The sequence below is a fragment of the Chenopodium album genome, chromosome 10 (assembly GCF_948465745.1).
Source record: "Chenopodium album chromosome 10, dcCheAlbu1.1, whole genome shotgun sequence".
NCBI lineage: Eukaryota > Viridiplantae > Streptophyta > Magnoliopsida > Caryophyllales > Amaranthaceae > Chenopodium > Chenopodium album.
The window spans coordinates 53,919,113-53,976,559 of record NC_137843.1 but is presented as its reverse complement, the minus strand read 5'-3'; the positions used below and the strand labels follow the sequence as shown (position 1 = coordinate 53,976,559).

Sequence of the window (57,447 nt, the reverse complement as noted above, 5' to 3'; positions counted from 1 at the left end):
GATTTTGTTATAATTAATTGGTGTTGTTAGATTTGAATTTTATCAAATGTTTGTTTGGTTGATTTTGTTATAATTGTTAATTATTAGAAATATTGTTTGGTTGATTTTGTTATAATTAATTGGTTAATTAATTGGTGTTGTTAGATTTGATTTTATGAAATGTTGATTTAGTATTTGGTTGAAATGTTTATTTGGTTGAGCTTGTTTGTTTTATATCAATGCCATTTAAACTCATTAGATTAAAAAGCACAAGTATTAATGCCATTTTATTCTAAATTTAGAATGTAGTCGAGGGTTCTGGTCCACGGCATGCTAGATCACGCGGCATTAATGCGTCGATTAGGAGAGATAGGGGGCCGGGGATTAGTATACGGGAAGGTAGTTCTTTACCAGAGCGCGACAGAGAAGTGGAGAGTTCTGGGACTTATTTGGATGAGCAGGAGGGAGCCGGTCTTAATCCTTTGTTGAGGACTACTAGCTCGGTTTCGGGTTCGGGTTCGAGATACGATGATGATGGACCTAAGGACGATGATGCTAATGCTGATGCTGATGCTAAGGAGCAGTCGACTGGCGTGACGAGAGGTCTTGATGGGAGAATTACGAGTTCACGACCACCTCGATCTGTAGCACCTTGGCTTGTTCAGGGGCCGATGGAGGGTGGACCCGAGGTTGGGACTGTTATTCCTAGTTTCGGGGCCCATGTTGCTCGATATATTTGGGATGGGGAAGATCGACAGTTTTTGCGGTGTCATACTAGAGCAAGTGTGTGTAGATCGTTGATTGAATGGATAGAGGGATTAACGGCAGACATTGCTATGCGGATACTCCAGACTGGGTTGTCGCACCTGCCGAGCATTATGCACGACCACCTTGATTTTTCACTGATTTCTACTTTTGTGGAGAGATGGCAGCCAGACACAAACACATTCCACCTACCTTTTGGTGAGATGACCATCATGTTGCACGACGTACACCACATACTTGGTATTCGGGTTGATGGGGATATGGTTGTCGATGACCTCTCTAATGACCAGTATAGGACATTTGCAGCTGAGTTGTCACAGTTGACTACGGAGGAGCTACAGGTCAAGACTCAGACTGCCATCTACAGGAACGGTGGCGTCCATACTAACCAGATTATTGCTAGGTGTCGTAGTGTAGAGCAACTAGAGGTGACTCAGGTCATTGGTTACATGTGGGTCCTATTGGGTAACACGCTCTTTACTGACAAGAGCGGTTCTCGTACCCACCCTTCTTTTCTCACTGAGTTGTTTGTGGAGCATAACCTGGAGAGGTTGACTAGATACTCCTGGGGTTCAGCCACACTAGCGTACTTGTATCGGTAGCTCGGGCATGCCACCCGAAATGGATGTGATTCTATCGCGGGTTGTCTAACTCTTCTACAAGCTTGGATATACGAGTACTTTCCATTTTTTCGGCCTCACCAGGGTGTGTTGACGCGAGACGTTCCATATGCACGTGCAGGGTTATGGGATGTTGGTATGGCGAGGAAGCATCAACAGCGTCTCGTGTCCTTTCGTACTCGACTTGACCAGCTGGGTGACCATGAGGTATAAATAGATACGTAATACTATTTGTTTTACAGTTCTTTTATTTACAGTTGATTTACACTTGTATTAATTTGTAGGTATGCTGGTTGTCGTACGGAGCTTTTCCTGCATTGCAGGTGCCCAGGACTGCGTTTACCGGATGTATTCGCTATCGAGGCATCATAGAGCCATATATTCCCGGTCGAGTTGTTCGACAGTTGGGGTTTATACAGGATATTCCCGGTGACATGATTAGGCCCGATGATGCTTAGAGACCAGTTAGTGTTAAGTCTTATAGGGTCAGGTTTTCAGCTCAGATGACTACTCGCATGTGGGATAGATTTGTTCCCGGTGTTGCGTTCAGTCTTCTGCTTGGTGGATATACTAGAGTTCCACCTGGAGGACATACTTGTGCACCTGATTACCTATCATGGTTTAGGAGAGTTAGTCATCCTATCGTCACTCCTAATGTTGAGGATGATCACGGTCTTCCTGAGAGGACCAACGTTGATTATGTAAGTTTTTTGTTAGTTGTTTTTAATTTTTTTTCCTATAATTACTATTAATAAAATTATAATTGTTTGTGCAGTGGGTAGGATGATTCATGGTTACAGCATAGCGATCACTTAGTGAGTACCCTACGCTATCGAGAGACACCAGAGCAATGTTGGAGTAAGTGATTGATGATTGGAATGCAATAAATGGACTTGGAGATTAGTTATCATATGTATTTTAGCTTGGACTTTGTTGTTTTATCTATGTTTTGGATGTTGAATATGTTTTGGATGTTGTTAGTGGACATTTAAGTTTTACACATTTGTTGGAAATTATCAAGTTGACATTTATGTATGAGTTTTTTATTTTCTAATTATTTAGTACTTGCTTAATATATTTTGAAAAGAGTTGCTTAAAATAAATTAAAAAAATAACCATGTTTATTAATAAAGTTATAAGAAATTTTAATCAAAATCCACGAAAATACTCAACAGTACTTAAGAGTTGATTAATGTCTGCCACAGTTGAAGCCTTCTCTTGTACCTTGTCTCCCACCCATCTACACTTACCTGACGAGCGTTAAACCACATTGGTTAAATTGGAGGTAGTGGGTGGTCACGATCCATATGCAACCGAATGAAATGCGATCCACCAATAGTTCCAATCACAAACTCACCAGAAGGCCTATCTAAGCGTCCACGATTGTTCAACGGTAAAATAGTAGTAGATGGATAGTAGCATGACGGTCTATTTCCTACTACATAACAAATCACCACCACATTCCATATTGTGGCAATAGCAAAAAAATCATGTTGTGCTACCATCCAGTGCTCCTCTCCACACGCATCACCGTCCCATCTGATCCGGTCTACCTCCCTTTGCAGTCCTGAACCAACCCCTTGGCCCCATATGTCGTAGTAAATCATGCTGTACAGCCAAGGGTGAGAACCAACCTCATTTTCCATTCGATGTCGAACCAATCGCCACTCCTCCTGATTTCCGTACAATAAATCTGCTACGCAACGAAATCCGCAGTTCCTATCTCCAATAACGTCCTTAAAACCTACGACATAAGGCCAAATGATGTTGGGAATTGCGTAGTTGTATCTGCATTGTCGCATGTCAAACCCGGTACCTACAAAATAAAAAAATAATATGACATATAGTTAAATTAAAATATATGATGTATAAAAATATTATTTAAATCGATAATCACCTGTATCAAATGGGGGTGGCCTACTTCTAGATCGATTCTCTCGCCCACTACGTTGAACATGCTCAAAAAACGAAGGATCCCGCCTGTTACGATTCTCGGGTGGTCGTCCCCTTACACAGGAGTTGACTCTAGGCTCCTGAAGGTCATCGTAATTAGGATCCATCTCACCCTCAATAACTCGTGACACGTGCCTAAGCATCACAGGATCGCTGGCAATAACCTGTATCATTTTCATCATCGTAATTAGGAATGTCGATACCATCTCCAATGACAAGGGTCCTCCAATATGGATGAATGTCCTTCGAATACAACCCCTTCCCTGGAGCAATCGAGTCATATATTTGGCACGCACAAGGTAAGCCGTGGGTAGTACGTAGAGCACACCCACACCGTCGATGGATATCCGTACTCAACCCTCGCATCCTATTCGTCTCACCGAGAAGAATAGATAGACAATAGTGGGATACCTTTCCATTCAACTGATGTAAAGGCTTATGCTTGTACTTCTGACCATGACGTGTTCTACATGCCTCCAATCCATTACGAATGGCTATGATCTTGTTCTCAATTGAGCAGTGCACCTGAGCCCAAACCGTGTCTAAAGAACCTGTTGAACTGTCAATCCAACACTTCAATGCTGAATCCTGGCTCTCAACCCTGCAGTTGTTAACATTGCCGAACTGTAGTACCTGGTTTGTCCAAAACAATACAAACTTCTCCTTGTGTACGAGCCAAGTGTCCACAACATATTCAATCACTTTCGGCCATCGACTCCACTTGGTTTTCAACACTGCAAGTTCTCTGTTATATGCCTCTTCAGATGTAGCATTAATCACAAGCCTCCACCTCCCATTTTTGAACTTGGCACTAATCTCCTTTTTTTTCAAACATGGAAGTAACCTTCGCCTCAACATCTTTGTTAATATGCCACACACACAACACGTGTCTTGTCTTTGGAAACACGCTCTTCAACGCTGCACAAAGGCCAAGCTCCCTATCTGTCAGTAGTACCGACGACTCTCTATGATGACCGATCAACAACCTCAAGCACTGAAGCACCCACCGATAACTTTCTTAGGACTCTGACCTCATGAATGCGTATGCAACAAGAAAGTTCTGATTAGTCGGTGTAACCCCAACAATCTCAAAGAATGGCATGCCGTATCAGTTCGTCTTGTAAGTGGAATCCATACCTATCACGTACGGGTATGTGCGTATCAAATTTGTCATGATCGGGTGTGCCATGAAAGCATGTTGCAACACATTGTTGGAATCAGTAAAAACCCAAGTGAGGTATTTGCTCTGTCTGGCCAAATGAAGCACCTGGTGAACAATTCTCTTCCCTCGAATTGCTCCATTCTTATTTTACTTCTGCAGTTGTAGACATGCCTGGTGTTTGGACGGTCTCCTAGAAACTTTTCTACAAAAGTTCTCATGATATGTCGAGGCGACACCTTTACCTGAGTCAAGTCACGCACTACCTGCTTAGCAGCAATACTAAGACCGCTAATTTGTCGATGTCCCTCGGGATAAACAACCAAAGAATGATTTTAAGTGTCGTTCAAGCAACTAAGTTTCCAACCATTTACTACTCTGACATACTCAACCTTGAGTTTGAAAGGACCACTGTTTGCCTTGCTTTTGGTGTCTTTGCGTATCGCATTCATCATGTCTCTTATCATGCCCTTTTTCCACGATCACGACTCACATATCGATACGGTCGACCACTTCGATCGGTCTTGTAAGAAGCCTTCACTAACATAAATCCGAGCAGTCGACAAACATTTTGTGCCCATAGAACAACATCCTAAAAACTCGAAAACACTTCGTCTGTCAAAAAATGTCCGCTATAGTCCACACCATCACCATCCTCGGACTCAGAATCCTATATAAATATTAATAAAAGTTAAGAACCAACAAACACGACTAATAATAATAACAATTCTAACAACACACTAATTATAAAATACTTAATATATTCAATAATATAAATAATGATTTAAACCCAATAATCATTCTAATAACAATATTATAATATAAATTTAATAACAATAATAATTTCGACCATGTAAAATCCAATAACAATCAACGTATACGTGAAATAAAAAAAAAAAAATCGAAACCCAGAAAACACCTAGTTTTTTAGAATACCCTAGGTTGAAACGCCTAGTTTTTTCGAATAACCTAGGATGTTTCGAAAAAATTAGGTGTTTCAGCCTAAGGTATTCGAAAATTCTAGGCGTTTCCTGGGTTTTGAATTTTTTTTTAAAAAATATCGCGACGTACTGATTCCGTACGGTTTGACGAGCCTTCGGCGACCGTCAAAGGTTGTTTTTCTGGTATTTCGTCGTTGTCCATAAGATCTAACGAATTTGATTTTGCAAAATTTTAAAAATTTTGTTTGATTTTGAAAATCACGGTGTTTGGGGTGGTTGACCGATGAGCGTTGGTGGCCGTTGACCACTAGAGAGAACGGTAAAAAGTTTTGTGTACAGTAAAAGTGTGAAATTAAGGTAAAATTAATTATTTTTACAATCGTTATTATAAGGATAAATACGTAATTTTACTATATTTTTCGGGCGTTAATTAGATATTCGAGGGCGACGTTTAGCTTTCCATTAAAAAAAATATAATATGTAGTCATAAAAGGAAAAAAAATACTTTAAGTTGTTTGATTTGGAATAAAATAAGAAATTGATTTTAGATCAAATTATTTTTTATATTTAAGTATATTTTTAAATTAATACTTTGTAACAAAGAGTGAAAAAGTGTATATGGCACGGGATCTAACCTAGTTATTAACAAATGTTATCTCAAAAAAAATTTAAGTAGAGATATGTCTTTTCGTGACCGTTCAAATAATTGCTTGTTAAGCTTGATAGGAAAGCTCAACATATTATATGCATGTTTCGCATTGATGAAAGTGAGCTAATGTAATTGCCATATTATTAATTTACTACGGATTACTTTGGAACACATAAACTTATCTATTGACATATGTGTTCTTTAATATGGTGCTGTATTTTTCAAGTTATTTGCTAGTTATTTTCAATTGACTTGTTATTTCAGGAGTAGTTAAGTCTTTGATGATGCATTATATTCTTGTATTAGTTATGACCAAACCCCTGAGCCTTTTACAAGATATTTTAAAGTTTACTACTCCCTCCGTGTTTTAATAAGTGTAACACTTTATTAAAACGTGGAGGAAGTAGGTAAGTTAACGCATGCGATGCGCGAGTCATAACTTACTATGTCCGAGAAGCTAGATTGGTTTGATCTTGAGAGAATGTAAGTAAACAAATGTATTTAGGGGTATAAATGTATGTAAACAAATGTATTTAGGGGTATAAATGTCTACACACTATTCTTAATTTTTTTTTTAAAAAAGAGACAAACAACATCAATAGGGGCAAATAAGTAAACAAATACTTTTAGAGAAAATATATATGTTCGTATACTGCTCATAAGAGTTTTCTCAAACTTTTTAAAAGGTAGGGATAATTTTATAATAGTCTATTTGTAGTATATAATTTGCACACAATCTTTGACCCTTATTTCAACTTCTTGATCACCAATTCACCTACTCAATTATTATTAGATCTATAATTAACAAATATTTACATTAAACTATTTGAAGTATTTTTTTTTTTTTTTTTTTTTGGAGGAAATTAAACATGTTTATATAAATGATTTTATTTTATGGAAAACTTTGATAATTACAACTATAATTCACGTTTTAGTCCCCCTTTTTTTTTTACCACCAACAGTTTTTAAAACATCATATTTTACTACCTATTTGCCCTAATCCTCTTATATGATGTCGCTTTGTTCCCCTCACTTACTTTTCCATATCATTTTTCCTTCTTCTCATGATTTTCCCTTTCTTCTATACTCTATCTCAAAATTAGGGTTTAGGGTTTAAAATTTACGGTTAGGGTTAGCCGGTTAGGGTCTAGGGTTAAGGTTAGGGTTTAAGAGTTTTAGGAGTTACGATATAGGTATAGTGTTTAAGGTTAAGGATATAGGTTTTAGAATTTAGGTTTAGGTTTAGGGTTTAGGGTTTCGGGTTAGGGGTAGGGATATGGTTTAGGGTTTAGGCTTAGTGTTTAGAGTTAAGGTTTAGGGTTTAAAATTAGGGTTTAGGGTTATGGTTTAGGGTTTAAGAGTTAGGATTAAGGAGTAGGGTTTAGGGTTTAAGGTTATGGTTTAGGGTATAGGGTTAGGGTTTATGGTTTAGGGTTTGAGGTTAGGGTTAGGGTTAGGGTTTAGGGTTAAGGGTTTAGGATTTAGGGATTAGGGTTAGGGTTAGTTTCGGGTTTAGGGTTAGTTTTGAATTTAGGGTTTAGGGTTAGGATTAGTTTGGGGTTTAGGGTTAGGGTTAGGTCAGGGTCAGGGTTAAGGTTTAGGGTAAGGGTTAGGGTTATGGTTTAGGGTAGGGTTAGGGTTTAGTGTTTAGGGCATTTTATTTCAATCTGTAATTACCTACTTGCCATTGGAATAAATTTCAGAAAAAATGAAAATTTTGTGATGTAATATTAAGATTTAATTAGTCTTAAAAAAACGTAAATTCGTATAAATAAAATTTAATTATATTTCGAAAAGAAACCCATCAAACAAACCCAACCCAGAATAGGAAAATTCCCAAACAAAATCTTGAAGTTTGAATGTTTCGAATAAAAATGCTATTGGTTGCCGGTAACAACAGTTAACTCCACCCAACAATCTTTGCGAAAACACCGTAGAATTTTATACACCCAAGCATTAAAAAAAATTAATAGATAAATAAAAGATGACAAATTTTGTGCGTTAAAGATTTGAATTGCTTGGAATCCCAACCAATTCGAATTCCTTGTAGCATTGAGGAAATTTCTAACCATAACCCTCACCCCTAAGATTGGGTTTAATTCGTGAATTTGGGTCTACTCCTAATTTAATGAATTTGATCTGAAGAATTGAATTGTTAGAAATCGCAATTCCAATTTCGAATTCCAAGAAGAATGACAGAGGATTTCAAAGAATTTCTAACCACTACTACAAAAAACCCCTAATAAGTCGGACTTTTAGAGTCACATGTACATAAGGTGCAACTTATAAACCTATCGAGTCGCCTCATACTTATTAGGCGACTCTTTAAGTTGGGGTTAAAATCAACAAAGCACTTAACGAGTCGCCTAATATATATGAGGTGACTTGATAAGTTAACAAGTCGCCCCATATATGCATGCGACTCTATAGTACGACTTATTTGGTGGTTTAAATTAGATTTTCAAAGTCACCTGTACATAAGGTGCGACTCGAAAACCAATCGAGTCGCCTTATACATATTAGGCGACTCAATAGGTGAGTTTTGTTATCTATGACTCTCACCTAATGAGTCGCACCTTATATACAAGTGACTTTGAAAATCTAATTTAAGCCACCGAATAAGTCGGGTTATAGAGTCGCATGCATATATGGTGCGACTTGTAAACCTATCAAGTCACCTCATGTATATTAGGTGACTCATTAGGTGCTTTGTTGATTTAACAAGTCGCCTAATAAGTATGAGGCGACTCAACATGTTTACAAGTCGCACCTTATACATAGGCAACTCTAAAAGTTCGACTTGTTAGGTGCTTTATTATATGACCACTACCTAATAAGTCGCCTAATACGTAAGACGCGACTCGATAGGTTAATTCTAATAATGTATTTAAAATAGTTACAATATCTTATATATATGAAAAGTAACTTTGGCATAATGGCAAGAACTTCAACCTTCCAGGCAAAGAACCAGAGATCAAGCATGCTGAGTGTCATAAACATTAACATTATATGAGCTAATAAAAATAATTGGAAAAAATGTTGATTTTTTACGTGTCACCTCTTTCAACACAAGCGACACAATAGATAAATCTATGGAGTCGCCTGTTTCAACACAAGCGACACAATAGATTGACAAATAGAGTCGCCTACTAACTAATAGGCGACTTATATAAAAGCTATCGAGTCGCCTCAGAGGCAACTCCTAAAGTTGGAAGCTATTGTGTCGGTGGCTATGGAGTCGCCTTTAAAGCGACTTGTTAGGTCATTTACAGGCGACTCGATAGGGGATTTTTGTAGTAGTGAACCTTAACCCTAGATTTGGGTTTAATTCGTGAATTTGGGTCTACTCCTAATTTGGGTAAAGAGGATGATAAAGAAGAATAGGAGTGCGTTGGAAAAGAGAAGGGAGACGATAGACCAAGTTGTGGGTCATTTATCAATGTGGCTGATATAGGAAATGAAGCTTTAATACCTACTTTGTAATCAGCCTACTTAAACCCCATATATGACTTCGTCCATGTTCAAGTCAATTTACAGTATATACGGTACTCCCATCACTTAATCAGCCCATATATGACTTTGTGCGGGCCTACCTAGATTTACCTTCCTCAATCCTCATCTTTATTTGTAGAAACCAATTTTACTCCTCCATTTTTATTTATTGGGAAAAAAATATTGGCCATATATGATTAAATATAAACTAAATTAAAAAATAAGTATTAACAATTTTATATATATTAGGCATTTGTAGTGTGAAAGAGATATTTATTTTCCTATGATGGATAAAGTGCAATATTTAAGAAATGTTCTTAAAAATGTCAATTGTTGTTCAATATTTAAGTAACAGATAAATTATATAAACTTATATTTAAAATAGTCAAAGAAAATACCCTAATTACTATCAATTGTTCAATATGAAAGACTTCTAAAAAAACACATTATGATTTTATTAAACTGTTATTGCTTGCTAGAAAATATAATTTCTATTTTCTTTTAATGTAATAAATCGTTGTTGTTAGTTTTGTATATATAATTTGTTATATACAACCAGGTACACCGTACACCTAACTAACCCAATGTTAGTTTTTGCTTTTCATTTGATGATTAAATGAAACACAACCAATATAAGAAACCTATTCGACTCAATTTAATATAAGAAACATACCCAATTCAATATAAGAAACCTATTAGACTCAATTCAATATAAGAAACCAATTAAACTCAATTCTCCTCTTTATTCTATTAAAAAACAGTAAATAATAGTCGGTGCAAATTAAAAAAAACCATTAGTAATAAATTATTATGAAAAAAACAGTTGATAAAGTCATGGAGTTTTTTTTTTTTTTTTTTTTTTTTTTTTTTTTTTTTTTTTTTTTGAGTAATAATAAAAAAAAAAAAAAATGGTTGATACGTACTTGTATAATTGTATTATCCTACAAAAATAAGATCGGATGATCTATATTTTTTAAGGGTGGTAGTTTTTCAAATAAAATAAAATTGAGTTTTTTTTTTTAATTGTTTTTACGAAAAAGTAAAATTGAGATGGGATAATTTGAAAAAAATAAAATTTGTCACCCAAAACTCTTCTTCACTTTAAAATATATTATATATGTACGTAAAGGTGAATAATGAGAACTAAAAAACCAATCTCAGCCGTTGATCATACTCTATCTGACAGCTCACGTTTCACCCGGATTCATTAATGACATTTTTGTAATTTCATGGCTTTTTAAAATTTTTTTTTCAGTTTTTTAAATTTTAAAGCAATTTCATTTACTTTATGACTGAAATATTTTTACTAGCTTTTAATTTATTAGCTTTTAATATGACTGAAATATATATGTACATTTACTTTTACTAGCTTTTAATTTACTTTTAAGAAATGAAACAAGAAATCACATTGTAAAGTTGAAATATTATGAAAATGCCATTAATGACACGGAAAGCATGTGGACCGTCTGATAAACATGATCTAAAGGCCTAGATTAGTTCCTAGTTCTTATTTTAGCCTTGGTTCTCATTATAACTTAGTTCTACATACATATATACATATATATATATATATATATATATATATATATATATATATATATATATATATATATATATATATATATATATATATATATATATATATATATATATATATATATATTCATTCATTTTTCATTCACTTCTCACACAAACTCTCATGTTTAAGGTTCTCTTATTTTCGCCACACGAACTCTTGTGTTTTTCATTCCAGGATCTCTCTACGCTCTTGATACCATGTTAAATTTTGTGGAAATATTTTTCTGTATTTGTTGTATTTTCCCATTGATAATATTCGACCACATTACAATATATAAAGACAATAGAATATCTACCTAATGTTCCTTAATATCTCAACTTCCTAAAATCTATCACAATAACTCACATATATCTTTTTTCAATAATATCTCATATGATATTATTCTCATAATATCATATCACAATATATCCAATATCAAAGAAGTTGGTTGCATATGAATTTGAACCGAGCCCCAACATTTTATTCTATTATCAAAACAATAAGTTAGAATCTAAGAAATTGATTGATGGTGAATTTGAACCAAGCTCCAACATTTTAATCTACAATCAAAATGACAAGTCTGTATCTAAGAAGTTGATTGCAGATGAATTTGAACCGAGCTCCAGCATTTTATTTTATTACCCAAATTATAAGCCAAAATCAAAAGAAGTTGATTGCAAATGAATTTTAACCAAGCTCCGACCCTTTATTCTACCACCAAATGATAAGCCAATATCTAAGAAGTTGATTGCAGATAAATTTGAACCAAGCTCCAATCTTTTACTCCCTCCGTTTTTAAATACTTGTTCCATTTGTCCATGTGTAGAGTTATAGGAGAAATTGGAGAAAGTAATAAAATATAGAGGTGTGGGGTTGGTGGAAGAATAAAAAAATGTAAAATGCAAAAGTAGTGGAGAGAATTGGAGGAAAGAGAATATGAAATTAATAAAATATGATTCATGGTGGGTTCACTAGGTGAGAGAAATTAATTAAATATTGTAAAAGTTTTTCAAATAAGGAAATGGAGCAAGTATTTAAAAACGGTCAGAAAAGAAAAGTGAAGTAAGTATTTAAAAACGGAGGGCGTACTTTCTAATCAAAATGATATGCCAATATCTAAAAAGTTGATTGCAAAGCTCCACCATTTTTCTATTATCAAAATGATAAGCCCGTATCTAAGAAGTTGATAAGATGAATGAACCATGTCCTAACATCCTTGCTTTATAATCACAATGATAAACTAGTATCTAAGAGGTTGATTATAAGCCGGTATCTAAGAAGTTGATAAGATGAATGAACCATGCCCCAACAACCTTGCTTTATAATCACAATGATAAACTAGTATCTAAGAGGTTGATTATAGATGATATTTGAACCAAGCTCCAACCCTTAAATTCGTTCTACTACCATGGTTAAGAATCCTGCTTACTTACACCTTCTGTCTTGTTAAGATTGTCTCCCCTTTTCTCTTTAATGAGCTTATGTGATGGGGTATTTGTATTTTCATGCATTTTATTCAACATTGTTTGTATGTACAAGATTTTTTTTCTTTGGGTGAATTATTAACCTATGTATCATGTACGAGTATTATGTAATATGTTAAGGCTATGTAGGGTTTAGCCTTTGTCTGGTATGAAATAAAAGCTCATTTGAATGTTTTTTATTTTATTTTTATTTTTATTATTATTATAATTTTAATGAAAACCACTAAAAGAAATCAAAATTCATCAACGTTAAACCGGTAGCCGTCTTGCAATTAAATTTATGGGTGCGCACACACAAAATCTATACTTATATATTAAAAAGCATTCCTAAAATAGAATATGTTTCACGTGTCACCTTTTTCAAATTCGACATGTCAGCAATATGCGCCATATGTCATTATAAACATGACATGTCACTTTCACATGTATTAGATTTGCATCTGAAAAATGCTTATAACAAGACTTGAATCAAGACCAACAAGTCTTAAGTTAAGAGTCTTATCATCTTAGCCATTTACTAATTGTGTTTTTTTATCCAACAAAATTATAGTTAACTTAGATAAGTTAATTTGTGTCTTTTTATTCTATTTGTTTCCATTATGTAATGATTGAGTTTGACAACTAAAAAATGTTTATAACAAGACTTGAACTCAAAACCAACAAGTCTTACTATCAAAATAGTCGAATTTGATTAGCAAATTAAACAAGTACAAACTAGCAACCCGGGGCATCGCGCGGGCCACACACTAGTTTGTTTCTTAAAAAAGAGGACATCCTTATATGTAATTACTAGTTAAAGTCCCATGCAATGCACAGATTTACTAAATTATATAGTATAGCACAACATTAATTTAACAATTATATACTAAAAAAAGAATTATATTATCCTAATATACTACTTATTTATGCTCATTTTAATAACAAAATTACTTGATGTAAAATGTATATAAATAAAATATTGTCAAAATTAGGCTCAATAGCACCAACTATAGGTTGAGTGGAAAGAACAACACAACCTTAATTGGGTGCATTCTACATCACAAAATATTAAGTTTGGTGCAGAAAATGTCATAAAAAACATCGAAGACCGGAGATTATTTAGTCAAAAAAGTGCATTTTTATTATTTGTGTAATGATACAAATGAGATTAAATCCCAACTATTTAATTAGTTTTTTAGTAGTGTTTTAAGTATGGTTTTCTTGTTACATATGAATCCCAATTAGATATGAAAGAACAAAGAAAATTGAATTAAGTATAAGTCAAACACATTTAAACTAACAAAAAAATGAATCAAATGGAAGTCAAACACATTTAAACAAAGCTAATTAAGTCAAATGATACTTGGTTTCAAAAAAAAAAAAAAAAAAAAAAAAAAAAAAAAACAAATGATACTCAAATAGTCAAATGCATTCAACAAAGCTAATTGATTCAAATGAAATTCACACACTTTCAAACAAAGGTATGTAATTGAATAATATGAAATTCAAATGCTTTTAATAGAGCTAACAGAATTAAATGAAAGTCAAACACTTTCAAACAGAATTAACTAAATCAAATGAAAGACAAATGTATTAAACAAATCTAATAAAGTCAAATGAAAGTCAAATGCATTAAACAAAACTTATTGAATCAAATGAAAGTCAAATACTCAAATGCATTCAATAAAGCTTGTTGAATCAGATAAAAGTCAAACGCATTCTAACAAAACTAATTGAATCAAATAAAAGTCAAATGCATTCAACAAAGCTAACTAAATCAAATGAAAGTCAACTTCATTCAACAAAGCTAATTGACTCAAATGAAAGGTAAGCACATTCAAACAAAATCTAACAGAATCAAATAAAAGTCAAAGACATTGAAACAAAGAAAATTGAATTTAATGAAAGTCAAATACATACAACAAAGCTAATTGAATTATATGAAATTCAAATACATTTAGCAAAACTTATTGAATCATTATTGTTGGCTCAAAATGAGCAGATACAATCAATGCTAATAGAAATAATTATATTCAATTCCTTTATGGAGTGTCTTTGAATGCTTATTTGTATAATTATAGATTTATAGCCTTCGGAAGTTCGAAGTTTTCAACAAAAAATATAAAATTAAAAAACTTTTGGCTTAGGTACAACATACAAATGACGGTCCTAAAATAGATTAAGCTGATAGAACAACAAGACGTGGGCCTTGTTGGGCATTGTTAAGCTGAGTTGACTAAGGCCTTTACAATTAAACCATGAGCGGTCCAACTACGGTAAAGTCTGTTAAGGCCCAAAATTAAAAGCCATTTTGACACCCCAAACAACGTGATCATAAAACTAATTGATTTTAATAGTTTTACTTGATCCTGAAGTAGGAGGAACAATATTGTATTAACTTGTCGAAAACTTATACATTGCATGAAGTAATTAAGTCAAATAAAAAACTCTGGCATTTTATTTCATATTCATATTAAGAAGTAAATTTTACATATAATCTTCATTCCGAAGAGTATTTTAAACAATAAGCAAATAAATTGATAAAGAAGGGCATTATTAGAAATGAATAAAAACATAATTAAACAGAATTGGTTGAAGGTAATGGAACAATCTTGATATATTCAGCAAGTGCCCACAATGGGAAATAGTTCCTGTACAATGGATAATTTAATATGCATGTCTTCAAGGATGTTCCCGTAATTTCCTATTTTTAGGATACAACACAAATGAAAAACAAAATTAATTTAACATTCAAAATTAAAATCATATGATATTAATTCTACTCTCATTTTATATTGTTTGCAACTTTGAAATTTTATATGTCTCATAAATAATATACACTAATATTAAAAATAATATGAAACAAAGAAAGTATTACTTTTAATATATCCAAATTAAATAAGTCATTTTTCATGGACAAGCATGTTTTGGAGAGGAATTATTGTTGATTAAAGATTTAAAGTTGGACACGATTCACAGGAACATAGTGAAAAATAGTTTATTATCATCATAAAGTGAAATTAGAAAAAAATATATGTGGTGGAATTGTCATCATGTGATTAAAATAGAAAAAAAACACCTAAATTAAACTTGTTGGTAAATAAATTAGTGGAATAAATTAAGTGATTTTTTTTTTTTCAAAAAAAAAAAAAAAAAAAAAAAAAAAAAAAAAAAAAAAAAAAAAAAAAAACTCGATATTGGGCTTGTTTGGTAAATGGCTTTTCATTGGTTTTTTGATTGACTTTTGGCTTTTGGCTTTTTCATTTGGTCAAACATCCAAAATTTGTGTTTGGTAAATGGCTTTTTCAACCAGCTGAAAAGTAGGCATTTAAGCCAAAATGAAAAAGCTACTTGGAGTAGCTTTTGGCTTTTGGCTACCTAAATTACTAATAACATCCAACAACCAATTTTACCAAACATGTTTTTAGACTAATAAAAAGCCAATACAAACAGCCAACAAAAAAGCCAATACAAACAACCAGTCAAACCAACCAATTAAATCAACCGACAGCCAACAGCCAGCAGCCAATTACCAAACAAGACCATTGACTTTACCACTTACTCTTTTTAAATTTTTATATTAATACAATAAAGACATCTAAAAATTGGGCCCAACATAAACACGCGTCACTAAGCTGTTGGGTAAAAGTAAAGGAAAAAGAAAAAAATCTTAAATATTAACCCAGTGACCACCCCCACCCCTGCCCCATCCCATCCTCTCCGCTTTGGCCCCCCCTCTCCCCACCCCAAAACTAGCCCCATCACCCCATACCCACCAACAGCAATGCAGCCCACACACCTCCCTCGCCCAACTTCCAATATCGCCATCTCACCCAAAACGGAAACAACAACAACCAATTGGCGACACATGTTCAAAATTAGGATGGGAAAGGGTGGTTTTCAAGGTGGGGGATGGGCTAGTTTTGGGGTGGAGGAAAAGTGAAGAGGGTGTTTTCGAGGGTGTCGCGACAGTCAGTTAGAAGGGTACCGGTGGTGGTGTGGAGGAGGCAGGAGGTGCCGACAGTGCTAATAGTTGGGTTAGTTTAAGCTTTTTTCAACCCAATATCTTAGTGACACGTTTACAAGGTAGGCCCCCCCTAACATATTCATGGATGGAATCTGTCTTATGATGATAAAAATCATTTTATAGATTTATTATTATTTTTTTTGGTGTTAAAATAAAATATTAAAGAGAGTAGGTGGTGTTTGGGTCCAATTTACTCCGATTGGACCAGTCCATAAATGATTCAATTATCAAGCCCAAGGTCAAGGTTCACTCTCCAATCCATGCTAAGTTTGGTCAAAGGCCCGGTCAACGTGGCAAGCCCACTTGACTCAAGGCCCATTTGTCCTCTTATGTCAAGGTATAAAAGCAATCAATCTTCTTTCTCTACATTCATTCACTTCAAGCCTCAAGCAATTAATACTCTTGCATAGTTTTCTCTCTCTAAATACCGCACTGACTTAGGCATCGAGGGGCCTTCCTCGACACCACCCTCGAGGCCAGTTTACGTGTGTTTGCTGTGCAGGAAACCCTCGACCCAGTCTCCACTTGAACCAAGTTCAGTCTTCAACCCACCAGAAAGGACCCGTCTGAAGGTCCCATTGTTTTCACCCGAAATAGGTGGTAAAAGCCAATATCGATTTTTTTTTTCTCCTGTGGTAGAACTTAAAATTTCCTAAATTAATTGGTAAGAGGATATATAATTTGGGAGATGAATTGAGTTAGCTGCTGAGGAAAATCACCATTTCCCAACTGTGAATTGATTATAAGTTTTGCTGCACGGTGTAGAGGACCCAAGTCCCTTTTTTCCTGATTAGGATTTAATAAAATTTAAAGATTAGTAAAAGTCCAAGAAATTCTTATGTACAATCGGGTATAAAGTACATCCAAAGGTATACTTTTGCTTATCTTAATGATGTTTGCATGTTCAACAATCAAATGAGCAAAAAAGAAAAATATACTCGGATACACCTTGCACCTAGGTGTACATATATAGAATTTTAGAGAGCCGGACTTAGAAAATTTCAATGATTTATTAATGGTTCTTCTTTTAAAGATAAATAGATGGATAAATCCATTAATATTTGCAATATGAAGGCCCCATTAGTAAATTAATGCGTCTTTAGCTACCCCTTTTTAATCTCATAATAATATTTTCATCACTTTGACTACATGTGCTTACTAATCGACCTTTGAAATCCTTAATCATTTTTGTAAATCACACAAAAAAAAAAAATATTTAAAAGTATTTATTAAGATTAATCAATCCAATATCTTTAAAATACTAATTAACATTTGTATTCATATATTGTAAAATAGTACAAAAGATCAAAATAGTAAGAAAGTGAGGATAAATGGAGAGCTTACGCCTCAACTTCCTAGTTTTCTAAATGCCCTATTAATCCCATACATTATTTTGACTAATGTTTGTGTTTTATACATAAGATTAATGTGGATATTTGTTAGAATCGATCCAATCTGTAGTTTCAAATTTTAAAATTTAAAAATTTATAGGGGATAAATAAGATGTCAGTGATCAAAGTTTTTCATTGATGTACATTTTGTTGGAAGTAGAACACTACTTCCAATAAATAAAGGAATTATAACTCTATAACTATACATTATACGAATAGTTTTCAAGTATTACATAAAATATTTCATACTAATCTAAACACCAAAAAAAAAAAAAAAAACAAACTAAGTTAGTATGTACCTGCCCACCATGGAGTAGACCCATCAAAGCCCACGCAGTTTGGACCAAGTTAGACTTTGGAAGTGGCACAAGTTCCTTTTGTTATATCCATGAGAGCAATGCACAATAACACAAGTAAAAATAAATATATATATACTTTAACAACAATGCAAAATACTAAAGGACTAAAATTTAGAAAAATACCGCATTTAAAGAAAAAGAAAGTTAGGATAAATAATCTCACTAAAACATGTAATGTTGTCTCTTGTTAATATTTCATGATAATTGATAAAGTTTTTGTCTCTCATAACATGTTTGACCTTTAGATTGAGTTTCTCATATTGAGTTAGATTTACATATAATAATTGTTGATTTTGATAGATAATAGGTTAATATTATCTTGTTAACATTTTGTAAAAATATATCTTGTGTAATTAGGGTTCTCATAATTAGTGTTGTACATACCTATATATATTGATTAATGAGAATACTTCAACATGGTATCGAAGCCAGTGTGACACAAAGGTCACGGATTCGAATCTTTCCTCCCTCTCCGTTCTAAGTGGAATTAATTCGCGCCGGGTATGAAGGGGCATGTACGTGCCGCGTCCACATTTTAAACCCAAAGGGCCTTTCATGTGAGGGGGAGTGATAGAATATGTATTATATTCTTGAACCTCAACCATCAGCTTAAGTTTTTGGTTGAGTTGGTCCTTTAACATGGTATTAGAGCCAGCGTGCACAAAGGTCACGGGTTCGAATCTCATCCACCCCCCACTTTCAAGTGGAATATTAAGCGCTGGGTATGAGGAAGGCCCATGCTGCATCCACATTTCTTGCCCAAACGGGCTCTCGTGTGAAGGGGCGTGATAGTGTATAAAACATATGTGTGGGCCTCAACCATCCCCTTAAGTTTTTGGTTGAGTTGGTCCTTTAAGAGATTTATTTTTTTATTCACTTTTAGTCAATAAAAATAAAATCAAACTTTATTTTCTAAATAATTGTGCCCAAGCTAAATATAGACTTTATTTAGGGATAAAAAAAATAAATTAAGCTGAAATGTGCGTGAAATTCATTGTGCATAGTTGATATTGCAGTGTTAGAAGAAGTCATGAACTTAATTACCTCCTTGTGACATGAAAGATAACTCTCACCCCAGCCACCATCCTCCATTTGTGTTGCAAGAAGAAATTCAACACCCTTTCTAATGGCTGCACAATTATCATACGTCTTTCCTGTTATGGCTAGTCCTTTGAGAGCAAAAAATGTCCCATACGTGAAGCAAATCCCCCAACTTCCATACCTACACTCAGTATAATGTCAATGTTATACATAAGTATTAATTTCGTCATCTAGTATATTTTATTCAGACTAGATTTAATAAGGTGAGATTTTATAAGTGTTGATGTATAAAGGTTTTGATGATGAGGAACTTAAACTGAAGCAAACTCATCTAATAAAGGTTTTCAAGTGTTTGTTTAGCTTAGGTGAAATTGATCTTGGAGATGGAAGAAGTAGCTGATGCTAGGAAGCCTTGAAGAAGTTCTTTATTCAGAAAGTTATTCAATAAGAAGAAGAGTTCCCTTACAGGAGCTAAGTTCCCTAACAGGAACATTCCCTAACAGGAATCTGAAGATGAGGGACTAAGTTCTTTGGAGGAACTTAGTAAACCGTGGAGCCCAAGTAATCCTACCAGATCAAGAGTACGGCGCAGCAATAGTTTAGTTAAGATTTTATCTTCTAGATTTATTGTTAAATATGTTAAGTAGGATGTGCATGGAATTTATTAGAAGCGTGACAAGATAGCTTGGCAAATTAATTATTTCCGGAAATTATAAAAGATAGAATTCGAAAAAGATTTTTAACTTAAAAGCTAATGTCCTAAAATCTGTTTGTTAAAAAGATATTATGCTTTTTAACTAATTATTTCTATCTTATTTTCTGAAAAGATTTTCTTCACAAAGATTTACTTAAAATCGTATTTTAAGATAAGTTAAGTTTAACTTATTTATCTTTTTGAAAACCTACTTTCTATACAAGTCTTGCTTGTATAAATAGTAGAGGTCGAATTGAGTTTAGGTTTTGCAAGTTTTATGCGTGAAGAATTACAGAGCTTAAATTGTGTAAGTTTGCCAAGCTTATAAACTTGTCATATTACTTTCGGGTTTCATGCATAGCTTGCCTATCATATACTAGGTGTTTATTATTTGTATTTGGTTTGAATTAACTGGGTAGTAAGAGGTTTGTTAATTTTGTTTATTGTGTGAGCTTCTGGTGAGAAGGGGAGATTTGTACTTGGGGAGTACGAGTGAGTCTAAGTGTGGGACTTAGACAGAGTAGAACAGGGTGCTGTTTTGTAGTGAGTTCTGTTAGGAACTTGAGAGTAGAGTCTTTATTATAGTAGGTTGTAACTTGGTGTTTGCCCTATTATAGTGAAGTGTTTGTGTTTGAAATCCCTAAGGAAGGGTCGAGGTTTTACTTCTAGTTGGGCACTAGAAGGTTTCCTCGTAAAATACTGTGTGCTTTACAAGTTCCTGCTTTATTCTGTTTTGTTATGTTTTATTCCGCAAAAGATAGTCACTAGGAACTCATCTGCAATTCACCCCCCCTCTTGTAGAGTTCGTCTCAACTAACAATTGGTATCAGAGCAAGGTTCTCAAGTGTTTGCAGATAACTTTGCTGAGTAAGTTCCTGGAGAGATGAATTACAAGGAGAAACTAGAAGAAGGGTACTCAACCCAACGTCCACCCATGTTCAATGGTAAGTTCTATGCATACTGGAAGAACAGGATGGAGATTTTCATCAAGGCTGAAAATTACCAGGTTTGGCGTGTTATTGAAACTGGTGATTTTGAAATAACTCAAACCAATGACAAACATGAGGTAGTGTCTAAATCCATTTCTGATTATGATAAGGAAGATTATCAAAAACTTGAATTGAATGCTTTAGCTATAAAGTATTTACACTATGGACTTGGACCTCATGAACATAATCGTATCATGGGGTGTAAGTCTGCAAAACAGATATGGGATTTGCGACAGATAACTCATGAAGGTACCAATGAGGTAAAACGTTCCAAAATTGATTTATTAATGTCTAGATATGAAAGGTTTGAAATGCAATCTAAGGAAACCATAGAGGAGATGTTTACTAGATTTAATGATATAATTAATGAACTGAACTCCCTTGGCAGACATATTCCTATTGATGAACAGGCTAGGAAAATTCTAAGAAGTCTTCCTCAAGATGAACGATGGAGATCCAAGGTGACTGCCATGCAGGAAGCTAAGGATTTCACAAAGTTCAACATGGAACAATTAGCTGGATCATTGATGACTCATGAACTTCATTTGAGCTCCAACACTGAAAATTCAAGAAATAAGAGTTTGGCACTCAAGGCTCAAGACTCTGAAGAATCAGAAGTTGATGAGGAAGAGATGGCTATGCTAGTCAGGAAGTTTAAGAAAATGATGAACAATAGGAAGTTTGATAGGAACAAAAAGTTTACAAGTTCCAGAAACACAACGTGCTTTAAATGTGGATCAAAAGATCACTTTATCAAAGACTGTCCTATTCAGGATGGAGAGAAAGGAAAGACTAAAGGCAAGGAGAAATCCAAAGAGTCAAGAGTCTACAAGCCTTACTTCACCAAGGACAATGTCAAGAAAGCCATGTTGGCTGCCTGGGGAGATACAGATTCAGAGGAAGAGGAGGATCAACCTTTAGAAGAAACAGCTCATCTGTGTTTAATGGCAAAAACTGATGAAGCTGCCAGATTGAAGGAGCTAGAATCTGAGGTATGGTACTCTTACAATAATTTAAAACATCTGTCTAAAGAGAATCTAATAAATGCTGTTCTGGAAATTCAGGAAGATTTAAAGGAATTATATAGATCCAAACAGCAAAGTGATAAAGCTTTAGAAACTTACAAAGAGAACAGTGAGTGGGTTGATAACATGAAGTTTGATATTCAATATAGGTTTTTTAGTCTGTTTGATGATAATAAAAGTTTAAAAGAGACTGTAGAAAACCTGAAACATGATAATATACTTCTAAATGTGGAATTATCTTTACTAAAGCTCAGTGTAGATACTCCTAACTCTGAAGTTCCTTCACTTACGGAATATTCAAATTTTGAAAAATTAAAATATGATTTGGAAGTTCTAAAAACGGATAAAGCACGTCTTGAGGGGGAACTTGAAAGAGTTAGGAAAGGTAAACAACCAATAGAGTACAGAGTTCCTGACTGGATCACTAAAGCTCAGACCAAGAGAACTGAAGGCTTAGGTTATAAGAAGAAGTTCCAGAAAGAAAAGAAGTATGTTTATTTGCCCAGTAGCATTGTTTGTTATTTCTGTGGCAATACTGGACATAAGCAGGTTAAATGTCCTAAGAAAGAAAAATGCACTTAGAAGAATGTCAAACATGTAGAACAAGTCTGGGTTAAGAAAAATGAATCAACTCCTGTTGAACAGGAACCCAAGGAAACCTGGGTTCCTAACTCTAACGTTTAATTCTTCTTGCAGGTTCCAGTGAGGGGGAACAACACTTGGTACCTCGACAGTGGTTGTTCTAAGCACATGACTGGAGATAAAACTAGATTTCTCTCACTGGATGCCTACTATGGAGGAACCGTGACCTTTGGAGATAACATGAAAGGAGATATAGTTGCTATTGGTAAAATAGGAAGGTCACGTTCCCATGCTATTGAAAATGTATTCTTAGTCGAGGGTCTCAAACACAACTTGTTAAGTATTTCACAATTTTGTGACAAAGGTAACTCTGTTAGCTTTACTTCTAATAAATGCAGAATCATCCACAATGACACTGGGAACATTATTTTAGAAGGAAATCGAAAAGGGAACACATATGTTGTGGATCTCAATGAGGTTCCTAATAGCAGTTTAACATGTCTTAGTGTTATTGAGGATGATCCTCTTCTATGGCACAAAAGATTTGGCCATGCAAGCTTTTCTTTACTTGATAAATTAAGATCTAAGAACTTAGTAGAAGGACTTCCTTGCATTAAGTTTTTATATGACAAAGTGTGTGAAGCTTGTGTTAAAGGAAAACAGACTCAAATTTCCTTCAAGTCCAAAAAGATGGTAAGTACCAAAAGGCCTTTGGAACTCATTCATATGGATCTCTGTGGTCCAATGAGAATCCAAAGCAGAAGTGGTAAGAAATATGTAATGGTTATTGTTGATGATTTTTCTAGGTTTACTTGGGTTTTCTTTCTGGTAAGCAAGGATGACACGTTTGATGAGTTTGTTGCTTTTGTGAAGAAAGAACAGAGAAGAACAGGAAATAACTTGATACATCTAAGATCAGATCATGGAACAGAATTTGAAAATTCCAAATTTGATGAATTCTGTAATGAGTATGGTATGGATCACAACTTCTCTGCCCCAAGAACTCCACAAAAAAATGGAGTGGTGGAACGCAAGAATAGGAGTCTTGAAGACATGGCAAGAACAATGCTGATATCTAGCAGACTGCCTAGGAACTTCTGGGTCGAAGCAGTAAACACAGCATGTTATATACTCAATAGAGTATCTGTTAGAGCCATCACTAACAAAACTCCTTATGAACTTATAAAAGGGAGAAAACCTAATATTTCTTATTTTAGGTCTTTTGGTTGTAAATGTTTTGTCCATAATAATGGCAAGAGGAACTTGGGAAAGTTTGATGAACGAAGTGATGAGGCTGTATTCCTAGGATATGCTTCAAATAGTAAAGCCTACAGAGTCTATAATAAAAGGACTATGTGTGTTGAGGAGTCTGTACATATTATATTTGATGAAACTGAACAATTGATTGATGTACAGGATTGTGATGATGATTTTGAGATTGGACTTGTGCGCAAGCAAAATCCAGATGAGGAACTAGCATCACTGCAAAAGCAGCAAGTGGAAACTGCTGGAGTAACGAACCCTGAAGCAAATGCTGAACCAGAATTGGAGAATGCACCAGGAATTCCACATCAAGAACCAAACGAAAATCATAATGAAGAACATCAAGTGGAAACTCCTGAGGAAGTTCAACCTGAGATCCAGAATGAAGTTCCTACAGAAGAACCAGTCAATAATAATGAAGAAAGATTGTATCCAATCAAAGATTTCACTCCAAGGCCCTGGAAACATCAGAAATCTCATCCAGTAAATGCAATCATGAGTGATATAACCAAAGGAACTCAAACCAGATCTCAGCTTAGAAACTTCTGTGCATTCAATGCATTCCTCTCTTCTATGGAACCTAAAAATTATGTTGAGGCTTTAACTGACGTTGACTGGATTAATGCTATGCAGGCTGAACTAAATGAATTTGAAAGAAATAAAGTTTGGCATCTGGAACCTAGACCAAAAGACAAGAAGTCAATTGGACTAAAATGGGTGTTCAGAAACAAACTAGATGAACATGGTATTATTGTCAGGAACAAAGCAAGACTAGTTGTACAGGGTTTCAATCAGCAAGAAGGAATAGACTATGAAGAAACATTTGCTCCAGTAGCCAGGTTAGAAGCTATTCGTTTACTTATTGCTTTTGCTGCTTACATGGGATTTAGGCTGTACCAGATGGATGTAAAATGTGCATTCTTAAATGGATATCTAAATGAAGAAGTCTATGTGGAACAGCCTCCTGGATTTGAAAATCCAGAGTTCCCAAACCATGTCTATAAGCTTGACAAGGCTCTATATGGGCTTAAGCAAGCTCCTAGAGCATGGTATGAAAGGTTATCAAAGTTCCTTTTGGCTAATGAATTTAAACGTGGTAAAATTGATAAAACTTTGTTTTTAAAGTCAAATGGAACTGATATCCTAGTTGTACAAATCTATGTTGATGATATTTTATTTGGTGCAACTAAAGAGTTTTTATGCAAGTACTTTGCTGACCTTATGAGTGGAGAATTTGAAATGAGCATGACTGGAGAATTAAATTTCTTTCTTGGTTTGCAAATTAAGCAAACTGAAGAGGGAATTATGATTCATCAGCAAAAATATATTAAGGAACTGATCAAGAAATACAAGTTGGAAAATGCCAAAACCAACAATACTCCAATGGGAATTGCTACTAGATTGGATGAAGATCCATCTGGAACTTGTATAGATCAATCTATGTATCGAGGTATGATAGGCTCACTACTTTACTTAACTGCAAGTAGACCTGACATATCTTTTAGTGTAGGTTTGTGTGCCAGGTTCCAAGCAAATCCAAAGGAGTCTCACCTTACAGCAGTAAAAAGAATCCTTAGATACTTGAAAGGAACTGATGATTTGAGTCTCTTCTATCCTAGAAGTGATTCTTTTGATTTAAATAGTTTTACTGACGCTGACTATGCAGGTGATTTGGTGAATAGGAAAAGCACTTCAGGTATGGTACAATTTTTAGGACCCTGTTTAGTTTCTTGGGGTTCCAAGAAGCAAAACACAGTTGCTTTATCAACAGCTGAAGCTGAGTATGTGGCAGCAGCTGCTTGCTGTTCACAAGTTCTATGGATAAAACAACAGGTTAGAGATTTTGGTATTACTTTTAAATGTGTACCTATTTACTGTGATAACACAAGTGCTATATGTATTTCTAAAGATCCAGTTCAACACTCTAAGGTAAAACATATCCACATTAGGCATCACTTTCTAAAAGATAATGTGGAGCAATGGAATATCAAGTTAGAATTTTGCCAAACTGAATATCAAATTGCAGATATTCTAACCAAGCCCTTGAACAGAGAAAGATTTGAGAAATTGAGACTGGAACTTGGGATGATCAAGCTGAAGTACTAGCCTCTGAAGTTCCAAGATATGGCAGAGTCAAAAATAATGTAAATAAAGGAAAAAGAGCATTTATCACAACTTTGGTGTGATAAACATAGCTGAAGTGTCACCGTTGTTAATTACTGAAGGTAAGTTCACTAAAACACTTAATTAATTTTGCTAGTAGTAATGTACAGTGTATATGTGTAGAAAGCGTGTTCCAATTGTGTATTTGTGAACAGTGACAGTGCTTTGAAAGTTAAATGAATTTGCAAACAAAATTATTTTTGGTAAATACATCTTGCGTGTTTTGATTTTGGAAAATTAATTGAATTTGTTCAATTAATGACTGCTTAGTAAACCCATTAACTTCCTTACACCGCTTCATTAATTATAAAAGCCACCCACAACCACTTTCCATCACTTCGCTGTCAAAAACATTTACTCCACTGTAAAAATCCTTCTACACTATTCTACATCACTGAAGAAGAAAACCATGGCCATAATCACCTCACTAAGCTCTTCTGAAAATTCCCAAAACAACCAAACCTCTGAACAAGAGGAAGTTTCATCACTTCCGATTGCCTCAAACTCCGAAACCCAAATCATAAATCCACCTTCTTCAACCATGCAAAACCCTAACCCCGAACAAATGGAAAACATCACCAAGTCAGTTCTTGAAAAATTGAGAGAATGGAAGGCAAAGAAGGGTCAAGAAAAGTCTTTGGAGGATCACATTGAGGAAGTTGAGGAGTTCGCTCGTAATTTGGAAGAGGAAGATTCGGAAAAAGAAAAATCAGAGGAGGAGGAAGAAATCGATCAAGCTGAGCTTGAAGTGCAATCTTATAGGTATGTTATCGTATTGATTTAGACTGGTGTAGGAGTGCTAGGTTTCTTGAATTTATGGATTTGATTAAGTTCCAAGGCTGGGAGTATCTGTTGGTAAAAGTCTCTAATAATGTGATGTATCCAAGTGCCATGACTGAATTCTGTGAGAATTTTGATGCAAAATTGGGAATTATAACAAGCAAAATAGGAAAAATTAATATTGAGCTAAATGTGGAAACCCTAAGCAAAATTCTGAGAACACCTATGGAAGGGTATGAGACTTACATTAAGGGGAAGTCTAGTGTTAAAGTCGGAAATTACTTAAGTGGTGACATAGTTGAAGCCCTAGGAGGAAAAAGGGGGAAGAATGTTATGAGTCATAATGATCTTAGTCCCTTGAACAAACTACTGTTCAATCTTGTTAAGAAAACAATCTTGCCAAGAGTTGCAAAGAAGGGTGAGGCTTGTTTGATGGACATGGCAGTTATTTTCTGTCTGTCAAAGAGAATTAAAATTAATTTTCCATCACTTATGTACCAGCATTTAGCTCATTGTGTTCCAAGTGGAACAAAAGTTGGTTATGGTGCTATTCTGTCAACAGTTTTTGAGAGTATGGGTGTTAAACTCAAAGGAAAGTATGTTGGTTTAGAGGAGAAGCCAGAGAATGTGATTGATGGAAGTACTCTGGCAGGATTAAGTTTGGAAGTAGTTCAGGGAAAAATTCAGAAGTTAGAGAAGGAAGAAGAGAAGGCTGAAAAATTAACAGGGAAGAGAAAGCAAAAAGAAGTGAGTGACAAACCTGTCAGGAAGAGCAGGAGGCTATCTGCATCTGCAAGCTCTCTGCCTAAGACCAGCATGGAGGATCCCTTAACGTTAGATACAGAGGATAAAGTAATTGAAGGGCAAGTGGCTGAGCTGGTAGATAGGATGGAAAGAGTGGAAATCCAGGTCAAGGAGTCTGCTGGAAAGATTCAGCTTTAAAAGTTGGAAAAACAAGTGCAGGAGCAGGGGAAGGCACTAAAAGAACTGAAGAAATCAGTGCAGGCACAAGACAAGGCTCTGAAGGAACAAGAGAAGGAGTTCCAACAGAAGCTGGGAAGTCTTGAGCAACGGTTGGAAGCTCTAGTTGCACAGCAGAAGGAAGACAGCAAGCAGATCATAGACCTACTGCAGACCTAGCCTACCTTAATTCCCTTTTAGCTTTCTTCAAATAGCCTATCCTAACTTCTTAGCAGTCATGAACATTTTCTTTTGTTTTTAAACTTTAAATATTTTGGATTGTAATAACTTCAGCAGGATGTTAATCTTTGTGGTTTTAATACTTTTGGAACTGCCTATACATATATGCATTTGTCTGTTATGAATGCTTAAACAGGAGAGTGGAATTTGCCTAAGGGAAGTTAGCAGCGCTGCCTTCAGTTTCCCACACTCGATGAATTGCTTGTGGGGCTGTAGGTAGATGCTTAATAAACTTGAAAAAGCAGGACTTTTTGATAATGCCAAAAGGGGGAAAAGAAGAAGCAAACATAGAGGCTGAAGTTGTTCTGGGTTCCAGTTGAGAAAGTATCAGAAACTTTCTTCTGATATGATGCTACAGTTTAGTTTACTTTCTGCCTTAATTTTTATTTTTTTTTAGTTGTGTGCTTATTTTCTGTTTGTGTTTATTTTCTGTCTTTTATTCAAAAATCCAAAAATACGTCCTTCTATTTGTTTTAACTTTCTCAAAGAGTTTGCTTAAGTTTGTCATCATCAAAAAGGGGGAAATTGTTGATGTATAAAGGTTTTGATGATGAGGAACTTAAACTGAAGCAAACTCATCTAATAAAGGTTTTCAAGTGTTTGTTTAGCTTAGGTGAAATTGATCTTGGAGATGGAAGAAGTAGCTGATGCTAGGAAGCCTTGAAGAAGTTCTTTATTCAGAAAGTTATTCAATAAGAAGAAGAGTTCCCTTACAGGAGCTAAGTTCCCTAACAGGAACATTCCCTAACAGGAATCTGAAGATGAGGGACTAAGTTCTTTGGAGGAACTTAGTAAACCGTGGAGCCCAAGTAATCCTACCAGATCAAGAGTACGGCGCAGCAATAGTTTAGTTAAGATTTTATCTTCTAGATTTATTGTTAAATATGTTAAGTAGGATGTGCATGGAATTTATTAGAAGCGTGACAAGATAGCTTGGCAAATTAATTATTTCCGGAAATTATAAAAGATAGAATTCGAAAAAGATTTTTAACTTAAAAGCTAATTTCCTAAAATCTGTTTGTTAAAAAGATATTATGCTTTTTTAACTAATTATTTCTATCTTATTTTCTGAAAAGATTTTCTTCACAAAGATTTACTTAAAATCGTATTTTAAGATAAGTTAAGTTTAACTTATTTATCTTTTTGAAAACCTACTTTCTATACGAGTCTTGCTTGTATAAGTAGTAGAGGTCGAATTGAGTTTAGGTTTTGCAAGTTTTATGCGTGAAGAATTACAGAGCTTAAATTGTGTAAGTTTGCCAAGCTTATAAACTTGTCATATTACTTTCGGGTTTCATGCATAGCTTGCCTATCATATACTAGGTGTTTATTATTTGTATTTGGTTTGAATTAACTGGGTAGTAAGAGGTTTGTTAATTTTGTTTATTGTGTGAGCTTCTGGTGAGAAGAGGAGATTTGTACTTGGGGAGTACGAGTGAGTCTAAGTGTGGGACTTAGACAGAGTAGAACAGGGTGCTGTTTTGTAGTGAGTTCTGTTAGGAACTTGAGAGTAGAGTCTTTATTATAGTAGGTTGTAACTTGGTGTTTGCCCTATTATAGTGAAGTGTTTGTGTTTGAAATCCCTAAGGAAGGATCGAGGTTTTACTTCTAGTTGGGCACTAGAAGGTTTCCTCGTAAAATACTGTGTGCTTTACAAGTTCCTGCTTTATTCTGTTTTGTTATGTTTTATTCCGCAAAAGATAGTCACTAGGAACTCATCTACAATTCACCCCCCCTCTTGTAGAGTTCGTCTCAACTAACAATAAGACAATTTATCTTGGTAGGAAACTATAGGGCGAATACACAATTAAAATTAGTCGATTTCATATTTATGTAATACAGATGATAATATGGATTACATACGTAGCTAATATCATACCAAGATCCATCAGGAAATTGAGAGTTCTCAATGTAATCAGTAGCCTTTGTGATTAAAGCTTCAATCTCTTTCTTCCTATGGCTTGGATATAACTTCTTGAACAATACTAGACCTTGAATTACTGAACTCGTACACTCTACGTACCTATAATATATGATGTGCATCACGTACAATCTTCTTATATGCATAGCCATTCAAAAACTAATAACAAATGTCGAATTTGTGAGCATTAATTTACGGGAAATTCCCTGTTTCTCATATTGAGAAACGGAATTTGTTTCTCATATTGAAAAACGGAATTTGTTTCTCATGGGCGCATTTTCGTGATTAAATCAACAACTTTTTCATTATGTGGGCTTCACAATTGAATAAAATTGAATGAAATTGTTGGTTTAGTTATGAAAATGCTATGTGAGAAACAAATCACTATGAGAAACTGGGGCATCCCCTTTATTTACTAGTTTGAGTACTCAGTCGTGCTCAACGACAACGTTGGCAAAGACATCTGTTGTGTTCATAGCCTGAAATGGTACAAAAGAACATGTCAAGTTCATTTTTTAGAGATTGCGTTAAAACATACTACCTTCGTCCAAAATATTTTTTGTAGAAGTCTTTTTCTAATTGTTGTCTCTCCACATATATTTGCTAGCTTATGTTTAAAATACTATTCTAAACCTATTTATAACCAAAAAAATATGATACTTTTCAAAATGTATATACCGAAATAATTATTGTAATTAAGTGTGTACAACGTACAACAATATCAAAATTATTAACTCACTTCTAGCCATTTGTAACCTCTTGCTTGCTCCCAGGCAGTAAGCCCTCCATTATTACTCTGCAACAAAAAAATTTAGTGAGTGGCAATTAAAAATATTGCTAATAAATATGGAGAACGTTAAATTATTTTTTTTTTTGATGCAAAGAACGTTAAATTATATGAGTGTATACGTGTGTAATGTGGATGTTATGTTTAATGTTTTTTTCAAATCACAAAAAGCACATGGTTGTATACTTGACTACTTGTGTTACAACACCTTCAATTACAATTCCCCAAATCACATGTTGATCACAGTGGCGGATCCAGAAATGTTGGAATGGGGGTACGGTGCGAAATTCAGCTTTGTTAAAAAAAAATATGAAACTTGACTAACTAAATTTGTTTTCACCATCTTATTAGTCATTGAACGTATATCTGAACTAAACAAATAAAACTAATACCTCTTTACAATGTAACATACATATGAAGTACTCCGTATAATTTAACGTCATACACTTACACTTTTACAAAACTTTTTGACAAATTTTTAATTTAAGTGAACTATTGTATAATACACTAAAAATACTTGTAATAATTTTATAACTTATACACTTACTTTAATAGCTTGTCACGATCTAATGTACGAGTACATGAATTGAGACATACTAACAATCAATAGTAATTAAAATTTGGAAGTTTTATTCAAAGGATCGAAAAAAAAAACCCATAAAAGTATATTGATGAACCTGATAATTGTTTAGAGCTAATAATATGCAAATTAAACTTATATATATATATATATATATATATATATATATATATATATATATATATATATATATATATATATATATATATATATATATATATATATATATATATATATATATATATATATATATATATAATGAGAAATCATTTGACAATCATAGAAAGTTGACAATATATATGAAGTAAGATATTATTATTAGTAGTGTTATATGTTCAAGTGCAAGTATTGAATTTAAAAGAAGCATCTTACTTCATAGTACTAAAGGAGTATAAATTATAAAAGTTAAGAAAGAAAAATTAAGGAGAAAAAAAATATTACTATGATTAATACAAAAGTCTTTCTTACAAGGATTAAATTTAAGCGTTTTATTGAGAAAGAAAAGGAAAGAGAAAAGGAAATAAGTAAATAATAACAAAAAAAAAAAAAAAAAAAAAAACAAACAAACAAATACAACAAAGCAAAAGTTAATTTTGGTAAAGTGAATAAAAGAGAACTGCTATTTAAGTTTTCAAACAGGTGGTCTCTTTTCTTTTCAGTCTGCAATAAAGGTGGGCATGGGCCGTGCTAGCATGTGGGCGGCACAACCACCGGCATGGCACAGCGGCCCACTTGTGGGCCTTGGGCTGAGCAGTGAACAAAAAAATTTAAATCCGGCATGGGCACGAACGGGCATAGCAGGCGACACAGTCTTCGGCCCGTGGGTCAGCACGCCGACACGGCCCACCAGCACGGCACGTGGCACGACCCATGCCCACCTTCATTTATATAAACTTATTTAATTAAATAAACTTATTTAATTAATAAATAAATAAGTTTATTTATATAAACTTATTTAATTAAGTTTATATAAATAATTTATGTTTAAGTTTAAACTTAAACATAAATCATTTATATAAACTTAATTAAATTAAAGTTGTTAAAAAAAAATATATATTAACATTAACATAAACATAAATTAATAACATTATTTATATAAACTTAAGTCTTCAAAAAATATATATATATATATATCGATTTTTCTTATATACATATATATTTAAAAATTAAAAAAAAATTACGGGTTGTCCCGCTGCCCGGCACGGCACGTGGGTCGTGCCGTGCCGTGTGCTAAGGTGTGCCAAAATCTGGCACGGCCCGGCACGAGCCCCACCAAAGCACGGCCCGCGACAGTCCGGCACGGCACGATGCCTATGTTTATATAGTCTGCAACATAAGGTTTCAGTCGGCCAGTCCTGTGACTCCATCCTGTCACATAACTCAGATTATATGTTTTCTATGAAAGTAGCTAAGAGACCAGCTGTATGAAAAATCGGGTCTCTTTAGTCAACAGTTTTTTATTTCTTTTTTTTTTAGAATAGGGGTAAATTTGTTCCTCTATGTATCCCCCTATCCGCCACTGGTTGATCGTACCTGTAGACACCTAAAAATCTCTCCCCAAAACCAAACCCGATGATGAATAACCTTTCACCGCCATTATTGATCAGGTTGAGTATTTAACCTTTGGAGTGCTTAATCCATATTTCCATTCAATAAATTTCATAATCTAATCCAATTCCTAGCTCATTTCCCTAAACCATAACTTACTTTCCACTTTTCGTGTCCACATCACAAAACCAAGAAAAACTGATTTTGTGGCTTTATAACTTTGATCCAATTATAATTTGGTTGGATAGGTCTTGAAATAAGCTTTCCAACAATATATTATAAGTAAAAATTCCGATTTAAAACGAAGAAGATATGAGCAAAGTACTAAACTCGGCCCAAAACCGACACCCTTTCACTAAAACGGCCATATATTAAAATATACAAATTATTTTGACCTAATTCCAATTGGGTTGGAAAGTATACTTGATAATATTTCCAATGATATATTATATTCCTTATTCCAAGTTACGGATCAAAATTTATCGTAGTTTTAAAAACGTGTAAAAAACTTGAATTACCGCGCACCACCTAAAAAGCCGCGTCACGGCAAAAGATGACATGGCACGGTGCATATTGCCATGACACGGTACTCTACACCGCGTCACGGTGCTTTTTTCATGTATTTTTTGCTTTTTTCTCACACGTTTATGATTTGGACGCATTTCGGGAAAAGCAGTGCACCGTGAATCGGCGCCACGTGGCGCGCGGTGGAAGTTGCCGCGCCGCGGCTGCTTCTGTCGTTTCACAGTACCCATGCCGCATCATGGGAATTTTCTGCGTTTTATCCGCGTAAAACCTAAACGCGTTTTATCGTTTTAGGGCAGCTATTGCACCGTGACGTGGTAATCTATACCGTGTCACGGCACTTTTTGCCGTGTCGCGACAGACACAGGCCGTGTCACGGTGCCCTAAATTAGGGTTTTATCTTTTTAGGGTTCCGTGTGTTCCCTCTGCTCATTTCCTCTATAAATATAGACCTGATTTCTGCAGTTTCGGGGCACAAAATCATTCTCTCTTCCTCTCTCTTCTACACCAAAAATCATTCCCTTCTCTCTCTCTCTCAGATTCTAAGCCTTAAACCGATATTGCTAACTACATCATTCCTTCTTTAAGCACTCCAAGGAGTTCATACAATACCCGAGGCTCCGTCCTTAAACCAAGGTGTGAAAGGTATAATTAACTGAGGGTTTGGATCAAATTAACTCTACTTTTAATTTAATTTAATTTCAATTTGATTTATATTTTTATTGAACAATTTATTCATAATGTAACAATTTTAAGGAACGTGCGTAATGTGAGTAATTAATTTTTTTAATTACTTATTTTATTTTTATATTGCTAGTATCATGATTAGGTTAATTTATATTTGATTTGACTAACAATTTATTGTTAAATTGCTTCCAATATTAATGTTAATTCTATTATATATTTATTGATCACCATATTGCATGTTTAAAGGGAATATGTAATTGAAAATCACGCCAATAAAATAATTTGGACGACCGATTTAGGTTCCTTTTTAATCTTTTTATTAATTAAAGTGATCATTAATATTTTAGAATTATGTGTTGCATTAATATTCAACCAATTTAGCATAATAATAGTTTGGAGCGAATTGAATCTTTGTTTGCATGCCTTTGAGATCGCATGAATCACTTTTCACTATAAGAATCGAGTAGAGGCCAATACGGGCGAATTTGACTCCATGACTCACTTCGTACTATCATCCCCGATCCTCCTTTCGTGGTTCCGAACCATATGGAGTTAGTAATCTCACGGACTATGAATGGGGTGTAACCTTCACGGGTTAATCGTTGTTGCCTTTCGTTGTCCCTTATCATGGTTTCCTTTTATAATCCGTGAACGGTTTACAAGTTCCTTAAAAACTTGTTGGCGGCTCCCTACTATCGTTTTCCCTAATTGTATAAGTTAATTCCCACTTCCTAAGAGTGCCAAGCATATTCACACATGCTTAACGTAGGTGCGCTTCGAATGACGTCTATAATTTGGCGACTCCACTGGGGAGGATTCTTGGTTATTTATCGATTTGAGTGATCGGTATTTAACTAAGATGAGTGGATGAGACTTAAAAGATTCTTGAACCGTATTCCTGTGATTAAATTGGCATTTTTGCATTTACATAGACGTTTTAACGTCGTTTTTAGGTTTGCCCGTAGGAAAAATTGAATAACCTGATTGGGTACGAAGAAAACAGAAACCCCCCCAGTGCAGAATGCCGTGACGCGGCGTTTTGTATCGTGACACGGTGCTTCCTGCCATGTCGCGACAGTCCTGAAATCTTTCCAATGGCTTTATTTTTTATATCACAGTCAGCTTCCTTTGATTTTTCTGAAACAAAAAACGTGTGTGTTCTACATACGTCTTAGCCCCGGGAAATTTAAGCTCTATCGATCCAAAAACGCTCATGCCAATAAGGGTTCATTCAAGTTATTAAATTTACCCAAAGCATGGACTCGAGTTTGATTTAATTACGAACTTGCGGAGCCGCCCGGTTGCATACACTCTCAAGGGAGGCTGCCTTGCTAACGCGTCCAAACTCTTAACCATGGTACCCTTTTGACACCAAATAAACTTGACCATAGTGGAACATAGAACTTGACCTTAGGTTGCGAACTCTTCTTTGCATCATTGTGCCTACGGTTCCTATGTGTGATCGTTTTGATCTAAACCATAACGAGTTTTCTTTATCTATGGTAGTTTATTTTATGACTAACTAATGCCAATGGAACGTACTCACCTAGTAATTAGCGCAAACACTAAAATACAAAAAAAACACAAAAACACCTAGAACTGATCATCTCGCCACGGCAGAAATGCCGCGTCACGGTAATCAGTGCCGCGTCACGGCAATCAGTGCCGTGTCACGGCAGGTTGTACCACGACACGGTACAGTTCGCCGTGTCATGGTGCCCAGGGAATAAGTCCAGTCAGCTTTTTTTAGACTTCCGTGCTAATTTGGTCCTCGCTTTAGTCATTTTGGTTACTGTTCACATGTCTAGCCATACGATCATACCACGAGTCTTATAATATCACTTAAACACTCACGAGTCAAGTATAGTCCACAAACTTTCTTTATGCTCCGACTCGAGTCGTGCACCATGTCGTTTATGATCGTATACTAGGTTCATGCACTCCTTTTTTTTGTCATAATAAAAAAAAAAAATGAGTGGAGTTTTTCTCACCTGTTTTCAAATGTCTATTTTTTCCCCTTCCTTTCCTATCTAAAGCAATGAGTCAAACAATTAAGTGAATTGTTTTATTTCACAGTACTTGGTCAAGGAGCAGGGGTAGATTAATATGGTTCGAGTCATTACCACAACAAACTCTTAAATCTAAGAGGCGTTCAAAGAGAACTTCGCCATCTCCACATTACTTATCACCTTTAAACTACTTTCAGTTCATTCCAATGGCCACTAAGGAAGATATTGAGAAAATCAACAAATCCATCAAGGCGATGTCTGCCATGATACAAACCCTTACCACTAGGGTCACTACCATGGAACAAAACAAGGTCACTGTTGCTACCCTTGGCAAATTGAAAGAATAGATGAGCAAGATTTCTGAGGATTTCATCTATGTGGAACAACCTCCTACTCCTATGGATATGAAGGAGAGGCTCCCTGAAAAGTTCTCCACTGCTGATATTCCAAAGTTCAAGCCTACTGACAATCCAATGTTCCATTTGAAGGCGTTCTCTGCAACCATGGCTCTCAAGGGATTGGACGTAACACTCTTCCCTACGGTGTTCCCTCTCTCCTTAGAGCATGCTTGCCAACAATGGTTTTATTCTCTAGATGCCAAGCATAATGTAACTTGGCAAGATGTGACCGACAGTTTCATGAATCGTTACAAGTGTAACATTCAAACCAGAACTTCTGAACGTGAACTCTCCATTCTTAAACAGAAAGAAAATGAAGGCTTCACCGCTTATCTGAATAGGTGGAGGGAAACGGACGCACTCTTGGTAGATCCTCCCAAAGAAAGAGAGATGGTTCGCCTCTTCATCCAAAATCTGACTCACAAGCATAGGGAACATCTCAAATTTCTTCCACTAAACACTTTCGAAGCTGTATATGACATCAACATCGACATTGAGGACGAGCTAATAAAGACTGCTGGTAGTAAAAATAACAACACTTGGACGACTTTCCTTCTTCTTCGTCTTCTAAGCACGAAAATACTACCAACAATATAAGACAAGTCGATCTCAATGAAGTGTTAGCTCTTGATGCTCCATTGCCCAAGAAAAGGAGAAGTTACACTCCTTTAGGAATGATTTATGACGCGGCCTTTGATCGCCTTTACGGTCAAGGCTTGATCACACATATTGGGCCATTTTCAGAGCTAAAACCTGAAGAAAAGAGCACCAAATGAAATCTCAATGCCCATTGCAAGTACCATTAAGGAAGGGGTCACTCTACCGAACAATATTGGAATTTGAAGGACGTCATTTAAGACTTAGTAGATGGCAACAAACTTCCCGTCCCTCCAAGTGGTAAGAAGTGACAAGCAGCAATGAAGACAAGGCGCACGACGAACCCTTCGCGCGATATTTCATGATTTCTTCTTTTTATTAGTTTCCCTTTCCCCAATTCAAGTCTAGCATAGATTTCCATTTCTGTAATTTGATAATTTTGTTAGCTTATTCACCATTTTCATCAATAAATTGAGTATTCTTTACATCTCGATCATTTTCACCAAAAAAAAAAAAAAAACAATTTTCGAACCGAACACAAGGTACACCAATGATTTGAGGCACCTTTGCAACCCATTTTTTCCACTAATCATTCAAACACACACTCCATTTCTTGACACAAACCATTTTGAGCCTCGTCTAACGTTTGACCTTCATATCTTCAACCCACATTCACCTAACCCTGGGATGGGAAGGTGTGCAAGTTGTGTAACATTCAGAAATCAAGTTCAAATAAAAAAAAAAGAGACTAAGTAAATAAAAACAATGTTTAAAGGCAAGTGTTCCAATGTCTTGGATACAAACACGTCTCGAATTGCGTCTCTCATCGAGTGCTTGGTACCGTGCCTGAGAAACATGAATGCTAAGTGAGTGATGGACCGTATTATCCAAGATTGCCTACATTGATTCAAATGAATGAAAAAAACAAAAAAGAAAAGAAATTCAAAACAAAAATATATATGAAAAATAAAACTTGCAAAGTCCAATACACAATTTCATATCTTAGGGCTTCTCTCGGGTCTTGAGGCTTTTACCCTTTTCTTCCTTAAACCATCAAGTTAACCACATTACAACCCCTGAAACTTGTGCAAAGTTCGGTTAGAGCTACGTTCGGCCTGATTCCTAACGGATACGTAGGCAACCTCACATCGAGGTGCGGCCACATCCATGCATGATCAAGTCAAAGAATATCCAATGCTTATCCCTACCCATTTAGAGCTAGGCTTGGGGGCTTGAACCACACCATCTAGCCTATATAGCCTAAAGAGTTACCATCTCGACTCTTCTCACATCTATTTCCCTCACCATAGCCTTTGCAGCCTCACCTTACTATCACTTTTACACACTTCTTTCACACATACATAGTCATATCATCTTTCCCTTAGAAACCCTTTATCATGAAATCTTGTTTCCCTACCGCGCATGCTTCATCATCTTTCAAGACAACATTCATTAGAAGAAACATTGTATACTTGCTTAGCTTCCTAACCTGAGCAATGTTCATTATTTCACGCATCGCATAATGTGCTTAGTACAGTTATATATCAATGATTTGTAATCATACAAAGCATATCGTGCTTAGCTCCTTGACCTAAGCAATGTTCATTATGCAATAATCACTTCATCTATATACGTGCTTAGCTTCCAGACCTAAGTGACGTTCAAGATCGTTTCTTTACACCACATATGATGCTTAGCTCCATGACCTAAGTTCATTCATTTCTCGTGTCACATGATGTAATTGTCCTTAGCCTCCTGGCCTAAGAACATGCATCATACATACATTATTTTTAAGACAAGCAATTCAATCCATACGATTCAGTTTGTCTTTCTTAGTAAGGAAGTTCAAAACTTCTTCCCTTTTTCATATCTTTTCTTTTGAGGAAGTTCAAAAACTTTTTCAAAAATTTTTCATCGAGGGAAAGTCAAAAACAAAACTTTTTTTCACGTCTTTCTTTTTCGGGAGAAAGTTCGTACCCTCCACTCATGACAAAAATGACGGAAAATTTTTGCTTTTGCATCTTCGTTTGCTTGTGTCTGCACACACACTCAAATCATACACATACACACACAATCACAAGTCATACACATGTCATGTCATGTCAAGTCAAGCTTGGTCAAGTCAGTTGGTCAAGTCAATCATAGTATATGCGTGTCCCTTGGCAAATTGCATTTTGCAGGTCTCATTTACAGCCCACGTTCGGGGACAAGCGAACCATCTACAACCCACGTTCGGGGACAAGCGACCCATCTACATCCCACGTTCGGGGACAAGCGAACCATCTATAGCCCATGTTTGGGGACAATCAAACCATCTATATCCCACGTTCGGGGACAATCGAACGATCTACAGCCCACGTTCGGGGTTAATCGAACCATCTACAGCCCACGTTCGGGGACAATCGAACCATCATCATTTTTAACGATCATCTCCCAAGCGAAGATGATTCACGGCGCAAGGTTCTCAATACATAGAGACTTGCAATCTCATCATTAGACAAGTTTTTCCTCAAGCATGAAAAATTGTCGATCGTTGCCACCTCTCAAGGCGAAGAAGTCAGCGATTATATCATATGTCGACTTTCCTCAAGCATGGAAAGTATCTCGACAAACTTCATCCAGTAGATTTATTCAAGCATAGAAAGCTACCAAACTCATTTGTCACCGATACACTGGTGTCAGATACTATTGACCATATTTGTCACTAATACACTGGTGTTAGATAAGCATTCTATCTCTTTACTCTTTTATCTGTGGAACTAACATTTTTCTACAGGTATCGGCGTATACAGAGTGATTTAGGATCGCAGAACGTCTTAAATCAATATCCGTCCCAATTGACTACTTTGACTATCGTTTTCGAAATTGAAGTTTCTACAAACTCAGTCAAAGTGGGGCTTCTGAAGACACCTAAAAATGTCTCCCCAAAACTAAACCCGATGATGAACAACCTTTTACCGATATTATTAGTTGGGTTGAGTATTTAACCTTTGGAGTGCTTAATCCATATTTCCATTCAATACATTTCATAAACTAATCCAATTCCTAGCTCATTTCCCTAAACCATAACTTACTTTTCACTTTTTGTGTCCACATCACAAAACTGAGAGAAACTGATTTTGTGGCCCTATAAATTTGATCCAATTATTATTTGTTTTTATAGGTCTTAGAATACACTTTCCAAAAATATATCATAAGTCCAATTCCGATTTAAAACGAAGAAGATATGAGCAAAGTACTAAACTCGGCCCAAAACCGACACCCTTTCACTAAAACGACCACATATTAAAATCTAAAAATGATTTTGACTTGATTCCAACTGGGTTGGAAAGTAAACTTGATAATATTTCCAATGATGTATTATATGCCTTATTTCGAGTTACGGATCAAAATTTATCGTAGTTTTAATAACGCGTAAGAAACTGGAATTACAGCGCAGCAGCTAAAATGCCGCGTCACGACAAAAGATGATGTGGCACGTTGCATATTGTCGCGACACGGTACTCTACACCGTGTCACGGTGCTTTTTTCGTGTATTTTTTGCTTTTTTCTCTCACGTTTATGAATTTGGACGCATTTCGGGAAAAGTAGTGTACCATGACACGGCGCCACATGCCACGCCACGTTACCCATGCCGCATCATGGGAATTTTCTGTGTTTTATCAGCGTAAAACCTGCACGCGTTTTATCATTTTAGGGAAGCTATTGCACCGTGACGCGGTAATCTATACCGTGTCACGACACTTTTTGTCCATGCCGTGTCATGGTGCCCTAAATTAGGGTTTTTTCTTTTTATGTTTCCGTGTGTTCCCTCTGCTCATTTCCTCTATAAATATAGATCTGATTTTTGCAGTTTCGGAGCACAAAATCATTCTCTCTTCCTCTATCTTCTACACCAAAAATCATTCACTTCTCTCTCTCTCTCTCTCTCTCTCTCATATTCTAAGCCTTAAACCTATATTCCTAACTACAACATTCCTTCCTTAAGCACTCCAAGGAGTTCATACAATACTCGAGGTTCCATTCTTAAACCAAGGCATGAAAGGTATAATTAACTGAGGGTTTGGATCAAATCAACTCTACTTTTAATTTAATTTAATTTTAATTTGATTTATATTTTATTGAAGTTACTAAAAATTTATTCATGATGTAGCAATTTTAAGGAACGCGCATAATGTGAGTAATTAATTATTTTAATTACTTATTTTATTTTTATATTGCTAGTATCATGATTAGGTTAATTTATACTTCCTCCGGTTTTTTTAGGTGACACCGTTTGACTTTTACACTATTCACACACTACACTTTGACTTGCTTTTGTAAATTATAGATACAATAAAACATAGTCATGAGGGATCTTATTTGAATCACCTCGATATATATTTTATTAATATCCAATTTTTATAATTTTTAAATTTTGATAATTAGAGATATTGATTGTTAAAAACATACGTTGGCAAGCGTGATAATAGAAGGGTGTCAACTAAAAAAAAACAGAGGAAGTATTTGATTTGACTAACAATTTATTGTTAAATTGCTTCCAATGTTAATGCTAATTCTATTATATATTTATTGATCACCATATTGAATGTTTAAAGGGAATATGAATTGAAAATCACGCCTAATAAGATAACTTGGACGACCGATTTAGGTTCCTTTTTAATCTTGTTATTAATTAAAGTGATCACTAATATTTTAGAATTATGTGTTGCATTAATATTCAACCAATTTAGCATAATAATAGTTTGGAGCGAATTGAATCTTTGTTTGTATGCCTTTGAGATCGCAGGAATCACTTTTCACTATAAGAATCGAGTAGAGGCCAATACGGGCGAATGTGACTCCATGACTCACTTGTACCATCATCCCCGATCCTCCTTTCGTGGTTCCGAACCATATGAAGTTAGTAATCTCATGGATTATGAATAAGGTATGACCTTCACGGGTCAATCGTTATTGCCTTTCGTTGTCCCTTATCGTGGTTGCCTTTTATGATCCGTGAACGGTTTACGAGTTCCTTAAAAACTTGTTGGCAGCTCCATACTATCGTTGTTCCTAATCATATATGTTTATTCCCACTTCCTAAAAGTGTCAAGCATATTCACACATGCTTAACGTAGGCGAGCTTCGAACGATGTCTACAATACCTTATAAGGTATAACTGGTTGCCTAATTTGTTCATTTGTGTGGATGAACAAGTCAATTTTGCTCATTTGCACAAATGAGTATATTAGTTTAGTTCTTTTTTTATTTTTATTTTTTGACGGGATATTAGTTTAGTTCTTATTAAGCATTATTTAACAATTAAATTTGCTCATATAATTCTGTGTAGGCAAAAAAAGTGTAAAATGTGCAATATGTAGTTGCTCATTTTGTACAAAGTATAAGTTAAACTGAATGTACTTACTTGAGCTATCCCTCACTCGCATAAAGTGAGTATACTATGAATCTATGATATTTTGTTCGGATATTAAAATAATTCAACTAAAACACTATATTATACTATTAATATCGATGTAGAAAATATTTCCAAAAAAAAAAAAAATATCGACCTAGAAAATGAATTGAAGATAGTACCTGTAAAGAAAGCAAGAAATTGACGGAATCAAAAATATGTTTAGTGTCCATCTTTTCTCCAACAATTTCAGGAGGCATCGTCGATAAGATTAAGCAACACTTGATATAACAAATACAAGTAAAAAATTAGAGGAAATGATATAATTAACAATTTAAAAATGTACAATTACATTATTGAATAGATAAAGGTCTACCTTGAGGGCATCAGCTGTGCAATCAGAAACTTGCCAACCAACAACCATGATCTCTATCAGAGAATGCCCAGGCTTCCTTTGAGATGTGTCGATACATACTCTTGAAGTGACCTGATGGATTTTCCTTTATCTACATACATCATAAGATTACTTAGTACATGCTTCTTCTTTTAGTTTTATGTCCTAACTTCTTGGTTTTCACACTTGCCAATACACATTTTGTATGAGTACCATTAATAAAACTTTTTTTGCATCAATATATATACTTCACCCATTTTTATTTACTTGCACCACAATACTTACGCACGTGTATATTAGACTAAGTAAATGGATAAACTAATAATTGACAAAATTTTACCAACGATAAGAAGAAATTGGTATGTTGTTATGGCTAATTTTCTTATTTCATTTTGTTCGTTTAACTAATTTAATCATTTTCACAAATAGCGTGTCAAAAAGGTGCATTGCTATTATATAAAAACTAAAGGAAGCACTTTTAACCACATTGGGGGGGGGGGGTTTCAACAAGTCACATTATGCAATGTGATTTGTGGTTTAACCACATCATATCATATACATATCACTAATATATAAAGCTGAATCCCACAGTTAGACCACGAGACATCGACACTACTTGACATTATAATTTTTCGCTAAGTGTCGCCCCATATAAGCAACAATTTTGCATAAACATGTCACGTTAAAAGCCATATATATAAACAATATCCGATAGATTTGTTTGGGATAAAAAGTAATTTTAGAGTTTAACTTCGATAAGATTTTAATCTTTCACGTACATTAATAATTTTTTTTTTTCAATACACATCTTATAAAATTATAATTTAATTTTTGCATCATAATATTCATTTAAAAAAATTCTTTAAAATAAGATCCATTTAAGATATATTTTAACCAATTATGAGTATTTTATTTCAATCCTTTAGTCAAGCCATGAGACGTGAAAACTTGGCATTTCAATTTTCGCCAAGTCTCACACCATATAAGCAAAAATTATGCATAAACATGCCACATTAGATTCCATGTAAGCGATATCGGATAAATTTGTTTAGTATAAAAAATTGATTTAGAGTTTTAATTTCGATAAACTTTTAATCTTTCACATACATACTATAATTTATATTATTCAATAATACACATCTTACACTCCGTAAATTGTAATTTTTGCATCATAAAATTGTTTTAAAAAATGCTTTAAAACAAGATATTTATGATATATTCTACCAACTATGAGTACTTTATTTCAATCTAACAGATATGAAAAAAAATAAAAAAAAATATTTGTCTAGCTTTCTAAAATTTGTAAAGATTTTTAAATACTAAACATAATAAAATACTAATACATGTAGTTTAAAATCCTAAATATAATAGAATAATGAATGTAATTATCAACTTTATATGAGTCATAATTATGTAATGTCCGAACAACACTACGAGTATTACCAGCTTAAAATCCATAAAAATAAAAATTAGCGCAAGAATAAATTAAATAACTACATCTATTACAATGAATTTGATTTAAATATATTTGTCTAATAAAGATCTCTATTGATAGTTACAATTTAATCTTTCTATAAACTAATATAGCTATAAAAAGTACAAAATTGTATAAATAAATAAAATCGTATATCTAAATATCCTACATTATCAAAAGTGATGATTATTCCGTATGTGATACAATTTAACACTCAAGTCAAAAAATTTATCCTTAAATTTTATCAACAAGGCAAGTCATCGCTTGAAAGCAAAACTAGTAATAATACAATCAATTTTTAAAATTTCTTTTCATTTAGTGAGGAATATAAACATTTGATAGATATGTGGGCAAAAACAATTTGCTAATCTAGATTCTTAATTGTGGCTTAAATTATGGTGTGGTTTAGTTTCTTCATTTTTCAAAATTCCACACCTAAATTGCCACTGTAGTTTGGACAAATACCTAAATCACACTACAAATTTTAAAGTGCAAGCACACTAAAAAAAAAAAAAGTATATTTACTCGCTTTCTCTGTGTTTAAATAAGTGAACCATTTTGACTTTTGTATTATTCATTTAATTCACTTTAACTAATATTTTTGATTTATACTTAAGAATAAATATAGTTTTTTGGGTACTTTTTTGAATCGTTTCAATGAATAGTTTATTAATATTCAGTATTTGTTGTTATAATTTTTACTTATTAATAATTAAAAATATTATCAATCAAAGTTTTACATGCAAAAAAAAAAAATGTTTCAATTAGTTAAATACAGAAGCAGTATTAGTTTTTGGTATTGGACATTGGGCATCACTTTGAAGTTTGAACACCCTAAATTTTGAAAATGCTTCCATTAGTATTTACCAATAGAAAGCCTAAATTTTACTTTATTTTTTTCGTCTTTGCTTTTGTTTTTGTAAGGTTTATAACTTGATCATTTTTCTTCCTCGATTCTCTAGGAGGATCTTGTTAGTTTAGATGAACTACTACGAGAGGGGGGGGGTGAATAGTAGTAGGTTCCAATCGCGGAACTTAAGCGGAAATAAACAATAAAAATATAAAGAAAACTTAAGCACACAGCAAGTTTACGAGGAAACCATCCAGTGCCTAACTGGAAGTAAAACCTCGGCCCTATTGGGACTTATAAACAAATTCCACTATAATAGGCAACTCTCCTAGTACAACCTATTACACAGACCTTTGCTTCGCAAGTTCCTCTTAAGACACTTGCTGATTGACAGGAACCTATCCTATCAGACCTAAGACAAACTCAGGCACCTTTTTCGACCCAAGACACACTCAGGTTCCTTTCTCGACCTAAGACACACTCAGGTTCCTTTTTCCCACTTGCAACCCAAGACAGACTCGGGGTGACTAACTACCACTCGAATTTTAGAGAATTCAAACTCATACACTTGTGTGAATTTAAGAGAATCCACAATCTCACCCCAAAACCAATTACAACTCAAAGACACACTCTAACACATAAATGGAAAGTTACACATGAAACCCGAAATCAAAATGATAAAGCTTAAACCTTTGGCAAACTTACTCTTAAGCACTAAGTGGTTTTCACGCTTAAAACTCTCACTTTGCTAAGCTGAAATACTTCTATATTTATAGGAGTTCCTCAGCTTCTCAAACTAGGGTTTTCGCAAACAAGATAGATCAAACACAAATCTGATCTTATCTACTTTAAAACCGAATCCAAACAGATTTAAATTCGCTTTTATAAAAACCAAATTTTATCAAATTCGTTTTTGTTAAAAGATAAGATTTTATAAAAAAAGATAAAACCAGGTTAAACCAGATTTTATAAGATAAAATCCATTAAGTACTTTTGATAAAATTCATAATTATCTTTTACGAATTAGTTAGTTTGCCAAGCTTTATCTGATTTCTAATAAGTTCCAGGCATATCAATCATTTATATGTTTACATCATCCTACGAAAACAAACTTATCTTTTACACAACTATAAGTTATGAAGTCCATCTTCTTCGGTTGATATCTTGATCTTTGTGTTGATCCTTGATTATTGAAGCTTGCCCCAGCATTACACCAGAACCAGGTCGTTACAACCCGTTTGAAGTTCCTGTTGAGAAACTTCGGGAAGTTCCATTGCTGGAACTCTTCTTCTGTTCTTTACTTGTCCTCATGGATCTTCCAAAGTTCCTTTGTTCCAGTTCCTACTTCAGCCCTCTACGCTTACTGAACCTGCCAACATCACAACACTAGAAAATCCTTATTAAAAGGAAGTTTGCTCAATTCTTAGTATCATCATCAAAACCTCATAAGGGTCAACAGATCTTTTCTCTATTGAGGAATTTGTCGGCGGTGAATAATTATTTAGGATTGAAAAATTATCAATTTCTTTAATGCAGTAAGATGAATCAAATGAAAACATCCTTAGGGCTAACTCAACACTAATAAACAACGAATCATTAGACTCCCTCTAAGAAAGTAGTATATTCTAGCGATGTAAATAGAAGATATGTTTCATAGGTCAGATCTACTTGATGATTGTAGTTTATTATATGTGAAGGAAATCTTTATTTGATTCGATATAAATATCAAGTATTAGTTAATTAAAATTGAATATTTGTTTTTTTATAAACGTCATATGACTTTTTATTCATAGTTTGATTTTACTATAAAAAAAAATAAAAAAAATAAAGATAAAGTGAACAAAATAGATCATTAGTCACCAACAAATTTTTTAAGAAAATGTGACCTGTGATTCTTTGATGTAGAAGTGAGCTTTGTTTAAAGCAGGTCCAATTTCGTTAAGACCAAGATTTGAAGCTAATAATGCTTGGACAGACAAACCACAATCCCATTGTTGGCTTCCAATACCCTGTACTTTTAATCCATCCTCAGATATCCAGATATAATCGGGGATTCGAGCAAGATGTTTCTTGAAATGATCTCCTTCAGGATTTTCCACCCAACATGCTAACATGCACAACACCTGTATAGAAATTATTATATTAGGTAGTACACTAGACTATGTTGTATCTCTATAGGTCATTTTATGCAAGATCACCCAGATTTATCGTTATAACAATCTATCTACAGATAATAAATTTATATTTTTATTTATTCTGATAAGTTAGGGTATAGTTTTGAAAGAAGACTATACTAAAGTCTTGTTTAGTTCACCTAATATATTTGTCTATCTAATTTGATTTGAACTTATTTTTCTGATATGGTTTTATCTGAATTTATTTTTCTTGATCTAATCTGATTTAACCAAATTTTAACCTTATATGTATACTAATCTATAAAGAAAAATTGTATCAAGTGTGATCTTATTAGCATGTTAGATTTATAATAAGGTGAACTAAACATGACCTAACTTTAAGCTTGTATGCTTTTCCTATAAAAAAAAACAAAATACATGCAATTTAATTAAAAGAAATAAAGAAATTTCTTTTTTTTTTTCCTCTTTGGGATTGCTCATGCTATAGATAAGAATATGCATGAGTCGATACTAATAAATACGACGGGGGTAATTGATATTGAATATCAATAACATAATACTAAAACAGACACCGGGAATGACACGTCACTTCCTGGCGTCGTTTTTTCCCTCCAAAAACCACTTTTCTGAAATAAACATATTCTAACTTGATTTTTCTTTTTATATCTTTTTGATTGACAGCTTATTTAAGATAATAAAGTTATATATATTTAATTTATATATTATAATAGAAATTAAAGATTCTTATTAGTAATATAAACATTATTTGCTTAAAATGATTTTTTTATAATATATTATAATCAAATGGATTTAATTTATAGTACGAAAAAAAAAATATTTAGGTTATATTGCATCAAATTGACTTTAACTCATAAATCTATAACTATAACTATATATTATATTATACTATATTAAAGGTGAAACCACGAATGACATGCATGTATCATCTTCTTTTTAAAAATTTCCTGGCAGTTTTTTTTTGGCCAAAGGTTCTTAGAGAATATTTAATACTATGCAATAATATTTCCCTAACTATTTGGTATTTATATTTCATTTATACACACTAAACAAAAATATTATTATTTTAATTAATACTATGCAGTAATTAAACTAATAATAAACAATTAAAGTTACCGTGCATGGCACGGGACCTAATCTAGTTATCTATGTTGCTTTTCTAAAATCTATTATAAGCATCTTTCTATAGACTGAAAAATCAAAAAACGAAATATTTTCTAACTTTTATTAGTTGATATATTTTGGCTTTTGATAATATTTACAAATTTTATTTTGACCAACTATTGTGACTTATAACTATCATAAAACACAATCATATGAGATCTTGTTTGATTCCTTTTATTGCTTATTTTAAATATAATATTAAATTTTTTAATTTTTTTTCTTATTGATATTTATAGATCGGTTATTAATCATTAAACTTGAACAGTGATTTAAAAAAAATGTAATAAAAAGAGCATGTCAAATAAAAAAGAACAGAGAAAATATTTAGCTTGGAGATGATCAGGTTTTAAAAACTTAACCCTACACTCGTACAAATCTGATCTGCATAGGTACAACAAACTCATACTAACTCCACCTAACTAGACCGGACCTAAACAAACTTAGCATATGATGATCCGAATTGACACTTTTACAATAGCAAATTTCTTAAGTATTACTCCCTCCGTCTAATAATATAGTTTTTGTTTGTGTTCTTTCACGGTATTTAATAAATAGAAGGACAAAGTAGATAAAGTACATTATTAAAAGTGAAAAGTACAATCATAGACAAAAGTTAGAGAGAGAAAGTGGAAAAAAGTAAAATACATGTGCAACATTCAAGGATATATTAGGAAGAATAATGAATAAAGTTAAAAAAGTGAGGGTATGATGATCTTTACATACTATCCAAAAATAGAAACAGGAACATTATTTTAATTCTCTAAAATAGGAAAACAAAAACTATATTATGGGACGGAAAGAGTACCTTTTCCACACATGCAAGTGTTATGTAAGGACTGTTTTCGTCTTTGTAATGTATGTGCTTCATAGTACCCTCCAAAGCTTTCTTTCGGAATAACTGGTTTAGCGGCCATCGATTAAGGAAAGGCTCCACAAAATATCGAAGAGTGTCCCAAATCAAATCTTGAATCAAAGGGTGAGAGTAAAAGAGATCTTCCTGTTGTATAATCATCATCATTTAGTTAAACAATCAATTTATACGTGCAATTAAATTTTTACTTCTCTGTTTATATAATGGCAATTATTTTATTTTCAATCTTGACAATGAATAATTCAACCAATAGTTAAATTTAATAAATTAAGACAAATATAACAAGATCTCATATAATTATCGTAATCTTGAATCACCAATATAAAGGACTTAGATGTTTGCATTAAACTAAACATAAATGAAAAGTGAACAATAAAGGGCGTTCGTGTTCAGTAGGGTTCTTCTCCAACCTTATGTTTTTATTAACAATCAATCAATAATCATCAATAACATAATACTAAAACAGACACCGAGAATAACACATATCACTTCCTTGTGTCGTTTTTTCCTTTCAAAAACCATTTACCAAAAATAAGTATATTCTAACTTTATTATTATTATTTTTTTATATCATATTGATTGACAACTTATTTAAGTCAATAAAATTATACTCCGTATATAGTTAATGTATACATTATAATTGAAATTAAAGATTCTTATTACTAATATTAAATTATCTGCGCTTTTTTTTTCTTTCTGATAAATTACAATCACATGGATTTAATTTAGGAAAAATAGTAAATAACCACCCCTCAAATCACCCAAAACTAATTTTACCACCCTTTTTTTCTTTATTTTAAATGACCACCTCTAAAAGTGAAAAACATTATAAAAAAAAAAAAAATCACCACTTTTAGCCAATTTTTAATTCAATTAGGACAAAAAGCGAAGAATGTACACTAAAGAAGGAAGAAGAACCTTTAAAAATTAGCTTATTAATAGTCGAAAACATGATCAGACTAATGCTAAAAGTTGTTGATTTCTAATGTTTTTAATTTTAGGGGTGGTTATTTAAAATAAAGAAATAAAGGGGTGGTAAAATCAAATTTAGGTGATTTGAGGGGTGGTTATTTACAATTTTTCCTTTAATCTATAATACGAATTTTTTTTTTTAAAAAAAAAGTTACGTTATATTGCATCAAATTGACTTTAACACATAATTCTATAACTAACTATATCTATAACTATAACTAAAGTACAAAGTTTCTTATGCGGCTGGCAGCACGGTGCGGCCAACCACAATATTTTTTATGTTTTTTTTTTAATTTTTCATCTCTCTCTTTTCTCTCTCCTGTTTCTCTCTCCTCTTTCTCTAGTTAGCCCACCCAAACCCACCCCTTCACCGAGCTCCATGCTCTCTTCTCTCTCTCCTCTTTCTCTCTCCTCTTTTTCTTCTTCTCCAGTTAGCCCACCCAAACAAGTTATTTGGTGCAGTAGTGGTAGCGGTGGAGGGAGCTCCTCGTAATCCGTCGCCGAAAAACAAGCTAGAGGTTTTTAAGGCCAAATTCAGCCATGAAAACTCTAGATTTTCTAGAGTTTTCATGGTCAAATTTGGCCTTTTTAACCATATTCGAGGTGAAATTTGAAGCCATTATTAAATTTTAAGGTAATTGTTCATTTAATTTTTTTTAACGATTTTTAATTTTTTCTTTTCGGTTGTTTTGTGTTTGTGCTTTCGTGGTGTGGGTGTGGTTTTGGTGTCACTAGGGGTTACTAGGTCGGGGGTTACTAGGTTGGAGAGGTAACTTGGTCCAGGGTTACTAAGTTGGTCAGGGGTTACTTGGTCGGTCAGGGGTTACTAGGTCGGTTAGGGGTTACTAGGTCAGTTAGGGGTTACTTGGGGTTATTAGGGGTTACTAGGTCTGTCAGAGGATACTATGTCGGGGGTTACTAGGTCGGTGAGGGGTTACTTGGTCAGGAGTTACTACACTACTAGAAAATAGGCCTATTTCCGACAGACTGGTTCCGACGGACACATAATTTCGTCGGAAAACTCGGAAATTCCGACGGATTTTTATTCTGTCGTAAATCCGTCGGAAATTAACGACGGAATAAAAATCCGTCGAAATATATGGGATTTTCCGCCTTTTTAAAAACTAAAAACCCTAAATCCCCGGACAATTTTGTTCAAACTTCATATTCCGGCCTAAGGTAGTAAATTACACATTTTTCAAAGATTAGGTAGTCAATTACAACATTTTTTTAATAGGTAGTTTCTCGCAAATTCTGGACTATAATAGGTAGTTTTTCACAAAATTTCCTTTAAAATAATACTTTAATATAAAATTATAGCTTTGAAATAGGTATTTGTACTTTAAAAAACTAACCATGAAGAAGATAAAAGAATAGGATTAAATAGAATTGAATTTTCGTTGGAAAGAATAGGCAGAACTTGCAGAGGCCATAACACCTTCAATATAACTCCGAATAGGGCGATTCTTAAGCCTAATCTCAAGGATTTTTCGAGAGGAACAATCTTCCATGAAACATCAAAACCCAAAAACCGACCAGAAGTGCCCAAAAATTGGCTTCCAATGTGTACGGGCTGATTATGTATGAAAAGAGTAGAAAGAAAAGTATGAAAAGGTTTAGGGAAGAGAAGAATAAGAGAGAAGAAGAGAATTGGGTTTTGGTGTGAAGAATATGAGAGGTATGAGGGGGGATTTATAGGCTCATAAATGAAAGAATTATGCTAGGAAAATGTAGGAAGAATTATGGTAAAAAGAATTAAGGAAATTACTTGGAGAAGAGAGTTAAAGAATTATGGAAAGTTTAATATTAAGGTGACTAAGAATAATTAATTTAAGGAAAGTGTGTTGTCATGAAAAATAATATGGAAAAAGTAATTACTTTGGGAATAATCAAGGAAGATATAAGGTAGGAAAATAAGATGATAAAATATTTAGGAGATGGAGAAATAAAATTAAGGAAAATAAGAGATTTTAAGGAGATAATTAAAAATACAATTTACCAAAATAAATCACCCAAAAATCCATCATGGTGGCCGAAAATTTGAGCTTTCCTAAGCTCATATTTTCGGACATCCCTTTAGATATTTAGAGAATTAATTTGCTAGTTTTAAGGAATTAAAAATGATTGTGTAAATAATATTTATTGTTAAAAATAATTAATTAATAAAATTCCAATTATTCATTAAATAAAATAACTAAGAAAATCAGATATTCTATACATAGAAAATCCGAAAATCATAGTCATTAAATTAGGAATTTTCGAGCATCTTAAATAAATAATAAAATATAATTTTATTTAATTAAAATATCCGGAATATATATAAATAATCTGATTTTTAAATAAAATAAATGGATAATAAATCTTATCCAAAATCCAAAATAATAATTGAGTTTTAAAATATTTTTGGCGCCAAAATTCAAATATCATTTTGGCTCCAAAATTCAAATAGTAAAATAAATTACTTAAAATACCCTTTTTAGAAAATATTAATTAATTAATTAGAAAATACGTTTCAAAAATACGGGGTATTATAGAAATTTCCGTCGGAAGAGACCGTTTTTTTCTACCAAGCCTTTTCCGACAACCACTTCCGACGGAATTTCCATCGGAAACCCCTTTTCCGACGGATTTCAGGGTGTTTCCAACGGAATTTTTCCGTCGAAAATGGGTTGTTTTCTAGTAGTGCTAAGTAAGTCAAGGGTTACTTTGTCTGGGGGTTACTTTGTCTGGGGGTTACTTGTTTGCTGACGTGGCACCCTGCCGCACCAGAAACTTGCCGTAACTAAAGTAGTAAATTAGATTCCATTGAAACAAGAAAAAGGGCATTAATAACATGAAATTGTTGTTTTTTATGCACAACCCTTAGGGCTATCCGGCAGTAAAGGTTACACATACAATTGTTGTATGTGGTTCCTATATACAACAATTATTTGTCATATTTTTATAGGCTAGAATAATAGGTCCAAGTTCCATTAAATTCATTTTATATTTGACTTCTAATTTTCTCCCCTCTTTTAATTATGTGTCAAATTTTTAATAGTGTTGTATATAGGGATAACATACAATGGTTGTATAATTATAGAGTAGGTATGCCATATTATTGCATATTGAATAAAGCACATAAAAAATTTATAAAAAATAGGATATCTTCTCCGAAAAAAAAAAGGATTATCTTCTCATACAAAATAAAATAGGAATATCTTACCGCAGCACAAGAATGACGGGCATTCCTCCAACTAATTTGGTCAAAGAGTTCGTTGTAGAGTTCTTTTCTTAGTTGGTTAATTAGTGGTGTTATTGGTCCCACAAACCTTTTCCCATACAAGACAGACATTGGCATAAACACCACTCGAATGTAGCACCACATTTTACCTACATTTAATCATATTATAGTCTTAAATATAATTTTACTAAATATCAGCCATAACATAACATATGAATGTTGAATTTTATAAGCATGTAATTTTACAGTGTTATGTAATAATTTCACTAATTTCAAGAAATTATAAATAGATAAAGAAATTAACCGTGCACCAAATATGCATTGGAAGAAAGTTTGGAAGAAACAATAACTCAGGTGGCATTGGATTACATCCAGACCAATCGTATAGACCAAGTATCTGAAAGAATACACGAATTTAATATTAGTTAAGAGAAATTTAATATTCTTGATCTTGGTTGTTAACTCGTTTAATAGGGTATTAGAGTTCTAAAGTAGTCAGATTCCATTAACGGCTTAGCTTTACACTATAATAAATTTTAACATGTTGATATATAATATACTTTCAGTTTTCACGGTCTCTAAGACACATTTTTATTTTATCAAAACTTACACAAAGCCATGTTTTCCCCCATGAAGGAATATGTGTAGCACTGCCATGGTCAAGGATCCATTTGCGAGCTCTGGGGCACGCGTTGTGATCACCTTCATCAGGTCCTACACCAAGTATCCGCAGACATATGTAATTGAGCACCGTACAAAACATTGTGCTATGTCCTTCACAATGAAATCCCCAACCTCCATCTTCATTCTGCCATAACCACAACAATCAAAACTAGCTATAATTTCAGTTACATATTAGTTGCAACTTTGGGGTATTATTGTGAGACATAAAATATTTCAAAGTTGCAACTAATATGTAACAGAGGTAGTATATGAGCACACATTTTTCGTTTCTCCACATTTCCGATATTCCGTAATAATTTTAAATCTTTGACAAACACGCGGTTGAGAGTATATAAGTTTGATCATAAATTGATAGAGTATAAAACATATTCCTGGAGTTCAACTATTAACTTAAGTTTTTGGTTGAGTTGGTCCTTTAATATGGTATCGGAGCCAGTGTGACACAAAAGTCACGGATTCGAATCTCATCTACCTCTCCTTTTAAAGTGGAATATTAAGCGCGGGGTATGAGGAGGGCCATGCTGCATCCACACTTCTAGCCCAATGAGCTCTTGTGTAAGGGGGCGTGATAGAGTACAAAAATATTCCTGGACCTCAACCATTAGCTTAATCTTTTGGTTGAGTTGGTCCTTTAACATAATAGAATTTATGTTATGAAAAATTTATGTTCGGTGTTGAGCTGAGATAATAGAATTTAGATGTCCTGTAATGTATAAGCAAAATACCTGTAGCAAAATAAAGTTAAATTTGTTATAGAATTAACTAATGAAGGGTTGATTTGATTATATCACTACAGGATATTATATCAAATAGGGCGATTTTTAAGTTCAAATTTCGCCCTATTAGGCAAAGGGCATAAAAAATTTTCGCCCTCTTTGATAAATATCACATAAGGCAAAAAAATTTCCCCTCTTTGATTGAATCAAGCAAGACGAAAAGTTTTTTTGCCCTGTGTAAACAACTCAAACAAGTCAATTCATATTGCCCTCCTTACTCAAAATTCGCCCTGTTTGATCATATTTTAAAGGGCAAAATCAAAGTCATCCTCTTTGTTCAATTTTTAGTGTTTTAAAAAAATAATTCTAGGAGGGATTACATTTAGAAAAAAAGATGTTAATAGGCATAAATTCTAATTTTGTCATTATATATACAAAAGTATTAACCAAGTTTTCCTAAATAGCAAATATAACTAAGCCAAAGAGTACTAAAATTTAATAATATACGTTCCTTCTATATTCCTTCTACCAGCAAAATTTTCTATCTTACTTTCATCTTGTGTATCTTGAATTTGCAATTTCTTGTATCCTTCTCCAGTTCTATCTATCCTGCCAGCAATCAAGAGATAAAAAAGGTAAGCTGAATGAGTACATGAACAACAACTGCACAATAAAATCCTATTTTGTCAGATAATGGAGGTATAAAATCCAAGTGTACATGTGTATGGTCTTGTGAGGGCAACAAAGCCTTTGTAAAGCACTAGAAAACTCAACTACACTAGAATTCTTGTTCTTTAATCACCATTCACCACTGAGAAAACTGAAGAACTAGGGAAGAAAACGAGATGTGTGTAGTATAGCCTTTGTAAATTAAATTTGCCCTTTTGCTTTGAAATAGGAAGACAAAAGTAAATTTTGCCCTCTTTGCTCTGTAACAAAAGGGCGATTATAATTTCGCCCTCCTTGATAGAAACTAAAAAGGCAAATTATAACTCGCCCTCCTTGACCGATTTATGTCGCCCTCTTTGATCTTTTTTCTTGTAGTGTATGTTGATTATATACTTACGTACGTGTATGCAAGGGTAATTTTTTTTTTTTTTTTTGAAACAAAATTCTTTAAACTTAATATGAACGAACATTATTAGAGTTTAACCAGAATCAAACTATTAGATGCTGAGAACTTTTAAAAATTATATCATGAAGGAAAACTGACCAAAAGAGGGATGTAAATTTGAGGAAAAGCAGTGTCAGCAGGCCAATGGCCATCCTCAGCTTGCAACGCTGTAAGGTAACGCGCAGCTCTCTTCACCGTTGTTGAGGCGGTTTCGTGTGTGATCTCCTCCGCATCATCCACCTTCACTTGAGAGGTATTGTTTGCTTGAAGTTTTTCTCACGTAGGAACTGTTAGTTCATACTACTTTAGACTAAAAATAAATAAAATCTAATACTAGTAATATTGCAATTTTGGGATATAGTTAGTGATAATCAAACCTGATGACGTCAAATAAGATCACCACAAGCCTTAACTTGAAAACGTTTTTCATAAAAGTTTCCACGAATATCTTCAATCTCCTCTCTCTCTCTTCAGTGGTGCCATAGTTGGGATCAAATTCCCAAGTTTGGCGTCCCAAAAAGTTGTTGCTACTGTAGAAGTATGGCTCATTTGCCCCTTGTGCTATTTTCAACCTCCACATTATATGATAAGCTCAAGCCTCAAAGTGTAATCATAGACTAACTCTAATTTTGTGTAAACTCAATTTGGAAAGAGAGTACACACATTAATAATTAATTCCAAGGTTTTGAGATGTATTGTGATGGTATCAGCTCAAACTTACGCGCGTGTATATATATATATATATATATATATATATATATATATATATATATATATATATATATATATATATATATAAGTGTGTAAAAGGAGATAGAGTAAATAGATTAATTAATTACTCCAAGGTTTTGACTTTGAGATGTACGTATTGTGGTGGTATCAGTTCGGATAACTTACGTACTACAAAAAACCTCTCTTTTTTTTTTTTTTTTTTTTTTATAATTTTTTAACTTTTTACTTTATTTTTTTTACTTGTAATATAGTATTTATTTTTCACGTTTAACCATCAATATCTTTAATAAATTATGCATTTATAAAAACTATGATAATTATAGAGTACTCCATAAATTTTAGTGAAGCATACATGTACAGTATATTTATAGAAATCATAAAAATCATTTATTTTAATAGTTTCTTACATAGTACTTCGTATATAATATATACGTGTAGTATCAACTTTAAATTTTTAATACTACTCCTTCCGTCTCCAAAATTTCGACCCTTTTGGCTTAATTTTAGTCCCAATATAATCGACTCATTTATATTAAAATACCCATTAATTTACAACAATA

The 57,447-nt window shown here is 33.8% G+C and overlaps 1 pseudogene; it reads right to left on the bottom strand.

Moving 5' to 3' along the window:
- Positions 1 to 15,157: 15,157 nt before the first annotated feature.
- LOC145564116 (beta-amyrin synthase 1-like) lies at positions 15,158 to 56,735 on the bottom strand (annotated as a pseudogene).
- Between the last annotated feature and the right edge of the window lie 712 nt (positions 56,736 to 57,447).